Below are 72,089 nucleotides of genomic sequence, written 5' to 3'. Positions count from 1 at the left end.
AGAAGCTTGGGACACTCTCTAAGTGACTGAAAGATAGAGCATCTGTTGTGGGGGCTGTGGGGAGTGGTAACTTTGAGAGGATCCAGGGGTCCAGGAGACATGAGGGAAGGCCTTCTGTCCCAGGTAGGTGGAGATTATCATCACTGGGTCTCACTGGGTTTCAAGAAATCAACTCAACTGGAAACAAGGCTGTCTGTGCATAGCCCATTGCCCCACACTCACTTATTTTAGTACTTTATAAGTAAAGCATTTATATTATGCATAGGGATTTAGATAGACAAAACAAGGTTCTTGTTTTTAGACTCCATAGCACACTTGGCAGAGGGCAGATGCCCTTTCAAGCTCCAGTCATCTGAAAATTGACACTTTTCTGTCTCCATGACAACATTGCTCCCCTTCCTTTTCCTCTGACTAGAAGATTTGTGTATTGGAAACTTTCCCCATTCATTATGAAGAGTGTGATGCTAAAGTATTATTGAAAACCCTATGGAGTCAGACATTCCCATTCACCACATACTTGAAAGTCAAAAATAGATGCTAGAAAAGCAACATATGTTTCTTTCAGAAGTCTTTCAATAAATGGGCTGACTGTTGAGGTGTATACATGATCTTGGAGCTGAGAATTGTTAATAGCATTGACAGGTATACTCACATGGTTATCTTGCAAGCTTAAAAACAAAAATAACTTTTTATGATTTAAAAAATCAATATGACATAAAGACTAAGAATAGAGTTAAAAATGTAAAACTCATTTCTTTTTTATTTTTTTTTTGAAACTCATTTCTTTTACTCTAAATCAGCACACAATATTAATATAAACCAGCATGAATTTGTTTCAGGTCCTGAAAACAGTAGAGTCTAAATCACCATTTTACATAACGTGTATTTGGATGCATATTCTCACCATCCAAGTGAGACAGCTTGGAGAAAATGGCAGGGAAAACATATGACTTTGAATTCAGCTCTTTTTTCCTTCATAGCATAGTATCTCAAACACTGTATTTTGTTTGTTTTTTTGATTGTTCGTTTGTTTTAGTTTTCTTTGGTGATTTTGTTGATTCATTCACTGGCTCTCAATATTTTTCTTCCCCTGTTGCAGATACCTCTGAAATTAAGCAGACAAGGAATTCTTCAACCAGAAAAACCCATTGTTCTAAAAGTTGTGCCACGGGATGCAGTTATAACTGGAGCATGACTTTCCCTCAAGGAGTTCTTCTGAGTTCTTCAGGAAGGCAGTGTCTAAGAACATCAGACACTATAGTTTCATCATGAGTAAAATCGAGATGAATAATGGACTAGATAGATTGATTTTGATTCATGGTTAAAGATTCAGTACATCCACTGAGCTTTCTCAGTGTCTGTGCAAGTTAACATATAATACAAAAGAGATGAATAAATCAGTGACAGCACAGGAAATTTGCCTTCACTGGTTCTCATGGGACCATCTCCACCCACATCTCGTTGTCTCTGCTAATTCCTTTTGAGATCTTTAGATAGTAACCACGTGTTTGTAATTTGATCAAGAATTTTTAATGAAAATGTGAGCTATTGTAACAACTCTAGTTGTAGAATTGTTATCAGATGCTTTAGTTGCCATATTTTATAATAAATGCTGCACAGAAAATGTAAATAAATACTTAGTTAAAAATCCTCATTTCAAGTGTTTTAATATTTGTTGAGAACTTCATAAAATACATTTTGATCACATTAATTCCTTTCCACCAACTCTTCCTAGATCCTATCTTACCTACTTTCCCACACACTTTACAATCTCTCTCACTATTTCAGACCAAAGCAAAGCAAAACAAAGCAAAGCAAAACAAAGCAAAACAAAACAAAACAAAACAAAACAAAACAAAACAAATTTGTGAAGTCCAGTTTGTATTGCAGAGCTATTCCTGGGTGTGAGGCCTACCCTAGAGTGAAGTTCCACCCAGTGTCACCCCATTGAAAAAAAACTGATCTGTCCTCTGTCAGGAGCTCTCTGCTGACCATATCTCCTTTGCTAGAGGTAAGAACTTGAGCTCCTCTCAGCTAGAATTTTCTTGGTTTGAGCTTGTGCAGAATGTGTCAATTTTGTCATAGCCTCTATGAGTTCATATGTGTGCCTGACATGTTGTGTCTGGAAGTGCTGTTTCCTTAAAGTCATCCACTACCTCTGTCTCTTAAACTCTTCTTTCCATTTTATGTAAATCCCTGAGCTTTGAGGCAAGATGTACGATTTAGTCATCCTACATAGTTAGAGTTGTGCATTCCTAAGTTTCTTTATGTTGAAAAGTTGTATGTTTCCTTGCTTACTACTAGGGGGAGGCTAGGTATGGCAACATCAGGGGCGTCTGGTCTTCTCCGTCACTCGGAAGCAGGCAACTAGATGGAAGATGGTTTACATCTCGAATGGTCAGGTGTTGGACAGCAGGAATCATTCCCCATGGAGAGTGTCTTTCCTAAGAGACTTCTTGTGGGGGAATAGCAGAATTTGTGGTTTTCTTTTTCAAAACTCTGCTTCAGCAAGATTTGAAGAAAAGAAGAGGCTACAGGAGCTCCTCTGATTCCAGATACGATGATGGAAGCAGGCCACCAGGAAACCCTCCAAGAAGAATGGATAGGGTCAGTCACTTTCGTGGCCCCAGCCCTCCTCCAATGGCTGGTGGATGAGGAAGGTAAATGTCTGCTCTGAGAAGCAGACAACGAGAAATACACACGTGTAGAAGGAAGCCATCAAGTGGTGAAGAGTGGCTCATGCAGGAGAAGATGGTGTATGTCCAAAGAAGGATTGCTCTGTGTCCTCACAGATGAATGAGGTCATGCTGGGAATTCCCTCTGCACATACTGGCCTGACTGATAAGCAATTCTATATATGTATATGTTTGTCTCCTTATCTTTTTTTGTATAGTTTACTAAAGTATTGATATAGTTTTAAGAAGTAAATATTTCTAGGTTGCAAAACTTGATTGTTCATCTTTATATGATCATACCCAAAATCTTTGATCTGGAAGAAATAAAGGTCATGTATTTAGTCCTGGAAAAAAATAAGTGGAAAGTGCCTGGGAAGAAAGATAAAAACATTTGTTCTGATATTTTCAGATTTGACTTTAACTGTGTCTATTGCTGATTTCTCAGCAGCTTCAAAATCAAGCTCAGCATCTCAAAGGACTTTAGTTAGCCCATTTTAAAGGGGTTTTAGACTTTTGCTTTATTTTATGTGTGTAGGTGATTTTTGTGTATGTGTGTATGTGTACCACATGAGTACACTGCCAACAGAAGCCAAAAGAGGGCATCATATCTCCTGTACCTAGAGTCAGAGCAGTTGAGAACTGCCCTTTGGTTGCTAGGACTCAAATATGAATGGACCCCGTGGAAGACTTACCCATTGTGCAGTTTCTCAACCTCCTTACAAAGTGGAATAATTATCACCTGTGGCCTGGAAGATGCTCAATTAGTGAAGTTTCTATTATGCAAGCCTGAGGATATAAGTTCAGACACAAATCATTTATAAAGCTAGACAGAGTGTCACCCATCTATAATTCCAGCAGTACATAGACTGAGACAGTGCACGCCTGGTGCTCATTGGATAAACAGCCTAGCCAAATAGATCACCTCCAGGTTTAGTGAGATATCCCATCTAAAGTCACGGTGGAAAGTGATTTAGAAATGTCTACAATGTACCTCTATGACCTACACACACACACACACACACACACACACACACACACACACACACACAAACAAATTTTTACACAACACAGAGAGAGAGAGAGAGAGAGAGAGAGAGAGAGAGAGAGAGAGAGAGAGAGAGAGAGAGTTTGGCTTATGATTTAGACAATAAGGCTCACACCCTGGCTTCTTTTATAACTATAAATATATAGGGGGAATCATGACACAGAGCTGAGTCAATCCATGCACCTCTATCAAGGCCCAGTCTAGGATCTCTTAGGGTACAGCTGGTACACAGCATATCATTGAACAATTCAGAGATCTGAATGATAACTGCATATCTTTTACATCACTCAGAATGTGTGCATGTTGCTTAGTTGGTATTCTCTGATCCTAGATAACAGACACACAACAGGCCCAGCCCTGTATTACAGAAACCTTCTGTTGCCATGAGAAAATGTATTGCCCATATCTCCTTTTGTTGTGGTTTATGATAATTTCTAAATGGTTCTGGGGAAAACCAGTGCTTTTACTCCTGTTACAAGTTATCAAGGGCTACTCAGACAGCTCAGGGAACAAAGCCGCCTGCCTCTGAGACTACTAACCTGATTTAGACCCTTAAAACTCATGCAGCAGAAAGAGAGAACAAATTCCTTCAGATTATCCTTTGACCTCAACACACATGCTGCAGCACATATGCACCCATATAGGAACTAAAAAGGAGCCTGAAGAAGAGGGGGAGGGAGGACCCATGTCCCACCAGAGTTCCACCTATACTCTGGACAGGAGGATGCAGGAAGGCAGACAGATGCATTCACCCAGCCCTGGATGGGCACCCAAGCCTCTGACTCACTCAACAGGGTGTGGAAAAGGGACAGCCCCGACATGGGAGACCGAGCACCTCACGCTGTAGCCCCGGGGTTATGGGCGAGAGGGATGAGGGAAGAGAGGTTCTCACACCTCAAGAGTTAGCACAGCCCTCATGAACAGAGACTGTCTATGGTTTAAGAGCTTTATTATAGAAAGGCAGAGAGAAAGAGAGAAGGAGGAGGGAGAGAGAGGAGGGAAAGGCTAGAGAGAAAGAGAGTAAGAGCAAGAGGGAGAGAGGAGAGGAGAGGAGAGGAGAGGAGAGGAGAGGAGAGGAGAGCAGAGGAGAGCAGAGGAGAGCAGAGGAGAGCAGAGGAGATCAGAGGAGAGCAGAGGAGAGCAGAGGAGAGCAGAGGAGAGCAGAAGAGAGGAGAGGAGTGAGAGTAGTGAGAGGTAAGAGAACAAAGGAAGGAGAGAGTGATGTTGGGCCAAGCAGCCACTCTTATGGTCTTTAGTGTTGCTAGGTAACTGGGGAAGAGTCTAGCCTGAAGGGCAGAAGCTTGGGACATTTCATACATGGCTCCTAGGCATGCTTCTCTTGTGGGGGCTGAGGGGGGTGATAACTTAGACAGGGGCCAGAGTTCCAGGAGACATGAGAGAACTTCTTTTGTCCCATGTGGGCAAATTATGACCACCGGGTCCCAGGGTTCAATATCTCAGCTCTACTGGAGACCAGACTGTCTGTCTGTGCATAGCCCAATGCCTCACACCCCCATACACATATACACACATATACATATATACTTACATAAATGCATACATACATACATACATACACACATACATACATACATACAAAAATGCAAAATAAAATCACCAGAATTTGAAAGATGGCCCAGTGGTGTGTATGTTAGTTATGGAAGTGTAAGGACCTCAATTCTGATTCCTCTTAAATCCCAGATGTGTAATACACACACATACACACTCACACATACACACATGCACAATGCACACACACACACAAACACACACACCATCATATAAATGCAGATCTGTAATCTCAGTCTTCTCACAGCAAAATGGAAGGTAGCAACTGAAGAGTCCCTAAATTCATGGGTTATAGTATTTGATGTATGCAGCAGTTGCAACAAAGAAACCCTGTTTAAAAGTAGGAAAAAAGGAAGGGCTAACCCCAAAGTTGTCCTCTAACCTTCACACACAAACACACACAAACACTCATATACAATAATACAAGCATATACTCACATGCCCAATTACAAACACCTTAACACAGACACATACACACACCAAACTTTTTAAATCTCTCTCTCTCTCTCTCTCTCTCTCTCTCTCTCTCTCTCTCTCTCTCTCTCTCTCTGTGTCTCTGTGTGTGTGTGTGTGTGTGTGTGTGAGCGGGTGTGGTGGTAGTCCCAAGATGGTGTCTGGGACTGCAGCCAAGTCTTATGACTTGTGCCTGACTTCCTCATACACCTGAAAATAAGCCATGTCCATCGTGAGAGCTGAGTAGGCACACCATGATGAAAGATCAGGCCATTGGACGAAGGCCAATGAACTGAGATTACTCGGACTGGGCTGGTGGTGTGTGGTTGAGGGGATATATAAGGGATTGTGGTCAGAAAAAGAGAGGGAGATTCCTGCTTGCATGTTGAAAGGTTTTTTTCCCTTTCCTTTCCCTTTTCCTTTCCTTTACTATTTCCTTTTCTTTATCACTGATTCCTTTTATTTTTTCCTCCCTTTTCTCTTTCTTAAAAAACATATCCCCCTTTAACCTGGGGATCAATTTGGGAGACTTACCAGTACCACCGTTCCTCAGCTGAAGAGTTCTGAATCCATGCAGTAGGATCCTTCTCAGCAGTCTGTTTTGCAGGAACACTTTATTATCACCGTTCCCCAGCTGAAGAGTTCTGAATCCATGCCAGATCCTTCTCAGCAGTCTGTTTTACGGGAACCTTTATTAACCGCTCCTTCCCCGTGATGCAGTTCTGAATCCTCCCTGTAGCAGGGGGGTCTTCGCTTATGCCTGAAGATGTTTCTTGTCCCGGGTTTTCGGCACCACTTCTTGCGCACGCTTGACTGGCCAGGAAGAACGATGCTGCAACAGGATCCTTCTGCACATGTTTATTGGGAGAGCTTGATTGTAGAGGCGAAAAGACCCAAGCCCAGAACTGGTGCTTGTTTTATAGGCCTAGGTGAGGCGTGTCTCACACCCGGATTGGTTATGCACTACACCTCATTTGCATGTTCCTCATCTGATTGACTACTCTCTCTCTGTACCTCACAGAGCCTCATTATCATACCTCATTTGCATGTCTCACATCTGATTGGTTACTCTCTCTCAGTACCTTCCAGAACCTCATTATCATGCCCGGGCCAGGCAGTGTCTTTGCAAAAAAAATTTTACTGCATATGTACACATTGGTTGTTTGTCCAAACTTATGTGTGGTGGCCAGCAGTAGTCAGTGCCACTCTGCAACGGCACATGTGGCTTCCCACACTGGTGGTGTGTGGTTGAGGGGATTGTGGTCAGACAAAGAGAGAGAGAGATTCCTGCTTGCATGTTGAAAGGTTCCTGAATAAACTGCTTTGAGAAGAACACTGTGTTGCCGCTCTTTTCTGCTGGTCAGAGACAGAAGCAATAAGTGGTCCCTTATGGGGACCCTTCTCTTCGTTCAGAACTCATCGAAGTCAGGGCAGCTAGCTGGTAAGTTCCAAGGATCATCAACAGCCACTGTGGGTCCCGGAGCGGTTGATCAGAGCAGTCCAAAATGAGCGGAGTGGAGACGGCATGGATGTTCCTGGTGTTGAGGATACTTCCCATGGTAATGACTGAAGATCCACATTGGGGAATCTTATCTGTGTTCCCAAACCCATGTCATTGACGCATTCGTCACAAGTGTTCCCTCGATTTTTCACATCTAATGCTTTGTTGCAGTTACCCTTTTTACCATGAGATGGGGAAATAGCGCCTGTGCAGGAACCGATGCAGCTTCAGTTGAGGGAGTTGCTGTGCTTTCAAATGATTCAAAATATTTCTCAGAATAGTGGATGCGTTCAAATGTATAATCAAAGAGCAGCATGGTTTGATACGCCAATTAATAGTTCTACTAAAGCTAATGCCACATGGATTCAAGGGGTGTGGCCTGTCAGTTTTTCCAAAGGCAATGATACCATACCTCCCCAACCTAGATGGGTTCCCTTTTGCAAGGGTACCCGTGATTCCCTTCTGCCATGGACTGGGTGTCATTCTAGAAAGGCAGCTTGGGCTGTAAAGAAATATTTTACCTTTTCTCCTTATATTGGCACAGTTCATAATGGCTCATTTTCAGGATATAATTGGACCTATAAAAATCCAGCTCAAGTAGGAGCTAGTAATCTTTTTAATGTGTGTTTGTTGTGTGCTGTGAATGGTAGTTGCACAGATCTTTCTCCTCTAAGTATGCTAGTGGGAGGGGCATGGGCTAATGCAAGTTTTTATTGGAACGGGTCTAGTGTGTTTGAAACTTCTGTATCTCAACTTGTTGGAAGGCGTAATGCTTCCTTTAAGGCTACACCTCTTTGTTTGTTGTCTCCTTTGTGTTTATTGTTTATAATGGTAGTTATGAGAATAATGTTAATTGTAGTAGTGATATTTTTTATTATAGTATGTGCTGGAATGCATCTGAATACCATTTAGCTGTTGTGACTAGGATGCCTCACTCTGTACCTTGGCCTGTTCAAGCTCCTTCTGCTATGTCTTTGTTTAGATCTAAGAGGGATTTTTGGCATTACTGTGGCCATTGCCACTGCTCCACCACAGCCATGGCTTCGGCTATATCCCATACCTCTGTGGTACAAACTGCAGTGGCTGTGAATGATTTATCCATGGGTGTTGCAGAAGCTTTGAATGTTCAGGGGAATATTATTAGCCAGCTGAAAGCAGGAATTTTATTGCTGAATCAAAGGCTTGTTTAGTCCAGGAACAAGTGGATATTTTGATTGAGTTAGCACAATTGGGTTGTGAGTGGAAATATCCAGGACTGTGTGTTACATCTATACCATTTGTGAATGCCAGTTGTGCTGCTCATTTATCCCACACTATATCCCAGTACCTTACAGGAAATGGGTCTCAGCATTTTGATGGATTAGTTCGGGAATTGAGTCAATCCATAGTCCATATTAACTCAAGCCATGTGGACATATCCATGGCTGAAGGACTGGCCAGCTCGATCTACAGGTGTCTCCCGCTTGAAAGAGTGGGCCAGAATTGTTGGACTTACACTGTGTCTGATATTAATCAGCATCCTGGCCTTTTGGTGCATTTGACTTCTACAGTTTCATCAGCGCAGAATCCAAGCCATGATGATACAAGCTTTTGAAGCTCTGGAGACAGGACAGTCTCCTCAAGTGTGGCTTGGTATGCTAGAGAAGTAGTCAATGACGGGTAAGACTCCAACCTAAGACAAGGATCAAACCAAAGTTGTTTGTCTCCCAATGATGGTAAGAGGCATTGCCTCAGGGGGCAACCTAAGACAGGCATTCTCTCTGTCAAAAAAGAAAAAAGGGGGAGAAGTGGGGAGCGGGTGTGGCAGTAGTCCCAAAATGGTGCCCGGGACTGCAGCCAAGTTTTATGATTGCACCTGACTTCCTCATACACCCGAAAATAAGCCACGTCCATCGTGAGAGCTGCGCAGGCACACCATGACGCAAGATCAGGCCATTTGACTAAGGCCAATGAAGTGAGATTACTTGGACTAGGCTGATGTGGCATGTTTGAGGGGATATATAAGGGATTGTGGTCTAAGACAGAGAGAGATTCCTGCTTGCACGTTGAAAGGTTCCTGAATAAACTGCTTTGAGAAGAACGCTGTGTTGTTGCTCTTTTCTGCTGGTCAGAGACAGAAGCGACACACACACAAACACACACACACACAACATTGTGGTTGATGAGAAAGTGTTTTTGTTGAGGCTTCTCTATTCCCCTCTTACACCATCCTCTTACCTTATTGGGCAGAGCCTCATCGTTCTCCTGCAGGTTCTTCTAGCTATCATGCTAAGTGAGCAGAGAATACAGACCAAAGGAAAGTGTGCTGCTGATGGGTTTATAGGAAGCAAATATAAACATAATTGACTGAGTTGTGATCTCCATTTGGACAGGGCTGGAAGTAAGGAAACATTTCAAGTAAGTCATGTAAGGACAGACCTTCATAGAAGAGATAAGGAGAATATCATATGTCATGTCAGGATTGAACCCTCACAGAGCAGATGAGAAGAATATCATAATTATTTTAAGGTGGACCATAAGAGAGGAAATGAGAAAAACATAAGTCATGTCAAGATGAACCATCACAGAACAGATAAGATCATCATAAATCATGTCAGGATGGATCATCACAGAGGAGATGAGAAAAACAAGTCATGTTAGGATGGATCATTAAAGCTGAGTTGAGAAAATCATAAGACATGTCAGGATGGACTCTCGGAGACGAGATGAGGAGAAAATCATGACTCATCTCAGGATAGACTATCTATCACACAGGAGATGAGAAAATCTTAAGTCATGTGAAGATGGACCATCACAGAGGAGATGAGAAGAAAACCATAAGTCATGTTAAAATGAACCATCACTGAGTAGATGAGGAGAATATCATAAGTCATGTCAGAATGTACACTCACAGAGGAGTTAAAGAGAAAATCAAATTTTTTGTTTACAAATTTTATTTTCAATTATGTTTATTTCAGAGTGTGTGTCTGTGTTGAGGGGTGGTATGTGGAAGAGGCCACTCATGGAGACCAGAAAATGGTATCTACTGTCTAAATAAAAAGTTACTGAAGTCTGTGAGCTATCAGAGGTAGGAGCTGGGTGATAAGTTATTTCTCTGCCAGGCAAATAAACCAATTCAAGATATATACATATGAATGAAATTTGCAGGTTTAATGTAAAGATGCTCCCAGGCTGTCTCCAAAAGAAGGAGAATATAGAATTTGCAAAGTGAAGAGAAACAGAGTTGAGGGGAAGAGTAGAGAAAAAGCCCATGCAGACAGAGGAAGAGAGCAAGTGGGGGGATAAAACTGACTGGAATAATAGAGGGAACTTCTGGTGAATGGCGACCCATCCCTGGTGCTACAAAATTCAAGGTAATGGACAGGTATGCCAGGAAGAAAATGAGGGAAGCTAGAAAAATCTGAAGGCCTGGTCAGCTTTGGTATATAAAATGCACAACTTATTCCCTTGCCTTAAGATCTGAAACCAAACATCCAAGGATTTTCTTGGTAACAAATGAGTAATGTCTGATAAGCTATTTCTTTGCAAGCCAAGTGAGCCAGTACAAGCCAGATTACATTATACATGGGTAGATTTATTGCTATGAGGAGGAGAAAAAGGGGAGGGCGAAGAGAAGGAGAGAAAGGGAGAAAGAGTACACATGTAGAGAGAGGGAAAGAAGGAGAGAGAGAAGGATAAAGAGAAGGATGCACAAGAAGACCAAAATACCTGATCATGTAGGGGAGAGCCTCTGGGAGAAGGGGTGGTAAGATCAGAATTGTGAGTAGGGTATGCTAGATAGCAACTGAGGGATGCTGGGAGAAACTAGAGGCCATGTCTGCTTTGATATGTAATATATGCACCTCAGTACCCTGTCCCAGAATCTAAAACCAAACACTGGACACTGAACTCCAGTCTGCTGCTAAAAGTTAAGATGTTTTGTTAATTCTAATTATTCACATGTCTGTGTTTGTACAGGAGTCCTTAGAGGTCAGAAGATGGCACTGGATCCCACAGTGATAGAGTTAAGGCATTTTCACTTCTTCTGCCATGCATGCTGTGATTCTTTGATTTGTAGATTTTTATCAATTAGTGCAATTCCTTGCTCTTACACTGAATATGGCCTACAAACCCACAATCAGTGGGTATCTTTAAAATCAATATCTAATTTAGCAAATTGTTAGCAATCAGACTCCTGCAAAGCCATCCCTATGGGCCCAGTCACAACAGGATGAGGCATCACTAGCTGCTGAGGAGAGACCCATTCCCACAGTTGCTTCCTGTCCCATACCCTCATCCTGTGAATATGCTATACCCCTGATAAAACTCATCTTCCACACTCCTTTCTTTTTCTTCCACATTCATCCAGAGGGCCCCTCTCTATCCCCTCCCCTGACTTCCCTGAATGAACCTTCGTAGTGATACTTGTTGCACTGTGTGACCTTATGAATCAAGCCATTTAGATCCAATGTTTGGTGCTGAGACTCAAATAGTATATTCCAGAGTTTGTGTGACTTCCTGCGGGTTGAGGTTCCATGCTAGGACCCTATCTTCAATCCACATGATACATGCTTACTTTCTGACATCTGATCCATACATTTCTGCATCTAACACCAAATGATGGTGAGTATCCCATTCCTGGTCGGTGAACACACTTCCCTAGACCTCACGGAGTAACCACTGAATGTCCAGAACTCTAGTGGCTCTGGGAGTTGACGTACTACTAGATACAGTCTTTAGGCTATGGCCAGCCCTTTTTATTGACCCTCACTATGGACCTCAGTAGTTGTGTCATCCTTCTACTGTCACGGCTCCTGTTTTCTAGTAAATCCTAGTACTGAGTGAACCATGTTTCCTTGGACACATTGCTTTCAGCCTGGTACAGCACCATGACAATGTGGCTGGCCAGTTTGTTTCTACTTGTTCTAGCTCTACCTGTGTCCTTAGGATGCCTTGGGCTCAGACCTGTGACTCTTCTCCTCACCCATGGGAAGTGTATCTATACTGGAATGCCTCTTGGAGAAACTCAGACCTAGCACCTGATTTAAAGTCTTCTAAGCATATTTCAGCTGGACTTGGCCATAATATCTCTCAGATAATGTGTCTAAATGGCCACCTAATGCTACTTTCAATTCCATTATATGAGATCTTTACAATCATTACCAGAAACTCAGTAAATGGAAGAAGGTTCCCTTGTAAAGCAAAACCAAGATCATTTTCAATGAAACTCTATTTTGTATGAGACAAGGAGCTAAACTCCAGTTCCAGGAACAAAATCACAAATCCATCTGAGCAAATATCCTATGACAACTCTCCCACCCCACTTAGCAACAGCTAGTCAAGCTACAACAGCCATCTCAAGGTACATAGAGATAACCTAAGACATCCTGCAGAGAACAGTTAACCTGATCATCCTGTCTGTGAGGACAAGTTCAGCTCCTGCAGATTAAGCCAGAAATGAAGTTTGAAAAGTACTAACTTGCTGACCCATACTGAAATTCCCCTAGCATGCTGTAATCACAATAAATACCCTGCACCTCTAAATTCCAGCCTTCACTCTGTCCTGCTGTGACAGGGATCATGGGAAAGCTTGCAAGCAAGGTCGTAATGGAGACTCCATACATAATTGCATTGGAATTGATTTTTGGGTCCCTACAATTAGGGTTTAACAAGCTAAGTTCACCTTTTAAATATTATCTTTGCTCTAAACCTTTTATCTGTTCTTCCTGTTCCTCCTCTCAAGTTTTTCTAGCTATGAAATTTCACCCAAATGAAAGACAGGAATCCTATATTTCTAAATCTTCAACTTTGGTTAAAGAATTTTGTCATTACACTTTTTTTTTACTCAATTGTATATTCTAATCTTCCATAATAGTTAGATAGATAGTTAGACAGACAGACTGACAGACAGACAGACAGACAGACAGACAGACAGACAGACAGACAGACAGACAGACAGATCAGCAATGGAACTATAATACCCCAGTTGGCATTATAGTTAGAGAAATAAGTTATAACTTATTTCCTTTTCAGATATCACACATATCACTGGAGATATCCATTATGGTTAACATTTATTAGGAGCAGTCTTATATCCATGTGCTCACAGAAAACTCCTTGGAGATAATAGCTGTGGGGAATTGCAGGCTGGTCACCAGTGGAGATGAGGTCTGAACCCGGATGGTCATAAATCACCTACATGGCATTGTAGGTTTTCTCTCATGCTGCTGGAACACTGGCCCCTGCCTAAGGTACCACCTCCCACAGCCCCCACAAGAGAAGCATGGTCAGTAGTCACATAGACAATGGACAAAGCTTCTGACCTTCAGACTAAACTCCTCCCCAGTTATCTAGGGACAGTAAAGTCCATCAAAAAGTTGTTCGGCCCCCAACTTGCTCTCTTCTCTTACTCCTTTGTTTCTTTACCTCTCATTCCTCTCGCTTTTCTCACCCCTTTCCTTTCTCTTTGTCTTCTTTCTCCTCTCTCCTCTCTCCTCTCCCCACTCTCTCTTTCTACCTTCCTCTTTCTCCCTGCATTTCTATAATAAAGCTCTTAAACCATAGTCTCGGCTCCATCAAGATATGCTGTGCCACCTTCACAGGTTTTGGGAATCTCTTCCCCCATCCCTCTCTCCTATAGCCCCGGGGTCCCTGGTCGGGGGATACCCCTTTTCCACCCCTTGCGGAGTGGGGTCAGACACTTAGAGGCACACTGAAGCCAACTGGAAAGCATCTGGGAGCTCTGCCTGCGTCCGCCTGACCAGAGCCCAGTAACTCTCGTCAGACATTTGGCCCCATTCCCTTGACCTTCTTCTCCAGGGCCAACCTCAGGACCTCCCAGCTTTTTTTGTTTCCAACAAATAGCCATGTCTTAAGCAACTCAACAGAAGTATTTCTCTACTTAGAAAAGCCTCCATACATATTTTCTAAACAACCAGCACACTCCCCAATAGCATCCTTGTCCATAGACAAGGAAGGTCTTGGTTACCTTTATGAGACTCATTGTCTTTGGTATTATCATGAGCATTTATCATCAGATGAAGAAAGTCCACTTGGTGCTGGAAGTAGAAAGAGAAGTTGGAAAACTGGAAGGTCAATGGTAAGGTTAGAGGTCAGAGCTGGATCAGGAGTGCAGAAGCTTAATACTCTCCTTTCTGAGAACTTATCTTTCTTAAATTCACAAGTGTGGCTACACTTGTTTGAGTCATCAAGGAACAAAAGCAGGAATGGCTAAACCAGGAAGCATCCAGATTCCACATCAGCTACTGTTACAGTAAATTTTAAAAGATACATATTGGGCTTACTCTGCTGCTGCTATGTGTTCAAATGCTAAATACTGTCCACAAGATCTTATTGCCCCTAATCAGGCAATCCTCCTATACCCCAAGTGATACTATGTAAACTTTGCTTCCCAAGTCAACTGGTCAATAAAAGGCCAAAACATGTGAAGGACAGTAAAGAGAGAAAAAGGGATTTGAGGATAAATTGAGGGGTCCCAATAGAAAGACAGTAGGGAGAGAAGAAGAGGAGGTTGGCATGAGAGGAGAGGGTCCAGGAGAAACAGCAAGTAACAAGGGACATATGCCTGGCATATAAGTAAGAATGGTTCCAAAGCTTGCCCAGTCTAGGCATACAGCTTCTAAATAGAATATCAGAATTGTGTGTCTTTTATATGGGGAATCTAGAGTCCATTACCAATAGCCTTACAACTCTCACGGGCAAAGGCTTCAAGTTCCAATTTTTCGATGTGTCTAGCCTGGGATGACTGTTTAGTTTCCAATGTGGCGAGAATGTATATTACCATGTCGGAAGCACAGACTATGGCAATCTATAAATGATTCGTGGCATGAGACCAATGGCCAAATTTAGGGGGAGGGGAATGATCTTACTTAAGCATTTTATGGAAATTGAGTCTCTCTCCTCGAGACAAAGGTGATGAAGCTGTATCCATGTCTGACTCTTCTCCAGTAACCTGCTTGTTATTGCCAATGTCCAGCCGATGGAAATGAACTGAAACCGATGTGCTTGAAAGAGATGAATCAATTTGAGATTTAACAAATCGGATCAATTTCTGAAATGCCCAAGGAACGAAGGAAATCAATAATAGGAGTCCTAATAGGGGCCCCAAATGGGAGGGCAACAAGATTGAAAGCCAGGGGGAGGTTGAAAACCAATTTTGGTACCATGACTCTTGTTGTTCTCTCTTTTTCTCTTTTTTCTAAACTGGCAGTAACCTTGGCAATGCTATCATTAACTAATCCAGTTTTATCAACATATACGCAGCATTCTTCCTTAAGTGCAGCACATAAGCTTCCTTGTTGTAGAAAGAGCAAATCTAATCCCCTTCTATTTTGAAGGGCAACTTCTGAAAGGGAGAACAAGGAATCAGTAAGATCATCTAGGCCCCTTTTTATATTCTCTATATCTTGGCTAATAGCCTCATTGAGCAGATGGTAATTGCGCACATTCTATTGAGATGACACAAGGGCTGTGATTCCAGTCCCAGTCCCAGCAGCACCCAGGCCATGAAGGACTGCAAGGGTCACCGCTGAGATAGGCTCTCTTTTGTGGCGGGATGGCAAGGAGTCACCTCGGTCCCAAAACTTTAATAAGTCATCTGACTTATGAATACTAAAATTTGGATCAAGCTGAACCAAGACACAATAATCTCTATTATTTATAAAATCTTGTATAATAATGTACCGTGTAAGGCCCGTGGAACATGCCAAAAAGGTATCATTTGGGGCAAGAAGATAAGAAAACCCATTTTTATTTACTCTAAACATGTTATTGCAAATCTCTAGCAAGGGCCGTGGTGAACCATACTTGGACCCAACACACAACTTCCTACCCCAGAGAGTTCTGTCCAGGTAAGCTGAACTGACTCGAAGGGGAGCTGCCTAGCATCTGAAAGCAGCGTAAATTTTTCCAAATAAGGCTATGCCCTCATAAAAGGGTGGGGAAGCAGAAAAGCACATCCAACAATCCTCAAATTCTGACGCATTATCTCTTTGTGTCTTATCCAACAAGGCTAAAGCAGAAGCATTCAATATAGACCACAGAAAATCAGTGGAAGAGGGGGGCCCCCTGCAGGGAGAGTGGGCGGAAATAGGGTCATAGCACACCCTGGGGCAGGAACAGTGGGGCGGGTACCTGGGAGTAGGGTACTGTTTGGGGAATGAGGGTGATGTAATTGGGGGTTAGGTCCTATATAGATGCTTCATATTTGTTAGGGATTTCCTTTTGTAGTTTAATCTTGAATGTCAATCCCTAATCTATGCCCTGTTTATATATGCACAACCCCCAAGAAAATCCTCTCTTGGTCCAGTCAGCAGTCCTTGTGGCTGTTGTAAAGCCAATTTGTAATGGGTTGCACCACCCTTGTCTAGAAGAATTGGGGGAACAATAGCTATTAAGGGGTTGTTTTCCAGGGGAGGTGACTTTGGAATTGGGGTAAAGTTGTTTAACTGTGACATAATCCCAAGAGGAGGATGGGGTCCAATAGGTATCCCCAGTGGTTTCACAACCCCAAGAGGTGCAGTAAAAATCATTTTCATATCCACATTTATAATTTAGAGATCTATCTCGATGAGTTTCCGGACAGGCATATACCTCCAGTATGTAAGGCCAGGGCAGCACGACGTATATCACTGCTGCAACCTGGATCAATCTTTTTATCACCTGTGTTAACTGCTGTTAATTGAGGCATATAATAATCAGGGGTGCCCCAGGCGGCATCTGCACCCAATGCGAGGACACAGATGTCTACTTCTAACTTGGGCCAATGGGGCTCGGCACCAATCTTGGAGCTGGAGTTACAGCAGCCCCAATGGCCAGGTTAATAGACTTAGAAACTTGTTGAGAAAACACATCTACCTCATTACGAAGCTTGATCATACCATTTATATCTAAACTCTTGGTTTTACCTCTCAGGGCAGCCCTACATGCTGAATTGGCATTTTCAAGAGCAAGTTGTTGGACCAACAGACACTCACTTTCCTCAGGTCCCAAAATTCTCTCAGCTGCTTCCTGCAATCTGGCAACAAACTGTGCATAGGACTCTTGGGGCCCTTGGATAATCTTGGTTGGGGGCATAGTCAGCGCCCCTGCAGCAGGGACAGCACGCCCAGCTCCTAGGTCTGCCTGTGCTGTCTGGGCGAGGACACCAGGGGAGAGCCCTAATTGTTTTTTGTCTGCAGCAAAATTGCCTTTACCGCATATTTAACAGCAGTCCAGGAGGCTGCTTTACTAGAAGGATTCTTTTATTATTTGCAGCCAGATTTTCTCCTCTGTCCACAAACTCTGACTTCCAAGTTAAATATTGGCCTCTAGTGAGGGCAGACTGAACAACTTTATTCCATTCATTGGGTATCAAGTAGCCTTCTCCTGCTAAACTTTCTAATATAGATACTGTGAACAGGGCATTAACCCCATAATTTTTGACTGCTGAATGAAGACCTTTACATGTCTCAGTTTTAGGGTTTTGTATACTGGTTGGCTGTTGGTTTCCAACCCTTCATCGGGGGACATGCCACCCTCATGGGAATCAGAGTTTGTTGACCCTCCTCATCATCACTCTCTGGTTCCCCCTGATCTTTATCCCAGGACCCAGTAGGGGGTTCTCATGACCTGGAGCAGCCTGATGGGCTTGAGCTCAGGTGAGGACAGGGAAGGTCAATTTTTTATTCCCTTGTTTCTAAGAGGGACCTTTGCAGCCAGTTTGAGGATTTTTTGAGATCGGACATTGAAGGTTCCCCATGAGGGCTCTTTGTAGACTCTGAGTCTCTAGACTGAGGTCTTGTAGCTCCTTTTGAAGCCCTAGAACATCTTTAAGATTGGTGATCTGAGTCTGAAGCTCTCTTTTAGTTTGAAGTAATCGCTGAACGGATGAAGGGGCCAGCGATACAGGCCGAGGATTAGACTGAGGATTAGAGAGAGAGGGGGGCAAATAAGGAGGAGGGTGGAAATTGAAAGGTTTGATGGTAAGATAGGCATAGGGCCCGGGACCATAGTGGTCTTGTTCATATTTAAAGGATTCCTCATCCAATTCTGCCCCAGAGGCAGGATTGTGGGGTTCATCTGACAACTCCTTATACAAAATGTGGTAAATTCTTTTTGGTCTAACAGGGGGTTGATTAGTAGTCCCTTTTCTAGAATCTAATATAATTCGCGGAGAAAGAGGGCAAGGCAGGGAGTCCTTAGGGAAAGGGGCATTGATAATCGATGATGGCCGAGACTGACGATTCGCTGGAGGCTTAGTTTCACTTTTTTGGGGGGGAGGGTAAAATTAGAAGTATATACTGGATCCAGAGGAATAATAGGGGAAAATTATGAAAATCTGTAATTAAAAATTCAGAGTACACAGACAAATATATGATCTATTAAAATTAACTATCATACAACTTAAACATATCCATAACAAACAATGATTCTAAACAGTAACAATTTTCTAAGAAAGAGACAACTCATAATTGAATGGATATAGAAATTCTATGAGACATTTGTTTGTGGGATGCTTTCTGGCATCATCTGACTACATAGCCCCGACTTGCTATATGTCCCATGGTGCTGCTGATCTGCTTATCCTCCCAAGTGCTGAGATTTTAGGTGTGTGTTACCACACTGTATAAGTGTTCATTCCAACTCACCAGAAGAGAAAGGAGCTAGGTGGAACCTGTCAGAAACTGAACCTGCAATGTCAGGCTGAAAATATGTTGTGGGTGGCCTTGGATGTTCAAGTTTCAAAATGAAAGGTGCCTGGATTTGTGTTCTCTGTCTTTGTATATGTGAGAATTATGCTTTCGTGCATGTTTTCAATCTACCTTTTAAATCATACATTATGATCTTTGGCGAGACGTCGATCAGGAGTTTTCTAAAAAATCTTCAGTAAGGCCTAGAGACAAGCGCCCTCTCTGCCCTTTTCTGCCTGCTCAAGGAGGTCTCTGATGACTCCCCAATAAATAAAAAAGGACTCAGAAATACTTTCTCCTTGTTTTATTAAAGCATTGATATCTTTGCCTACTTTATTCCAAGATAAAGGGTGTATTTCAGGACCATTCAATACCAGCCATGGACATCTCTCATCCACAAAACAAAAAAACTTTTATTAAATCCTTTTTCTTAACTCTTATCCCTCTCTAGTAAAGAGACCCCTTCATCTCTTGAATAAAAACTGTCTCTTTGGACAGAACATTCCCCATGGTGAATGGGACAACAATTTTATGTCCAGGCTTATCTCTCGACATCTGCTACACTGGAGAGAAGTGGCAGGGAAACTTGAAACTGTCTACACAGTACCTCTTGAATCCTTTGTCTGGAGGGTGGTCGTACCTCGTGCCCTACGTCTGGCGACACTTGACCCATCCAGCAGGTCCAGTTATTCGAGGGTCTCACAGGGACCTTCTCCTAAAAGCCAAAAGGGGGACAGAAGGATGGACACCAAGTGCGAGAACGTCATGTAAACAGTCTGATTAGCATCAAGGTGTCACTGTATTCAGCAAGGCTCAAGGCTTAAATGCACAAGCAAAGGAGGAAGTACTTCTCAGCAGGAAGGATGGGGCAGCAGAAATTTTTCCTTTGGCAACTACACGGGGAAGCAGGAACTTGGTGGTATCAGGGTACATCTTGTAGTCAGGACATCGAGCACTGACTTAGGGATGGAATATTCTATGGTTGTTCTCAGAGTGGTGTGTTGGTGGGCTGCTTTTGACCCCCTTTTCTTCTCGGAGGGAGAGGCCCAATTCAGAGATCAGGACAATTGTGTTGTCTTAATAGCTCCCAACAGATATCAACTATCAATTGTTCCTTGGCAAAGGGCATTGCATGGAGAGATCCTTTCCCATGCATGCTGGAGTTCTGACTGTTTGATCTTGCTCAGGACTTGTGCAATGCCAACTTTGTTTTTTAGTTCTTGTGCAGGATGTTCTAGTTTTCATTCCTATTACTAAGGGTTAATTCCTGGCTTATTCTCAATCATCCTTGAAAAAAATCCAACTTCTCCTACACCAGAAAATATAAATATGCTTTCCATCTAAACCTAGCTTTCTCTCTCTACCATTAACACACAGCACACATGTTCACAGCCCGATATGTTATCAAACTGTGAACCTCTCATGAAACCACCACTCATTACCTTCTGCTTAGAATCCAGGCAGTTTTCCTTTGTTCTCTCCACAATTTTTTTTGAAAAATGCTATTGAATCCTTTGGGAACACAGAGATCTTTAACGTTTCCTATATTGGATTGAGAAATGAAAAGAACACTGGAACAAAAAAAAGGTTGCAAATGAAATGGACATTTGATTTAAGGAAGTCATAAAGCATTCCTTAGAATAAGTCACCAGTGTCTCAACCAGAAGCCATTCTTTGTGTGACCTAACCTTGCTCACTCTGGGTCAGCACCATTATTCTCCTTCTGCACTTTGCAGTGGGGGGTAGGGGTGTCAGAATATGGGTGACTAAAGCTTGTCTGGTGCTCTCAACTCATGCTTACTTGCAAAATCCAGGTCTTCTGGTTGTACATGTGCTCTTAACAACTGAGCGATCTCTCCAGCCCCACTGAGTTAGATTTTGAAGGAAGTAAAAGTCTGAATTAGCAGAACATTCAGTGGCATGGTATTAAAATCTGTCATGCAGTTCAGCATCAGGACAGGAAGGTAGTGAGAATAAAGATAGTTCAGAGTTCAGGGCTCATGGAAGTCAAAGTTCTTGAGGTTGTTAACCAAAGGAAAAGAAGAGGCGCCATTTATGGGACATACTAAGAAGCTGGGTATGATTATATAGGTCTCATTCAGGATTGCATGAGCCTGAGGCCAACCTGGTTTACATAGTGAGACTCTATCCCTAAAAGCCAAACAACCACCACCAAGATAAATGGATACATTTGGAGACAAAGTCCTAGGGTACCAAGTTACTTAAGTGGTCACTGAGAGAAGGAGAGGAGCTGGTTTCAGACATGCCCTGCTAGCAGGACTTCATTGTTCCAGTGGGAGAGTGCACCTTCAGGTCTGAAGGGGGCTGGCATTAAAGGACCATAGATTGCATGACAGAGCCTGAATACTAGTGAATTGTAGATCGTGCCATAACCATAGGCAGCCTTGACAGGCTTGAGAGGAGCGATGTCAATCTACAGGTATTTCAGATCCCCAGAAAGAAGTGACTTTCTGTTTTATGAAGGTTTTGCGGAATTGGTGGTATGTTCATACTGTGCTTTATAGCCTAACCTAGCCCACATGGCCCCTGGCATGCAGGAAGCCCTGGGTAAGAGTTAATAGGAGAAGTTTAGCTATGCCTGCCTCTCTGCCTGTGGAAGGAGATAGGTATTTTCACATCTGCAAGTGGGAAAAAGTTGGGGGCTACAAGGTCAGACAGTTGTGGTCCTCAACTTGTGGGTTTGACCCTTTTGGAGTCGCAAATCAGATATCCTGCATATCAGATATTTATATTATGATTCTTAACAGTACCAAAGTTAGAGTTATGAAGGATCAATGAAATAAGCTTATGGTTAGGGGTCACCACACATTAGGAACTGGATTAAAGGGGCACAGCATTAGGAACGTTGAGAATCACTGTCCTAGAGCTGGCAGAGAAATGTGGAGAGAGTTGGGGTGGTGCCTGTTTTCTGGGCATCGAGAGCAGCAATTGGAGGTATGATGGAACATCATCACAGTGTTGATCTCATCTGTCACACAGGTGTTGGGAGCAAGGAGAAGGAGCCTAAGTCCCAGCAGGAAGACCTGAAGAGAGGATTTGTTGGGTTGATTTCATATGGCTTTTGAGAAGCCACCATCCAGATTCCTGGACCAGGGGTCACTTGTAGGCAGGAACCTGGGAGCTCTGGGGCCAGTCTACCTGGACTTCCTGCTGCTCAGCATGAAGTCCCCATGCCGGATGCCCTTAATGCCCATAATTCTTTGTGGAAGCCTTTCCACGTCCCCAAGTGTGGAAAAGGCTTAAGTTGGAGCTCCAAACTTGTCAGGCATCAGCAGACCCACGAAGAAGAGAAATTCTTTGGTTGCACAGAGTGCGGGAAAGGATTCACCCTGAGGGAGTACCTCATCACACCTGGGCAAGAGGCCCTATGTGTGTCGAGAGTGCTGGAAGACCTTCAGTCAGAGGCATCACATGGAGGTGAACAGGGGAGAATTCCTACAAGTGCTCAGACAGTTGGAAGAGCTTCCGCAGGAGGCAGCTTCAGCAAGGGGGAGCGAGTGGTGAGACATCAGAAGATCCACACTGGGAAGAAGCCCTACCACTGCCCACCTGGTGGCTGCAACTTCATCCAGAGGACCATCCTCAACTGTCATCAGAAAACCCAGCATCGCCACAACCCTCCAGTGCAGTGAGCCTACAAAGGGAACAGGTCTGCCATAGGAGCGACTTGTGTTGCACCAAGTGGGCTGGGCAGTGCTCAGGGAGGAACAGCAGAACGTGCTCAAGTAGGAGGAGGGCAGAGCCTGGAGTATGTAGAGGAAGCTGGCAGAGGGTCCACAGTTTCCACCACCTCTTATAGGGAGACACTATCCTGAGTTTCAGGTTTTCTTATCCTTCCTCCCACAGTGGAGATGGGAACCCACCTCCTGAGCAAGTTTAGAGGAAAGGGCAGAATTTTATTGCAAATAGCAACTTGAATCTAGGTTGTTTCTTCTTCTTCCTCTTCTTCTTCTTCTTCTTCTTCTTCTTCTTCTTCTTCTTCTTCTTCTTCTTCTTCTTCTTCTTCTTCTTCTTCTTCTTCTTCTTCTTCTTTTCCTTCTTCTTCTTCTTCTTCTTCTTCTTCTTCTTCTTCTTTTTCTCCTTCTCCTTCTCCTCCTCCTCCTCCTCCTCTTCCTCCTCCTCTTCCTTCTTCCTCTTCTTCTTCTCTTCCTCCTCCTCCTCCTCCTCCTCCTTCTTCTTCTCTCTCTTTCTCTCTGTCTCTCTGTCTCTGTCTCTCTCTGTGTCTCTCTCTCTCTGCTTCTCTCTCCCTCCCTCACCCCTTCACTTTCTCTCCCTTTTCTGTTTTTTTCTCCTTTTTTTTTGAGCTAAGGTCTCATATTATTTAAGCTTGTGTCAGACTACCTGTGTAGCTAAAGATAATCTAAACGACTGATTCTCCTGCCTCCACATTCCCAGTGCTATGATTGCAGGAATGTGCCACCATGCCTGCTATATGTTATGTTGGAAATGAAACCTACGGTTTATGCATGCTAGGTGAGGTACTCTACTGACTGAGGGATGTTCCCAGCCTTGAAGCTCTTCTTGTCTGTGAGATCATTAGCACAGGTCTGCCTTCCATCCAGCTGTCTTTCATTTACAAATATTTATTAAACATCTACTTTGCTCCTGGATCTTGTGAATGCTATTGGGATGGAGCCAATGATACCGTGGAGTGTGTGAGCAAAGCTGGAGCAGAGCTTGTAAGTATCCCAAAGCACGTGTTGGTGCAAGTGCCACACCAGAACTTCTGCACACTCCGTCCTCTGCCAGCCTGTCCTGTGTGGGCCCTCACATACTCTCCACCTCAGGAGGGGACTTCTCTCATAAAGCCTCGTTTATGTCACTTTCTTGGCAGCCTTATTGTCATGGACTGGAACATTCTACTCTCATCTGTAAAGCCTTCCCATCTCATTATTCCTTGCACTAACCACAGCCACTAGGAAATTAATATTTTGCTACTGATCACTGAATAAACATGAAAATATTTTAAGACAATTAGTAACTTTCCTGTAAATTCCTGGTGAATTAACCTGAAAGAGAAACTAATATTAATCCTCTATATTTAATGGAACTTTAGTATATGCACTACCTCTGAGTGAAAGAGAGTGAGGTTGTGTGTGGGTGGGCACAGGGTATTAAACCTATGGCCTAACTCATGTTATGTGACTTATATTTCCAGCTTTATCCCTTCCCCCACAAAAAGTTTATTCTGAGGCAAGGTCTTGCTATTTTGCTCAGCCTGAACTTGGAGTTGCTTTTTGGCCCACTCAGGCCTTGAACTCTCTTACTTGATAATGAGGGTATGGAACTCCACAACTGCTCCACCAGATCTGACTAACCTTTATTCTCATCTCATTCATCTTGTAAGTGTTTATTGAGATCCCACAGTGTGCTAGGAGCTCTGTAGACTTAAGGTAGATGAATCAGTGAATCAAACAGGGACTGTCCCTGGGCTTACGACTGGGAAGGCAGCTCAGTGGTTAAGAGAGTTTCTGTTCTTGAAGAGAAGACCTAGGTGAGGTTGTGGCAGCTCACAACAGGTTGTAACTGCACCTCTGGGGCATCTGTCACACTCTTCTAGGCTTTTCCCTTCTGTTCTATTTGGTCACCTTCACTCACATATGCACAGACCTCTCATAAATATAAACATGAATAAAAAAAATGTTACAGACTTGAGAGTTCAGCCATTACAATTGGACATTGCTCTTGCAGAAGACCTGAGTTTAATTCCCTGCTCCCACACTGAGTGGCTCAAAACTGTTTTAACTCTAGCTCCAGAGAATCAGACATGCTCTTCTTTACTCTGAACACAAATGCATACCCAGGGAGAGACACACGTACATGTAAATAACATTTTAAAGAAATCCTTAGCTTGTAGGAGTCACATCTTAGTGAATGAACTTGATCTTCAGATTCCTCTAAGTCTGAGGAGTTTTCATTTGTTTGTTGTATTTTTAAGATAGGGTCTTACTATGTAGACCAGGCTAGACTCTAACTCAGAAATCTACCTGGATTTGTTCTCCAAGTGCTGAGATTAAGACTGGGGTTTAAGCTCTGTGAGCTCCTTGCCCTGAGTTATATTTACCACCATCCTTATGACACTGATAACCTCCTCTGATTATTTGAACTCTTGTTGTCTGAGACATTCAAGGACCTGAATACCAATCATTCTATTTTCATTTCTGTTGTTGTGCTCAAAGACTTGGCCAAACACACCGCAAAAAAAAAATCTTAAGGGGAGAAAAGAATTATTTTAGTTCATAGCTAAAGATCACAATCAGTTACTGTGGGACAGTCACAGGAGGAGCTGGTGACAGACAGTTTGGGTCCCAGCTCCCATGTTGAGTGGCTCACAAGCACCTCTGACTACAGCAGACCTGATGCATAATCTTTATTGAGATTTGTAAAAAGTGTGTGTGTGTGTGTGTGTGTGTGTGTGTGTGTGTGTGTGTGTGTGTGTGTACATGTGTGCTCATGCAACCTGTCAGGTACTCACAAAGGCCATGTGTGCAAGAGCTAGGAAATTTCAGATCCCTGTTGAACATTAAAATGCTGTTAACAGCATTAAAAACAAATTTCTTTAGAAATGATCATCTGGGATTAATAATGTGGCCCAGCAGGGAAAATGTTTGCAGTGCAGGCTTGGAGATTGGGGTTCAGACCCCTAACACCCTACATAAGAGTCCATTGGGCATGGCTGCTCTGCCTCTTATCCCAGTTTGTGGGAGGTGGGAACTTAGGGTGGGTCTCCAGAGCAATCTGGCTAGCCAGATTAAGACAGCTAGCTCTGGGTTTATCAAGAGAAACCTTCCTATCTTAAGAGAGATACGAAGGTTTCTAATATCGATCTTGGGTCTTCACATGCACACAGGTGAACAAACATCCAGATACCATATGTAAATTAATTTACTGGCAGGAAAGCAAGCATTTTACTGCGATCAAATTATTTCAATTTTACTTTGTCGTGTGTGTGTGTGTGTGTGTGTGTGTGTGTGTGTGTGTGTGTACATACATGTTTGGAAGGTTCAAGTATAGAGGTCAGAGGACAGTTTTCAGGAATCAGTGAGTTCTATACCCAGAACTTACTGATCATTAGGCTTGGAGGCAAGCACCTCTACCTGCTTGTCAGGGTCCAGCCTCAACAAAGGACTGGAGTTCCCAACTGGAAGCAGGGATATCTGGAAGGCAAATAATAAATATACACAAACTACTTTTTTGGGTACATGCTGACGGGCAATATTTTAAGGCTTAAAGTTTCTCTCCCTTTTCTCTCATTCTCTGCTCTCTTTCTTTCTTGCTCATTCACTCGAAGCTCGAGGCTGTACACATTCTACATTCTCTTGTGCTCTCTGCTTTTCTCCTATGTGCTTTTCCTTTCTTGAACTCTCACGATCACATGCCAGTCTGTGCATTCCCCTTTAACTCTCACGCACACACTTCACACACATCACACACACACACCACATGCACTCATCTTTCACTCACACACACACACTCCATACATGCCTCACATTCTCTCTTCACTTGCTCTTAACATTCTCTATTCATTCACCCTTCACATGCTTTTCTCATGCTCTCCCTGTCCCCCCCATCCCTCTCCCTCTCCCCCCTCTCTCTTTCATTTTCATTCACTCTCCATATCCACCTCACATACTCGTCACTCCTAAGCATTATAGGAGCATGGTGACTTATAGGTAGCTTCATCTCTGTTGCCCACACCAGCATGGGTGAAGGCTCAGGATGGCTGAACCCTGCAGGTCTCTTCAGGGCTCACCAGGCAGCTTGAGAGACTGGGGAATCTCCTCTCCCATGCCCTCCTTAAACTGATTCGATAAACGTACGGAGGGAGGGATCTTGTAAATCTGGTACATTTTGGGGGCTTCCTGAGACTTGTACATTGCTTCATTTATAATTTTCTGAGTTTGAACATGATTCTGAGATGGCGTTTTCCAGTTTGGAGGTAATTACTCTACAACAGTGCATGCAGGATGGATACACATTCCACAGCAGAGGGCAGAGGACAACTTGCAGGAGTTCTTGCATTTTACAAAGCAGGTCTAATGGATCAGATTCTAGTTGTTAGGCATGTTAGCAAGTACCTTTATCTTAAAGCCATTTCATCATCACTATTGAATTTATTTTTAAATTAATCTTATATATACAATTGTTTATTCTCTCTCTCTCTCTCTCTCTCTCTCTCTCTCTCTCTCCCTCTCTCTCTCTCTCTCTCTCTCTCTCTCTCTCTCTCTCTCTCTCTCTCTCTCTCTCTGTGTGTGTGTGTGTGTGTGTGTGTGTGCACTATCTCTGTACTTGGTACCTTTGGATCTCTTGGGACTCCAGTTATAGATAGTTGTGAGCCACCATGTAGATGTTTGGAATTAAACCTCAGTCCTCAGGAAGAACAGACAGTGATCTTAGGACAGAGAAATCTCTCTAGCTTTCCATCAGTATTACTATTTTATGTGTAAGACTGATTTGCATGTATGTATGTGTACCACATGTATGTCTAGTGCCCATGGGGACCAGAAAAGTGTGTTGGTTGTCTGGGTGTGTATTACAATTATGTAGGTGCTGAATATTGAACCCAGGTCCTCTACAAGAACAGCGAGTACGCTTAACCAAAGAACAGTCTCCCCGGCTCCCATTATTGAAATTTAATTCAGAAAACCACTATCCTATCTTGTTAGCTGTGTCCACAAGTCCATGTTAAGAAGGTAACAGCTTTATCTGAGATGCCCACAGTAAACAGTGCTGAAATCTATGTACAAAGTCATCTCATTCTGTTCCTGATGCCAGAGAACATTAATGGCTCCCTGCCACCCAAGCCCAATCGAATGCTTCTGATAAGAGGCTGAATTTGACCTTTGAGTAACCTGTGTATTCCAAAGCCAGGCAGAGATGAGGGTTTTATAAGCTAAAATAATGGCTGTGCATTTCTCTGAATGAATAATTTATATACACTCCGCAGTAGCCACAAGTAGTATAAAATATCTTGGGGTAACCCTAACCAAGCAATTGAAAGGACTACATGATAAAAATTTCAGACTTTGAAGAAGGAAACTGAAGTTATTAAAGATGTAAAGATCTCCCATGCACATGGATTGGAACAATGGTCATCCAATCAAAAGCAATCAACAGATTTATCACAATCACCATCAAGGTTCCAACACAATTTTTTACAAACCTTGAAATCACAATACTTAACTTCATATGAAACAGCAAAAAAAATCAGGATAGCTAAAACTGTCCTATACAATAAAAGAATTTCCAGACGTATCACCGTCCCTGATCTCAAGATGTTCTATTGCATAAAAACAGATACATTGATCAATGCTATCCAATCAAGGACCCAGACTTAAATCCATGCCTGATTTTTGATAAAGAATCCAAAAATATAAAACAGAAGAAAAAGAAAGCATCTTCAACACATATTGCTGATCAAAATGGATGTTAGTAAGTAGAAGACTAGATCCATAATCTATAACCATGAACAAAACTCAAATCCAAGTGGATCAGAGACCTCAAGATAAAACTAGATACACTGAAACTGATAGAACAAAAAGTGGAGAATAGCCTTGAACCCATTGGCACAGGAGACAACTTTGTAAACAGAATATCATGACACATTAAGTACACAATGTTTCCTCTTTCCTCAATATTTAATGACCCACTTAAGTGTGATACAGAAAACCACTTTTCTTGCATTCCAAATGAAATGTGATTTTCAGAGTTGGCACACAGCATTATCCTGAATGGATAGTTAGTGTTTAAAAGGGTAACTCCTTTTTTTTCCCTTTTTATTTTTTGACAATCACATGAAAGCATAATGAATTGTGGTCATTTTCACCTCACATTGCCCTGTCTCTTCTCCCTCCTACTCATGTGGAATGCTTTTCTATAATCATCCAGTCTTCCTCATGCTTTTATGTGGTTTTGGCTTTTTGGTGACTTGATTTTCCTTACTGTTGCTTGCATAATCATAAATAATAAGTTAAATACTGGAGAATGGTCAACTATCCAGTGGCTGCACCATTGAAGGAAAACTTCTCCCTCCTCCTCCAACAAATTATTATCATACATCTGTAGGCAGGAGGCATGTCATGGGCTTCCTTTCCCAACCATGATAGAAGGATGATGTGTCTAATCTTGTGTATGTATTCACAGTTGCTGTATGTTGATGAGTCCAATGTGAGTTCAAAAGATAGTACTTCACAGCACCTATTGTATGCCCTTACTCTTACATTTTTTTCTGATCTTAATTCTGTGATGTTTCCTGAGCTTGGGTGGGCTGAGAACTCCACCAATGCTTATTCTCAACACTATGACCAGTCAAGGGTTTCTGTGTTAAATGTCTGCTACTGAAACTGAAAGTTTGATGACCAAGGTTGAAATCAGCACTAAGTTTTGAATGTAAATATAAATATTTAGAAGACATTTTGATACAATGCCCACTTAGCAAACCAACACCAGTACACAGTTATCTAGTGCCTATGATGTCTGTAGCCATGGGATTTTGACCTTATTTACAGTATCAGGCATTCATTTTGTCTATTATTTGGACCTCCAATCCAATCATAAAATGGTTAGTTCCCCCTACCCTATAACACCACTATTACACTAGTGTGTGCCCACACATGGATGTATTTTCTTAAAGAACATTTATATTATCTCTACCATATGGAGACTCTTATTAGGGAAGTGTAATGAAAAGGTCCTTTAGTATAGAATCCTCAGAGCCAAATACCTGCAAGCAGAAGTTCAATGAACCTTTCCCAAAGTACCTATGCTTACTAGATAGATATCAAAATGCAACTTCACATGTGTAGTTCTTATACTTTTATCATTTGTTGTCATCTACTATTGTGTTTCCTGGTTCAGCAAGGAGAGCAAGGGCAACATTGATCCTTATATATACCTACCCTTTGGAAATGGACCCAGAAACTAAATTGGTATGAGCTTTGCTCTCTTGAACATGAAGCTCACTCTCACTAAAGTTCTACAGAATTTCACTTTCCAGCCTTGTAAAGAAACACAGGTGAGGGAGAAAACTATCACTCCAAATAGTGTTCTATGGGAGGCATTTTTTCCAACTGGAGGCTCTATGTATAAAAATGATTATGCAGGTTTGAGGATATTTTTTTCTGATGCAATGAGCTATTTGTATCTAGGTATTAATTAAGGGTCCTTTTTTAATAATAGAACTTAACATTATGAGGAGTCAGTTTAGGCCATTGTGACAGGATTCCATGCATTCTCTTTGTATCAAGTGGAGATTGGGTATGTCAAGTGCCATCCAGAGGTTCAATGGTCCTGTCTTTAATGTCTGTTCATATTGCCCTCTTCTTCCAGAGCTAACAAAAGTCCTCTTATCATAGTCCTTTCAACCAGTGGATGTACATTAGAATTACAGAGGAACTTTAAAACTCATACATGAGGTCTGGGATATTTCTCAGTTGGCAAAAAGCTCTCTGTCATGTACAAATATCTGGTTCTACTTCCCAGAATTACATGAACATGTCTTGATGGTAGATACCTGTAATTTGTACACTCAGGAGTTATAGGATAGAACATCAGAATTTCAAGTAATCATTAGCTACTTAGTTAATTTGAAGTCAACATGCTCTAGTGACTCAAAAAGAATCCAGAAACTCAAGATGCTTGGTCTTTTTTTTTAATCCTCATACAACTCACCCAGAGTGTGGATTTAAAAGCTCATCTCTGATTTCCCAGGTCATGCCAAGTTGAAAATCATGAATTTAAAAGGCACTTGCTGGGTATCATAAAATGACTCAATCATTAAGAGCACTTGCTGTTCTTGGAAAGGACATGAATTTAGTTTCCAGTATCCACATGGTAGCTCACAACTATTTGTAAGTCCAGTTTCAGGGTCTCTGTTGGCCTACTCGATCTTCTCTTGAGACTTCCTAGTTGTCGTATATATGCAATGTGCAGGCAAAACATTCCTATACATAAACTATAAGTCTTTAAAAAGTTACATGTTATGATGAATTTCAATCTTATGGAACATTTTGATGATTCCAGTTCATTTCTCAGGAGCTCTGCTTTAGAAAATAGGTAGTTGTCCTATTTCCAAATTTTTTTTCTTATTCTCTCCTCATACTTCAAGTTCCTGTTCATGCTCTAAAGGAATCTGCTTCTTAATTTTATGTCCTATGTACTCCATATTCTACTTTTCGATCTTGCACATTATTTTCACCATCTATGTGCCATTAAATCCCCATTATTTTCCATGTTTCTTCTCTCTGTATTGAAGGATATCCCCTGTCTTTTGTTTATTACCTCGTATTATTCCTTCCATAAAATCCAAATGGTTCGTTGATGATAGCTTTCACATTGAAAAATTTTCATAAATGTTTAAATGCATGGCTTACAGTTAGAATTTTCTTTCAAAAAAACATTAATTAAATTTAACTGTGCCATTTATGTGAATAATTGTTTGTACACATTTTTGTATGCCTTAATCAAAAATGTGTATAGTACTGAAATTACAAAAGAATAAAATAAGACACATAGAAAAAGCATTTGCATAGCATTTTACTGAATAATAACCTGTTCTTGTTTCATGTAGAGGGAAGGGTGAAATGTATAGGACTTGTACATTTAGAGTGTGGCTTCTTTATATTAATGTGTTTTTTTTCTGGACAAAGAGACAGATAATTTTATTCTTTGATCAGTTCCTTAAGGCATTTGTATAGCTTTATCCACACACAACTTTACTTAAATTAGTTCTTTAAATTGTACACGGATTTAGACAGATGAAACAAGGTTCTAGTTTTGAGACCCAGTGGCCTACTTGACATTGGGGCAGATATTCTTTCAAGCTCCAGTCATTTTAAAATTGACACTTATCTGTCTCCATGACAACTTTGTTTCCATTTCTTTTCCTGTGACTATAACTTTTCTTCATTGGAGGCGTTCCCCATTCATCACTCAAGAGCAAGAGGCTAAATCATTATAGAAAAACCTTGTAGAATTAGAGGTTTCTATTCATCCCATCCTTGGAATTCAAGAATAGATGTTAGAAAAGCAAACAAAGTATCTGTCCTCTAGAAACTTGCTCTGAATATGCTGAGGTGTAGTGGAGACATATGATCTGGGAATTAGGGACTGTTAATAGAGTTGCAATGTATCCTGTCATGGTTATCTTGCAAGTTTTACAACCAAAAATAACTTTTCATGACTTAAAAAAATACTATGACCTTAAAAACTAATAATAAGGTTAAAAACTTCAACTGAGGGACTCTGTCCTGAAATAATGTGTCATTTTTGTAATTTTTTGGGTTGTGAGAGTTCCATAGAACAAAGTTGTTTGTACTAATGTTAAAATTGTTAAACAGTGGAGCTGAGTAAAGTGTTTGACAGTGTGACAAAGTTTTGTCATCTACAAAATTCATGCCAAAGACAACAAATTGAGTTCCAAGAAATTGGATCTCCCTGCCAACCCCTGAGCTTATAATGTTTTAGATTAGTTTATGGTTTTGTGTTGGGCTGCATTCAGAGGGATTCTGGATGCGTGTGGTTTGTATGGTATGACAACCTGCAAGTGGTCATCCCTAAACAGATGTACACAAAAGCAGCACTAAATGGACTTGTATCTGTATCTGTATCTGCATCTACATCTGCAACTGCATCTGCATATGTATATATTATATTGTTGAGAGGAGGTGGGGCAAGAGAAGTTGAAGAAGGGATGGAGATTGTGGGAATAATGTAAAAACAGTACTCTTGTATAACAATCTCAAGAAATGAAAACAAAGGCAATGTTTTCTTTATATTGTTGGAAAATATTTTTCTTAGGTTGATGAAAAGTAATAGTTTTATGTTTCTATACACAAATAGCTGTTCACAATCATATTATTTCCAGACTTCTGGGAAGACAAGATTTTTCTTTTGTAAGGACTCATTTTATGTGTGTGTGTGTGTGTGTGTGTGTGTGTGTGTGTGTGTGCTCCCGAGAGTGTGTGCCTTGCCTACAGAGGCCAGAAAAATGGATCCACTAGAACTACCATTAAAAGTAGCTATGAAGCTCTAGGTGGTGGTGGTGGTACTTGCTTATTTTGGTTGTTGTTCTCTCCCCTATTAATTAGTGTATTCACTTTACATCTTGGTCACTGTCCCCCTCCTTGTGTCCTACCACAGTCGTTCCCTCATTTCCCCTCCCCTTCCTTTCTGAGAGGGTGGAGCCCCAACCCCACCCTGTGTATCTCCCTCACTCTGGTACATCAAGTCTCTGCAGGGTTAGGCACTATTCTTCCACTGAGGCCATGCCGCAGACCCTTTTGATCCCTTGTCTGCATAGAATGGGTCTATAGTTGCAGGGGGACAAGGAGTCTGTGAATGAATGACAGACAGATGCAACACAGGAGATTGTGTAGAATCTGAATGTAATGTCCCAAAGGGAACACCTATCTTATATAGTACAGAAAATAAATGGGTAGCATGTCACAACAGGCAAAGTGCATTGCAGTTACCTGACACAAAACAAAGGAATGACTTCAAAAGGACTTACAGGAACCAGGTAACATTTACAGTAAAGAGAAAACAGCTCTGCTTAAGGTCAGCTAATGACAGGTAAGGATTTCACACCCTAGTCACAATTTGTGCTACTCCTTTGAGCCTTGTGAAAGCTAGAACCAGGGGGTTCTTTCTGCTCTAGCAGGCCTTCTCATGAATAATGCAATACCACAATTCTACTATTTCCTAGGCCTTGATAATTCTTGTATAAATGTAACTTGACTGTTCTTTGAACTATGACTGGAGAATCTCCATTTGTCAGAAAAATGCAATGTAATAAGTAATCAGTCTGCAGACTATCCCTGAGCTATTCTAGCTCCATTCTTTGTAATGCCTAATTAGTTTCACTGTCTCTACTAGAAGTAAATTTGAATGTTACTGAATAGATAACCTCACTGAATTCCAAATTTGTCAGCTTCAAGGATTTTCTAGGATTTAGGAACACTGGTGAAGGCTTAGCTATGTCAGAATTCAATCTTTAAAGGCACTTATAATAAAAAAAACAATAAAAGAGAGCACATGGATCAATACACCAGACTAATGCGGGGCTAAGGGATGACTATATGGGTTATGAGAATGCCAAGGTTCCAGGAGGTTAAGTTTCTCTGAAACTCTTTGCCTCGTGAGTGATTCCATGCTTCTTGGCCTGTGAAGCAGGCTACACTGGAGTGTGCATAGCAAGGCCAGACAATTCAGCTCAGTTAGGGGAACAGGTTCCATAGAGAGTTGTAAGGGGAAGTCTTGTCTCTAAGGTCTTGCTCCCCAATTTATTTTTAACTTGTCAATAAAGAAGCCCAGGGGATAACTGCTGAGAGTAAGGTACAGGTGGGACTTCTCAGTCCCAAAAGGAAAAGGAGACACAAGGAAGGAGACAGAGGCCTTTTCTGCCTTACACTGGAATGAATAGAAAACAGCAGTCCAGAAAGAGGTATGTTGGAGCATGCCTGATTATTTACAACCCTTCCAAAAACCTGAGAAAAAAAATGGCATAATAAGGTGATTACAATGCATGCAACAGAAAAATAACTGACAATGGACAAAAGCTAAGAGGTAGAATGAAAGTGTAATGCCATGAAATTCATGGCAGTGAGGCTGTTTGCCTTGAAATTGGATTAAGGAAGATGGACTAATGACCCTGCAGTCAGCAGCAACCAAGTAGAGAATTACACCAACCACCAAGAACAAATGGAATTGTCAAATATAACAAAGCTGAAAGTAGAACGTTTTAAATTTAATTTATTTACTATTATTTAATCCTGGAGAAGAAACTCAAGGCCTTGTACATATTAGGCAAATGCTCTGCCACTGAGCTAAGTCAGCACAAATAAAATTTTATCATTATTAAAAAAAAGAAGAAAAAAAACTAACCAGCAGTCATGTAAGATATCAGAGCAGCTAGGGCCTTCCTGTGGCCTCTGCTTCGGGTGGAGGCCAAGGATATTGGTGGAGGCTATATGATGCAAGCCACTAAATTTAGGGATGTTGGAGAGAAAAAGATAATAAATTGATGAGGGCACACATTTCCAGGCAGTAGATATCTGGGTCAAGAAATTATAACTGAATAGTACTCCATTGTGTAAATGTACCACATTTTCTGTATCCATTCCTCTGTTGAGGGGCATCTGGGTTCTTTCCTGCTTCTGGCTATTATAAATAAGGCTGCTATAAACTTAGTGGAGCATGTGTCCTTCTTACCGGTTGGGACATCTACTGGATATATGCCCAGGAGAGGTATTGCTGGATCCTCCGGTAGTACTATGTACAATTTTCTTTTTTTTTCTTTTTTTATTACGTATTTACCTCATTTACATTTTCAATGCTATCCCAAAGGTCCCCCATACCCACCTCCCCAACCCCCTACCCACCCACTCCCCCTTTTTGGCCCTGGCGTTCCCCTGTACTGGGGCATATAAAGTTTGCAAGTCCAATGGGCCTCTCTTTCCAGTGATGGCCGACTAGGCCATCTTTTGATACATATCTTAGGAACTGCCAGACTGATTTCCTGAGTGGTTGTACAAGCTTGCAATCCCACCAACAATGGAGGAGTGTTCCTCTTTCTCCACATCCTCGCCAGCATCTGCTGTCAGCTATTAAAAAGAATGAATTTATGAAATTCCTCGCCAAATGGATGGACCTGGAGGGCATCATCCTGAGTGAGGTAACACAATCACAAAGGAACTCACACAATATGTACTCACTGATAAGTGGATATTAGCCCAAAACTTAGGATACCCAAGATATAAGATACAATTTGCTAAACGCATGAAATCAAGAAGAATGAAGACCAAAGCGCCTCTTCTTAGAATTGGGAACAAAACACCCATGGAAGGAGTTACAGAGACAAAGTTAGGAGCTGTGATGAAAGGATGGACCATCTAGAGACTGCAATATCCAGGGATCCACCCCATAATCAGCTTCCAAACGCTGACACCATTGCATACACTAGCAAGATTTTGCTGAAAGGACCCAGATATAGCTGTCTCTTGTGAGACTATGCCGGGGCCTAGCAAACACAGAAGTGAATGCTCACAGTCAGCGAGTGGATGGATCACAGGGCTCACAATGGAGGAGCTAGAGAAAGTACCCAAGGAACTAAAGGGATCTGCAACCCTATAGGTGGAACAACATTATGAACTAACCAGTACCCCGGAGCTTTTAAATCTAGCTGCATATGTATCAAAAGATGGCCTAGTCGGCCATCACTGTAAAGAGAGACCCTTTGGACACACAAACTTTATATGCCCCAGTACAAGGGAACGCCAGGGACAAAAAAAAAAAGGGAATGGGTGGGTAGGGAAGTGGGGGGGAGGGTATGGGGGACTTTTGGGATAGCATTGGAAATGTAATTGAGGAAAATACGTAATAAAAATATTAAAAATTAAAAAAAAAGAAATTAGAACTGGAGTCAAGTTCTAAAGGTAATGGAGCAGTGATTGTTTATTGTATCTAGGGATTCAAAAGTCTTGGTAGTGAGCTGGTAAGGCAACCTTTCAGGAGCAAAGGCAAGTAGAAAAGGAAGCCAGGAGTGGGCTGATTGTGACAGATCCCAGAGCAAAGCTGGATGGAACAAAAGGGATCTAGGAGAGGACAGAGCCTGGGCAACAGCTCCTGGGCAAAGGCAGAGCATGCTTTAAAACTACACAGAACAGGCAATAGTTCTAGGGACAATCCTTGCTCCAGTTGTTGAGGGATCCAAATGGAGACTTTGCACATTTGTTACAAATGTATTTGGCTTGGTTGGGTAGGTCCAGCCCATCTATGTTCTCTGTTTGGTGGCTCAGGGAAAGCTCTCAAATTTCCAGGTTTTTTGAGACGGTTGGTCTTCTTGTGGAGCTCCTTTTCCCTTTGGGGCTCTCAATCTTTCCAACAGTTTTCCCCTAAGAGACCCGAATTCCATGCTGTGTTTGCCTGTGAAGCTCTGTATCCATCTGAGTAAGATGGTGTATACCCTGTTATAGGACAGCCATGCTAGACTCCTGCCTACATGCTTTACAGAACATCATTAACAGTGTCAGGGATTGATGCTTGCCCAGGGGATTAGTTTCAAGTTGGGCTGTTAATGATTGGCCATTCCCTCAGTATATGCTCAGTCGTTGTCCCTGCATTTCTTGTGGACAGACAAATTTGGGAATAAACATTTTTAGGGTGGGTTGGTGTCCTTATTTCTCCACTGAGGGTCCTACCTGAGTACATGAGGTGGCCTCTTCAGGTTCCATATCAACATTGCTGTGCTTCTCAGCTAAAGTCCCCCACATTGATTCCTGAGATCCTTCCCTATTCCAAGTCTCTATCATCCCCTAGAAATGCCCCAATAGCTCACCTTCAGGAGCTGCAGATTTTCATTCACTCTTCAGTCCCTGTGGCTTTCTCTCCTGTCTCTTCCCACACCAGATTCTGAACCCTCATGATGCCTTCCTCCACATTCCTTGGCACATTATTTTAATCCCAGCACTCAGAAGGCAGAGGCAGGCAGACCTCTACAACTTTCCGGCCAGACTGATCTAAAGAGCAATTCCAGGACATCCAGGGATAGCTACACCATGAGACACTGTCTCATAAAACAAATAAGTATTGATTACATATTTATTAGTTTATATGTAAGCATATACGTGTGTGGGCTTAAGAGACCAGAAGACAACCTGTGGAAATTCATTCTTCTATTCTATCACATAGATGTTGGGAATTGAACTCAGGTTGTCAGGTTTGGAGACAGGTGACTTTGTTCTCTGAGCTACCTTGAAAGCCTATAGCTTTTTCTTTCATCTTTAGCGGGACAGCTGATATCCACATTGTATTCTGTGTTAGGCATTTTGAATTTGAGTTGAACCCAGATTGTCATGATATGTCCTCTGGGTGTTGTTGTTGTTTTTGTTGTTGTTGTTGTTGTTACTATTTAGCTTAGGACTCTTTTTATGTCATTCGCACAAGAAAGGCACTCATTTATTGCTTTGTTCTCTTTTTTGAGTTTGATTTGGAACAAGTTATAAATGTTCTGGGCATGGTGCCCTCCATACTAAGTCTTTGGGTTGCTATGGCTTTGTGAAATCTTTAGATTATATCTTTATAAAAAATTAAAAATCTAGTAACAATCACCTTTTGCTACTTCATTCCCTTGTGTACTTCTCCACTTCTATAACATGGGCTTTAGAGATTTAAGAAAAAAACCTTTATGTGTATGGGTGTGTGGCTGGCATGCATATATGTGCACTATATGTATGCCTGTGGAGGGCAAAATAGGACTACAAAAATCCAGGAGCTGGAGCTAAAGATCATAGTAAGCAACAAGAATGTTACTGGGAATTGAACCCATATCCTTTACAAGAGCAGACAATGATCATAACTTCTGAGTCATTGCTTCAGCTCCATAATAGGAACAATAGCTTACTTATCTTAGGGACTCATCATAAGGACCACAAAGAAAGTGTAAAGGCAGTTGTAAGATCTGATGTGCTGTGTGTGTGTTAATGACTAGCTAACCTCAAGACAGTCTCTTGGAAGGACTGGAAAGTAACCATCATGTGGAAATACTTGTTTGTTTGTTTTGCTATAAAAGCAATAGCATGGCTTATCCTTCAGAGCAAAAGAAAAGGAACTGTAGAATTCCTGTTTCACCTTCCCCAGACCTCATTGTTATCTTGCTGGTCCCCCTTACCTTGCTCCTGCTTGGAGGGATGAGTGCAGGTTGTTTGTTACCCATTTGGGAGCAGCCCAGTTGGAATGAGGTACTGGATCCCTGACTAATCCTGTATGACATCAGACAGGGGTGATTCTGTCAAACGTGAAGACCTTGACATCTGCAACACAGCCCCACACCTAAATCTCAGGGAACTCTGAGGAAAGGGGGTAGTAAGATTGTAAGAGTCAGAGGAGTCAGAAGTCTGCTGCCAGATGGTGTCTCTCAGAAAAGACAGGGGAGCCACACACATGAAACATTAACAATATGATTACCTAGACAAGATCTGAACAATGACATCTGGAATAGACATGTTAAAGTGGACAGGTAACAAAACCCTCTTCTAAATGAAGAACCACAGGCAATTATGATTCCTGAGAGAGGGAGACTAAATCTTCCCTTGGGATAAGTCCCACCTTTCTTTGTCTGCACCAAGTGATCAGCCCTGAAATCATATATGTTTAAGCCACACTAAATGAACTCAACAGGATGTATTCATATAGCTACATTTATATACATGGAACAATAATAATAATGATGATAAAAGGGGCATGAATTTGAGAGGAAGTTGGGAGATTAGAGGAATTGGAGTGAGGAGTTGATCTAATTTTATTTTAATTAGTAATTTAAAAAGATGGAGAATTTGAACTTTAGAAATGATTTGAACTATTTGAATGTGATCTCTTAGATCCTCATTGTATTAGGGATGAAATATGTAACCTTGAGTGAATCAGTTATCATTTGGGGCATGGTTGGCTCACTTGTGACAGTTATCCCTCACAGAGTTGTAGATTTAATGTTCTTAGCTACTGTGGACAAAGTTCTCAGAACAGTATATATTAGTAATCACTGTCTGATGTCAGCTTGGTGGGTTTTAGGTGCATGTATATGCATGTATCTCTGATTGTGTGGCCTTTTGCACTCTGAGGTTCCAGTTAGAAGACAATGAATTTTATGACCTCAAGTCCACAGTGTTGTTTGTATGATTTTCCTAAAGTCCATCTTTGTATTTAGTATTCCCTCCTATACTTAGGAGCTTTTGGATCCTGATTTGGCTTGGAAATTTTGGTGGTTTTTGTTTTTTCGTTTTTTGTTTTTGTTTTCTACTAAATTAAAAAAAAAAGTTTTGGTAGCAGCAACTACTCCCTCCTCTCCCAGTCACAGCATCACAAATCCCTCCCCCATTGACCTCCCTCCTACTCTTCAGAGAAGGTAAAACTCCTACTAAGGTATCTCCCCTGGGTCACCAATTCACAGCAGGACTCCTTGCATTCTCTCCCATTGAGGCCATACTGGGCAGTCCAGATAGGGGAAGGGGATCGAGTGGCAGGCAACAGAGTCAGAGACAGTCTCTGTTGCAATTGTTGGGGGAATCTCATGAAGACCAAGTTGAACATCTTCTATGAATGTGTAGCAGCCCTAGGTCCAACCCCTGCATACTTTTTGGTTAGTGGCTCAGTCTCTGTCAGTCCCAAGATTCCAGGTTAGTTAACTCTGTAGATCTTTTTGTTGTGTTGTTAACTACTCTGGCTCACTCAGTCCTATCATTCACACTTCCACAGGACTCCTTGGGCTTTCTCTGATGATGTTTCACTGTAGCTGGCTGTATTTCAATAGCTAATTTTAAATTTAAATCAATCTCTCTCCCTCTCTCTCTTTCTGTGTGTCTGTGTGACAACTTTTTGTGTCTAGAATGCATTCTGGTTAAATTCTCTCTTTACCCCAATCCCATCAGCATTAGTTTTCCCCTGAATATCTCCTTCCCATATTGTGAAATGTTTTGTGTCCTGAAGACTTTAGTGCCATGTGTGTGACTGTGGGCATGGAACTGTCCATTAGAGTCTTGGTCACCAGTCACAAGTGGATCACAACTGAGTATAATTCTTCCCTCTCTCAATAGGCAGCAGTGAGTGGCAGGACCTGTCTCTTTATCACTGGTACTACAGTCAAGGGATAACAGGTGTTGAATTTTGAAGGTTAGATGTAGTAAAGGAATTTTTATGAGACATGGTCTCCCATATCTCAGGCAGGTCTAAAACATTTCATATGGTTTTGAATTTTGTCTTTGAAATTCTGAGGCTCCTGCTTCTACTGTCTGAGTGTATTTTTAAATCAAGCCAGTCTTGGTGAGGGGCAGTTTCATATTGTCAAATTTGCTTGAATTTATGATAGAAACCAAGATCCTTTGGCCTTACTCACATGGCACTGTTGTTTACTGATGTCACACAGAACGGTACCTTAAAGGAGGCCAACATAGGGTATGAATGAACTTATATAAAGTGTCCAGGGAAAGAGACGACCAAAGTCCAGGTGATGCAGGGGTAATCAATCTACTGGCTGAATTCCTGGTGCCACCCATCTTCCTGGCATATAAGTACTTCAGGCACAGCAGAGTAGGCAGAAAGGTAGCCCTACAGAGAGTCACACACACACACACATCTGGAGGGAGAACACTGAGGAGTAAAATTGCTGACAGACAAGCAGGGATGAACCTATTTTCAGCTCTCTCACTGGATACATGGGTCCTCCTGGCAATCATCCTGGTGCTCCTCTACCGGTGAGTGATCTTCCCAGTTCCTTCCCAGACCATGTCCTCAGGATTGGGGTGATACTCAGACCTCTACTCTGTTATTATCAGGAAGATCAAAATGATTATTAGAAGCAGGGGCTGGAGAGATGATGGCTCAGTGTTTAAGGGCACTGACTGTCCCTTCAGAGGACACAGGTTTGAACCCCAACATTCAAATGGAGCTCAGAATCATCTGCAACTATATCTCCAGGGGATCTGACAACTTCCACATTCATAGCTAGTATGGTATTTAAGGGTGGTAGCTATGTAACCTGGCTAGCTCCTAAATAATTGAGACAGAGACATACTAATTTCATTATCAAGCTTTAAGCACTATGACTGGACAAGTCTAAGCTATTCTAACCCACAAAGCTATCAAGATCCCTGCCACAAGCCCCATTTTCCTTACAGTGTGACCTTTCCCTGTCTTCTGCATTCCATGTGTGTTTTCATGTTGAGCTCTCTTGGTGATTTCTTCTCATGCCTGACCTCCTGGCAACCTTCTTCTTCCTCTATCTGCCTGCAGGCCCTTCTTCTCTTGGACTCTAACCTGCCTGTGGCAAACGACTTGTTCTATTCTGCCCAGTAATTTGATATTCAGTCCTTTATTAGCCAATAAGAGATAGCTGGGGAGTATTCTTTAAACCCCAGTGATACAGGGGATTCTTTATTACTGATGAGATTGCCCATTTATGACCAGTATCAGGGTCTCAGGGTACAGAAACCAGCATCTGAATACAGAGAATGAAAGACCGTCCTCCAACAGATAGCAAAAGTTGAAATTAACACTTGTAAAAAACTATTCAAATTTTCATGTTTTTATTTATTTTGGTTAGGGGCAGCAAATCCTATAGTGTATGTGTGTGGATGTATCTGTTTTTTTTATATGTGTGCTTGTATGTATGTGGGGGGGGGCGGTGAGAAGACAACTTTTGAGTCAGTTCTCTCCTATTATGTGGATCCCAAAGACCAAACTAAGATTATCAATATTATCAAACAATGTCGTTTCTTGTGTTGTGATCTTGAAGGCCTCAAATAAAATGAGGACCAAGTTAATTTTTCATTTTAATGTTTTGGCCATATGGGAAATCAAGCCAGACCTACATATGATAGGGAAACTGTTTACTTCTGAGCTATAGCCCCAGTGGTACTAACTCTTCTTAATGTTAATACTGACTTTATGCAGATCTGCTAGGCACCCAACCCAAGATCTTCTACAACTTCCTCCGTTAGGGTTGAAATTTCTATGCCCAGCATTAGTTACTTAGTTTGTATAATTGCACAGAAATATATATATTAAAGGTTCAGGCACTAAGCTGACAGATTCTGAGCTATTCTAACCTGCCTGGCCTACTCCCCAGCCTAATTCCCAACCCTGTGGCATATTACCTGCCATTGTAGTCTTGCTCTGGCACCTCTCTCTTCTTTGTGTCCTGATTACTGAGTCCCCAGGTCCCACCTGAGATCCTCTCCCTCACTCTGGGCACAGAATTCTCACGTTTTTCTCTCTTGCCCAGCTATAGGCTGTTGTATCCTTGATTTGACCAATCAGAAGAAGCTGGATAAGAATGTTTTCCAAATACTGACTCAGGAGATGCTTCATGATAACAACAATACCAAAGTCTGAACCAGAGCTCTGCACTGGATCTTTGGGTACAGAAAACAGCAATTGAATGCACAGTGAACAAAGCCATCCCCCAGTAGTTTCATGATATCACTTAGGCTAGTTTTGACCTAACTTAGTTTTGGTTATCCCTAGATCCATGAGAACTCAGCATACATGAATACCAGCAGTTGGCTAACATACAAATTCACTATTCACAAAACTCTCTGGGAAATTGGGAAGGATGGAGCCCAGTTGTTGATTTGTTTCAGTTTTTGATGATGGTCTTGCTTGTCTCTTCTCTTCTGTGTGTGTGTGGATACAGTGTTTCTGTTTCCCTTATAGATATGGGACCCGTACACATGGACTTTTTAAGAAACAGGGGATTCCTGGACCCAAACCTCTGCCATTTTTAGGCACTGTGCTGAATTATTACAAGGTGAGTGTTGATTTAGCTTTCCTTTTGGCTTCTGCTTGCAGCTAATAATGTCTTAGTTCTATTAAATGCTTCTACTGAGGAAATCCTGAGATATCAGGTCCTCATACTCTGTTTTCTCTTGATTCCTGTCAAAATCCAGTGGTCCTCTGAGATATTTTAGCCATGTAAAACTAATTAAATATTTGTATGTGTTTATATTTTATAGTATGTATATGGGTATCTGCACGTATAAGAATGTCCATATATGTGTTCAGGGACATATGCATGTATATGTGTGTGGATGTGGATGCTGTGTGCCTGTGTAATTTTATAGTATGTATATGCGCATTTGCATGTGTGTGAGTGCCCATAAGTGTGTGCAGGTGAATATGCATGTATATGTGTGCGTTTGAGGTCAGATGTTCGCACTGTGTGTTTTCCAGATTGCTATTCAGTTCATCCTTTGAGTCAGAGTCTCTCACTTTGACCTGGCTCTCTCTGACCTGATTAGTTTAGTTAACCAGCTTGCTCTTGGGGTCTCTTTTCTCTGACTCTTGCACATGTGTTCTATTACCTCCTCCCAGGTATTTACACAGACCTTCAGAGTCAAATTCTGTTTTTGACAGAGTTCTTTTCTCACTGAAGCATCTCCATAGCTCCCATTGTCACTACTCCATTTATTTATTTTTGGTAGAGGTTGTGTATATGCCACAGCACAGCAGGCACATGTAGGTCAGAGGTCAGGTTGTGGGACTCAGTCTGCTTTTGCTGAAATCTTAGTCTTAGGGATAGAGCTCAGGTTATCAGGCTTGGTAGCAAGGTCCTTTTCATTTGGAGCCATCTCACTGGCTCTAGTGGCAATCAATTGAAATTCACCTTGAGTAAAATGCCCAGATCTCCCTGTCATTCAGTCTTGATACTAATGATGTGATACTCTGATCTTGTGAGCAGTAAAGGAAGATTTTATTTCTTGCTCAGCGTCGATTCCAGGAAGGCACTGTTGTAGTTATTGGGAGAAAAATCTTCACGGGATTTCCAACTTCTAGGACACCAATACACGATTACTAGATTAAAATTCTCTTTGTATGAGGTCTTCTGATCGACACTTTTGTTCTTTTTTCTGAATATTTCTGAAGCAGCAGTTTATCACAGATCTCCAGGACCCACATTTTGGAGGCATTTCATGTACTTGTGTTCTCTGCTTAATTTTTAAACCCGTGAAGATTTTTCTATAACAGTAGACTCAGCATGTACTATTTATATTTAGGTTTTTCAGAACTAGAAAATTTAGCTTCTCTCTTTATTTAGGTACTGGGGTCCTGGTTAGTGACTGTTTCATCTAAAAAGATTTTATGTGTATAATGTTGCATGTGTGTGTGTGTGTGTGTGTGTGTGTGTGTGTGTGTGTGGTGTGTGTGTGTGCATGTGAGTGCAGCATCTATGGAGGACAGAAGAGGGCTCTCAATTCCCTGGAGCTAGAATTACAGGTGGAGGCAAGATGCAGGATGTGGATTCTGGGGACAGAACTTGAACCCTTTGCAAGTTCAACCAGTGCTTTTGGCTTAGTGACATGTTGTAGGTTTTGTTGTTCTTTTTGTTTTTCTTTTGTTGTTGTTGTTGTTGTTATTGTTGTTTTGGTACTGAGGATGAGATGCAAATCTCATGCATGCTTGGCAAACTGCTCTACTCTAGGTACTGCGTTGGACCTACAGCCACCTCTCTTCCTTTAAGGTAGCAATCTTAGGCATGAGTCTCTGTAGCAAGTGAGAATATTTGAGATAGGATGATGGTTGTCAGTCAGCTTAGATCTTTACCTACATAGAGTGTTTATTTTCTTCTTTTTCTTTTAAAGATTTGTTAAAATCAAAGACACTAGGGAAAGTATGATTTAACAAACTTATTAGAAAAAAGAGTAATGAGAATGTAATGTGCCATGTAGGTAGCCTGCTTTGAAACATGGCCCATGGTCATTCCTCCAGACACACATTCCCAACCTCATGCCCAGAGGTTGAATGGTAAAGTTTGTGCTATTGTGTGCCCTGGATTTTCTTCCTACAGGATCTGTGCTTCTCTTGCACATTCTGTAAAACATTTCGTATTATTATTATCATCATCATCATCATTTTTGCTATTATTATTATTATTATTATTATTATTATTATTACTAGTGTGTGTTGTGTGTATGAGTTGTGAGTCGTTGTGCACAGTCCAATGACACAATGACAGGGTGTCATGTGTCCTGCTTTCTCATTCTGCACTTCCCCACCAACCCATCCTGCTCTTGACACATCAAACATTTCTGAATAAGATCTATTCTGTGTCAGAGACAATAAACCTGACTTTATGGGATCTGATGATTTTCAAGCTCTGGAAATCAGAGTGGTCAGGACATAGAGGACAGTAATGGATTTCATTCTATTTCTCTTTCCAGGGTTTATGGAAATTTGACATGGAGTGCTATGAAAAGTATGGAAAAACATGGGGGTGAGCATTCTGAAAAGTTTCATCCAGTTGACTGTTTTTAGGAAGAGGCACTTTACTTGTGCAAGGATGGGGGCAGCCTGAAATGTAGCCATGAGTAAAGGTGATAATGCCTCCTATTAACTGCCAGGGTTCAAAGGTCTAATTGACATGAAAACATTGCACACTGAGGCATTTTGACAGGCTTTGATGTTCCATGGATTCGAGGTTTTATTTTTTTCTTCCAGTAATTATTAATTTGTTCAGTTTACAACCTGGTCACTTTCGCAATACCCATGTCCTTCACACAATCTCCCCTCCCGAATCCTCTAAGACTGTGGGGATTCTGAGTCTCTCCCCAGGCTTGAAATTTTATCTACTGTCTCTTCTAATTTGCTTTCTTCTCTGAAACTTTCTTTTCCTGACATGCTATGCATTGCTTCAGGTCCTACTAATATGCTCTGGCAAACATGATGTTCCATTTCCTTGCCACACTGGGTCATTTCCATATAGAAGCCTACATTCTTCACTTTATTATTGACTTTAGTATGCCATTTGACAGTAGGGGCAGGCTAATCTAGCTAAGGGCTTGGTAAATGATTCATGCTTAGTCTCTCTTCATATAGAGACTTCATTGTTTATGTTCTATTTTGCATCATATGTTTTTTCCTGGATTGGGGACAAGTATGCTGGTACATATATGCAGGTAAGAGTATAAATTGTAGTAGTTAGTTCTCTACTTCCAGGTTACTGCACTCATGTCATCAGGCTTGGATCAGGTGCCTTTATCTGTTGCACCATCTCCTCAGGCCCTGCCAAGATTTTGGATAAAAGTGTGCATCAGATGACAGCTTGTACCAGTCAGTTCTCTTTTTCCAACACATAGATCCCAGGGACTGAGCTGACCTCACCAGATGCTCTACCTTTGGACCATTTATTTTCTCCTTCCAGGAACTAGCTGTGTGCAAATCTTCAGACAAGGTCAGGACCTTAATCCATTTGCCAGAATGTTGACAGTCTTGTAGAGGGCATGTGGAGGCTCTCCCAGCTACAGTGAATTCAGGAATACAGAAGAAATCCTATCCAGCTCTAACCCTCTGCTTCCTGACTCTCATGCTCTTCTTGTCCTGTCTTCTGGACTACCTGAGTTTTGGAGAAGTAGATACAAGCACTGCAGTTAAATTCTGTGTTTTAATATCAGTGTATCAAAACCAGGATCTGCACTCTAGGCAGGTACCCTAATACTGAGCTGCAACACAACACCAGATATTGACATATTCTAGTATGTTTAATATTTTATGTCTTTTTCAAGTCAGGGTTTATCTGTGTATAGCCCTGATTGTCCAGAACTTGCTTTGTGAACCAGGCTGGCATTGAACTCAGGGATCTGCCTACCTCTGGCTCTGGTGTACTGCAGAGGTATTGGAAATTCCTGGAGCTGGTGTTAGAGGAGATTGTGAGCTACCCAATGTAGGTGTTAGGATCCAAACTTAGGTCCTCTTCAAGAGCAGCATGTGCTCTTAACTGTGGACCCATCACTCCAGACCCTTGCAATATTTCAAATATGCAAATTCATAGAAAATGGTATAGGCAATTCTCACATATACACATCTAGATATACCAAATTTCCTCTTATTATTTCTAAGTGTGGAGCCTTACAGAGCTGGTTTGTCTTGAAGTGGCTCATTGTGTCTTGAATGACATTAATTATCATTTTCCAAAGACTCCATTGAGTACATGGTCAGAATTCCTAAGCTGAACTGGGAACTCCTGTGACCATGTATTGTATAAGCAGAGTGAGGGTCTTGAAGCATTAGGATCAAAGTCAGGGTGTGGCTCTTACGTTAGAACCTGGTTTATCAGTTGCCTTTCCTACACAGGTTGTTTGATGGTCAAATGCCTCTCTTTGTCATCACGGACCCAGAGATGATTAAGAATGTTCTAGTGAAGGAATGTTTTTCTGTCTTCACAAACCGGCGGGTAGGTTACATTGGTTTTTCATACATTCATATAAATATACATATATACGTACATGCACAGGCACACACACCCACACTCGCACACTCACGGGCACACACACACACACACACACACACACACACACACATATAGGAAAAGCGGGAAGTGTGCTGCAATTAGGATGTAAAATAAATATATACACTTCCCGCTTTTCCTCCCAGTCCTACCCTTACTGATTCCACCTCCCATAACCCCTTCCTCTTCTCCCCAGAGAAGGGGAAGTCCCCCTTGTGTACCACCTTCCCTGGGACATCCACCAGCATCAGGACTAAGTGCATCTTCTCCCACTGAGGCACAACCAGGCAGTCCAGATAGGGGGAGGAGTTCTAGTGGCTAGCAACTGATTCAGAGACAGTCCCAGCTCCAATTTTTAGGAGATCCACACAGAGACCAAGCTGTACACTGATGTGTAGGGAGCCTAAGTCCAGCCACTATAAGTAATTTGGTTGGTGATTCAGTCTCTGTGAGTCCCCATGGTCCCAGGTTATTTGACTCTGTATGTCGTCTTTGAGGTCTCTGACCCTTCCAGCTTACACAATTCTATCCCTGACTCATCCACATGACTCCCCAAGTTGTAGATGATGTTTGGCTCAGGGTCTCTGTCTTAGTCAGGGTTTCTATTCCTGCACAAACATCATGACCAAAATGCAAGTTCAAAATGAATGGGATTATTAAGCTTACACTTTCCACATTGCTGTTCATCACCAAAGGAAGTCAGGACTGGAACTCAAGCAGGTCAGGAAGCAGGAGCTGATGCACAGGCCATAGAGAGATGATCATTACTGGCTTGCTTCACATGGCTTGTTCAGCTTGCTTTCTTATAGAAACAAAGACTACCAGACCATAGATGGTACCACCAACAAGGGCCCCTTCCTCTTGATCACTTATTAAGAAAAAGCCTTACAGCTGGATCTCATCAATGCACTTGCCCAGCTGAAGCTCCTTTCTCTGTGATAACTCCATTTTGTGTTAAGTTGACACAAAACCAGTCAGTACAGCCTCTGTATCTGTTTTCATGTGTTGCTGGATGAAACTTCTCAAGAGTCAGGTATGCTGGTTCTCTTCTAAAAGCAGAGTATCATTTCTAATATCACTTACACACTGATAAAACACACACACACAAACAGACAGATATATGCAACACACACAGAGACACATGCATAAAGACAGACATAATGACATAACACAGGAAGGCAGACACACACAGATACACTATACAGATAGACACATAGAGACAGACAGACATACAGAAAGACAGACATACAGAAAGACACACACACATACCACACACACACACACACACCAGCTAATTTCAATATGCCTTGGCTAGCTTAATGGTTTGGTACTTCTAAACTTTCCTGAGGCTAGCAAACATTCCATTCTGATATTCCAGAGTTAACATTCTTTACAATCAGTATTTCAACTCTGCTACTACAGACCCAATTGGGATTGTGGTCACTAGAGTCACTTATCTCAATTCGTACATGGCTGGCCTGTCCTATGCCCCTCTCAAGGTGATTTAGCTTCTTCCTCTCTTTCCCAAGCCCAGGAATCCTAAAAGTCCTGGTTCTATCTGTTCTGTCCATACATTGGCTATTGGCATCTTTATTTACCAATTGGAGCCAACTGGGGGTAGAGTCCCTCAGAGTCCTATGTACAGGTACTCCTGTTAGCATTTTGGGAGATGAAAATTAGCATTATAACACAAGAAACATTAGGCAAAACCCATACAATAGTGAAGTAATCCTTTAAAAAAATCCAAATACTAAACACTTTGTGTCCGAGGCTTAGGGAGATGGCTTGATCATTGGGTAAAGAACCTGAGTTTTGATCCTCAGCATCCACCAAAACCTGGGCAGAGTAGCAATCATGTGTGACTCTTGAGATGTATGTTGAAAGAGATAGATCTCAGGGAATTGTATGCTAGTGACTCCAGCCAAATAAGACTTCTATATTCACAGAGAGACCTTGCCCAAAAAATTCCATAGAGAGTTATAGGGGAAGACACTTGACCTCTGGTCTCCACATGAGCACACATGGGAATTTGTACCTGCGGTTTTATGGGAAGTCATGCTTCTGATCTTACATAGGGCATGGTCACTTGGGGAGTCCGGATGTGGGAAGTTGACCATGCTTAGCCCATGCTGTGGCCAGGTGGGTGTTGAGTTGTAGAGCAACCCTGGAACACCATTCCAAGGGTGGAAATGCACAGTCTGCGGTGCGGGACACCCAGAACTGGCTCTGGGGTTCCCATACTTGCAAGGAAGCTGGGGCTGTCTGGGTCTCAGGCTCTTGGATATCCAGGCAGCACTGGAAACTGTGGAAGAGCTGAGAACTGTTTGGGGGCCCCACAGGCTGGATCAAGCCTGGGGCCAAGTGTTGAGAACAGAAAAGGGGGCCCTGGGAAGAGGGGGAAGGGAACCTCTCCAGAGTTTTACATATTCTCTGGTCTGTCAGGCTTGGCATGGCTGCATGTACCTTCCACTCATCCCTGGGGGGCATGTAAGCCTCTGACCCACTCTTCAGGACCTGGTGGCAAGGGGAAGCCCTACCTGGGAGTCCCAGAGCTACTTTGCTAAAGTCACTGGAATTATGGGCGAGAAGGATGAGGGAAGTGGTTTCCAACACTGATGAGAGTGAGTGTAGAGGATCTTGGCTGGAGCACAGGAAGGACTTCTAATGGGAAATTAGAAACGGCTCATTAGTAGAAAGCCTGCCCCATCCTCCAAGTGCAGTAGGCCTTGATGAGCAGAGACATTCTATGGTTTAAGAGCTTTATTGTAGAAAGGTAGGGTGAAAGAGAGAAGAGAGAGAGACAGAGACAGAGAGAGACAGAGAGAGAGACAGAGAGAAGGCTAAGATAAAGTGAGAGTAAGAGAGAGGAGAGAGAAGAGTACAAGAGAGGAGAGAGGAGAGGAGAAGACAAAGAGAGAGGAGAGGGGGTGAGTGAGGAGTAAGAGAGAGACAAGTAAGAGAGTGAGAAGTAAGAGCATAAGATAATGAGGTGGGGGCCTAACTGTTGCTAGGTAACTGGGGATAAGTTTAGCCAGAATGTCAGAAGCTTGAGCCATTGTCTATGTGACTTACAGCCATGCTTCTCTTGTGAGGACTGTGGGGGTAGTAACTTATGTAGGGGCCAGAGTTCCAGGAGCATAACAGAATGCCTACCAAGTCATAAAGGTGAATTATCACTCTTTGGGGTTCAGACCTCAGCTCAAGTGGAGACCAGCCTGTCTTTGCATATCCCAATTCCCCACAGCCAGGGGATAAAGGTGCGAGCTCTGGCTGGTAAAGCAGGGAAAGTCTTTGGCTTGATGGCTAGCTGCATTCTTGAGCTTAGGCTTGGTGGCACCCATATGTGAGAGCACAGAGAAACTTTCTACAGGAGATTAGATGCTGGCTCTATAGGCAAAGGCCTTCTGCATGGCTCCCCATGGCAGATCCAGATAAAGAAAGGCAATCCAAGGTTTTAAGACATTTATTATCAAGGAAGAAAGTGGATGGGTGAAACCATAACCCACTTCTCAGGTGCACCTAAGGTTAAATATGCTTTTCAGAGAGGAGAGTCTGGTAAAGAATGCTTATTGGCTAAGCCCTCCAAGCCTTAAGGTACCTCACTAAAATGAATATCTCTCTTGAGCCTATGTCACCACAGGTCGTGTAATCTACATATGGAGAGGCTTGGGGCATTGCCCTTATGTGACTGAGGCCACAAACCTATGGAAGCTACGACTAGTGACAGGGTCCTGATGCCCAGTAACCAGTGAAGCACCTACAGTCTTTTCATAGTTTCTGGGGCTTCGAGCATTAGTTCAACAGGGAACTAAGCTACATTTTATGGTTCTACATGCACCAGCATTTGTATGTACAAACCACACACACACACAAACACACACACACACACACACACACACACACACGCACACACACACAGGCAGACAGACAGACAAAGAGATAAAGAGAGAGAGAGAGAGAGAGAGAGAGAGAGAGAGAGAGAGAGAGAGAGACTGTAGCCATCCTCTTCACATTGCTCATGTTGTAAATACAGAGCTGGAGAACTTGTCTGTTACAAAATTAACTTTCTAAATTTCTCCAAGCCAAACTCCAACCACACAGTTCTAGAGATCGACTAAGGCTTGTTTTCACCTTGTCCCCAACCCCTGGACATAATTTTCCAACCACAGAGAAATTTCCATTTAAAAGAGTCCTGGAACATGAAGGGTTGAAACCACAATAGAAAGATGAGTACACAGCTCATTTCTCATAGGCTGTGAGGCATTCTGAAGGTTCTTTTTTTCTTTTTTGACTCTAGGAATTTGGCCCAGTGGGTATAATGAGTAAAGCTATCTCAATATCTAAGGATGAGGAATGGAAGAGATATAGAGCTTTGCTGTCCCCCACATTCACCAGTGGAAAACTCAAGGAGGTGAGTGAAATTCTTTTAACTGTAGGCTGAGATACTGGAGTCTCCATCCTAACTGTGGATGCTTCTCTGTTTTGTGTAGATGTTTCCTGTCATTGAACAGTATGGAGACATTTTGGTAAAGTACTTGATGCAAGAGGCAGAGAAAGGCAAGCCTGTTACTATGAAAGAGTGAGTGCTGGTCCATCACTGTGGTTCTGGGAGAGGAGGGGTAACTGGGGTGCAGCTCACATGGTCCAGCTGCTTGTCCTTGCCCCTTTAGACACTAGATGACACTATACACAGTTTAAAGGGAAGAAATGTGACAGTAAGAAGTTTACAGTGATAGAGGGTAGAACAGGTGGGAAGGGCTTGGTCCATACTGAGGTGGCTTTGACTGTCTCCTGAGAGTTCTTTTCCAGTCTCTGGCACATGTTCAATTCCTATTCCTCTCTCTCCTCAGTGTGTTAGGTGCTTACAGCATAGATGTGATCACCAGCACATCATTTGGAGTGAATGTGGATTCCCTCAACAACCCAGAGGATCCCTTTGTGGAGAAAGCCAAAGGGATTTTAAGAGTTGACTTTTTTGATCCTTTGGTCTTCTCAGTTGGTGAGTGGAGGGTTCTGGGTTTTGATCATTGCTGTTATCTGTGGCCTTGTTTGTCTTTCTGCATTTCTCTTCCTCAATTTTCCCAAATGATCGGCTGTAGTGGTGTGTAGTGTCACCTGTCATATAATTCATCGCCTAAAGGCACAGTTCAGTATTTTTAAAACATGTAGCCAGATTACCTCTGTTTTTTAACTTCTTTTTGCTTTGAGACAGGGTCTTACCATGTAGCTCTAGCTGTCCTGGATATAACTGTGTATACCAAGCTGGTCTTGAACTTACAGAGATCCCTGTAACACGTCCTCCTGAGGGCTACAATTACTGTATACAGCCCTGGGTTCCGGGTTTATTTTAGAATTATTTCATTTGTATGAATAATTAGTATAAATACAAATTGGTCACTCTGTAATTCCAGAACTCTCCATAGTTTCGATATCATACATTCATACATCTGTCTCGATTACACACACTGCTAACTCTTACTTTTCACATTGTTTAGACACCCAATACATCTTCCTCCCAATTTTCTGTCCTTTTCTCTGCTTTGGTAGCTAGTCGAGTCCATTTGGTTCTGCATGCTAGGATTCTGACCAGTATTATTGGCTTGGTCTACTGCAGGCAGTCAGTTCAAGAGATGGCAATGTCATGTCTACAGTATGGCTTTTCACAATCCTCATTCCTGCCTCTGGATTTAGTTCCACATCACATTTCATGATCTTCCATGAGCCTCGATGTGTTGGGTGGTGATATAGATGCTCCATTTAGGGCTCAGCGCTCAACAGCTCCTTATTCTCTGTCTCTGATCTCTTTAGGATCAGCATTTACTGAAGGCACCCTGACCCATAACCATGGTCAATCAAATAGGACTTTGTTCTAGCCATGTTGTAACTTTCAAGCAATATTGACCTAAGCAACCACCAGTTCACTTTCTCTGTATCTGTGTATTCTGGGCATTTAACATCAATGTGATCATAGACTATCTTGTTTCTGTGACATGCCTCTTTTATTTAGCACAATATTAAATGGATCAAGTGTCACCATGTGCTGTGTCCATGAGTAATTTATTCTCCCTATTGTTGATGGACATGGAAGTTAGTTTCACATGTTTGCCATAAATTTCTCTGCCATGAGCCTTCAAAAACAAGATTATGTTTAAATATTTAGTTTTATGTTTGGGGGGTTATATTTAAAATCAGCATTGCTGAGTCAATAAGTAACTGAATTTTTAACGTATTAAGCAACTGAACATACATTGTGTATAGTAGCTCTGGCTACTGTACACATAACTATCTGCCATAAACGCAGGTCTAGGATGTTTTAATATATGATTTTTAGATCTTCTTCCTTTCTGTCTCTGTCTCTGTCTCTGTCTGTCTCTGTCTCTCTGTCTCTGTCTCTCTCTCTCTCTGTCACTCTCTCTCTCTCTCTCTCTCTCTCTCTCTCTCTCTCTCTCTCTCTCTCTCTGTCTGTCTCTCAATTTTTAGATCAGAGTTTTTTTCTGTCTATCTTTGGGTATCCCAGAACTCACTCTGTAGAATAGGCTGGACTTGTACTCACCAATCTCAACCTGCCCCTGCCTTTTGAGTTCAGGGATTAAGGCAAGGACCACCACTGCCTGGCTAGGTCTTCTCATACATAGCTTAATTGCTTTATCATTTTATAAGATTTATTTAGTTTTGTTTTCTGTGTATGGGTGTACTACCTGCATGCATGCAGTGCCTAAAGACGCCATAATGCAGTCTCGAATCCACTTGTATTTGAGTTACAGATGGTTGAGAGCAGCCATGTGGGTGCTGGGATTAAAACCTGGCTCTTCTTGGAGTGCCAATTGTTGGGGGTTTTTGTATATATATTCTGGGTAAAATTAACCATGGTGTGTTATTTGGGGTTTTAATACTTTCCCTATCAACTATATTTCCATACAAAGCTCATGTGTCCCTATGCCTACATTTCATCCTTGTCACCTAGTATCCTCTATTTCTCCTTTTAAGCACGGTATGATAAATATATTTAGACCTTTATACATATTTATTCATAGAGGCTAGAATCTGGAAGTATGGAAAAGTATGTGATTTTTAATTCTTCCTGCTTTTTTGTTACCTGTATTTGAGCTTGGGTTTTTCTTTTTTCTTTTTCTGAGACAGGCTTCTCTGTGTAGCCTTGACTGTTCATATGTGTGTACATGCACATGCACATGCACATGCCTTGGTAACTGTGTGTCATGGGGAGATCAGAGGACAGCTAACACCAGTTGGTTCTTTCCTTCTACCGAGTGGGATCCATGAATCAAACTCAGGTTTTAGGCTTGCCTGGAGAAACTTGTAGCTATTGATCCATCTTAGTGGCTCCTGAATTTTCTTTCTGAATCCAAATGAACTCTAGGTGCAGAGTTAAATTCAAGAGTCAGGTCGCAGATTTGGCTACTACACAGCACAGAAGGAGAAGTATGGTGCTGACCCACTGTGAGCAAGTTCATAGAGAGAATGACTTCTGTTTGAGACACTGGTGATTTATTCTAGGGATTGCTTTATGATTTCTTTAAATAAAATTTCCATTTCAATTAAAACTTATCTATTTTCATTTCTAGTACTTTTTCCATTCCTGACACCAGTATATGAAATGTTAAATATCTGCATGTTCCCAAAGGATTCAATAGAATTTTTCAAAAAATTTGTGAACAGAATGAAGGAAAGCCGCCTCGATTCTAAGCAGAAGGTAAAAGGTGGTGGTTTCATGAGAGGTTCAAAGTTTAATAACATGTTGGGCTGTGAACATGTAAGCTGTGTGCTAGTGGAAGATACAAAAGGCTATATTTAAAGAGAGAAAATATATTCATGTTTTCTCATAGAGGAGAAGTTGGAGTTTTATAAGTTGATTGAGAATAATCTAAAAATTAATCCTTAGCAATAGGGATGAAAGTTAGAACATCCTGCATTAGGACTGAAAAAAAATGGCATGGTGCTAGACCTGAACAAGGTCAAGACTGTCAGAACTCCAACGAGGATGGGAGAGGATCTCTGTTTGCAGTGCTCTTTGCTGAGGGTCAATTGGAAGTTCATAGCTGTGGATGGAAGTTGTGAATATTAGTAGGTTTCCCATGAGGCAATGGAACTCCTCACAGCCATGCACATATGCACAACACTAGTTGGACATAGTGGGTGACTAAGAAGAGGGCATGGAATATGGAGGAAGAAATGTTACAGACAGTATAGAAGGAATTGTTTAGAGCAAACACTGGGGTGGAGATGACCTTATCTGATTGTGTATGAGTATGAAACTCCAATAACAAATAAAAATGTTCAAAAGGGGGAAATATTATTTTCATCTCTTTCAAAAACATTTTTAGAGAATAAAATGCTTGTTTAGAATTTTATCTATTATAATTTATTGTAAAAGTGGTTGGTGTGGGAGCTAGATTCTTCCTAATTAGTCCACTCATGCTTTTGTTCCTTAATGACTCTAACCATATAACCATAGCCACAGTTGTGAGTTTGAGGGAACCACCTTCTCGGAGGGAGAGAATTAAGGTTCTGCACTTGTGATCCACCTCTGACCTTTGAACTTACCATTGACCTTCCATTTTTGTAACCTCTTTCTGCTTCTAGCACCGAGTTGATTTTCTTCAGCTGATGATGAACGCTCATAATAATTCCAAAGACAAAGACTCTCATAAAGGTAAGCAATCCCTTCCTGGTCTATAGGCGAGGAAACTCTTGGGGAGCAGGTGAGTTGCTCAGAAAATATGCAAGGAGGTTTTTCTAGGTAGAGGGAAAACACTGTTGATTTGCTGAAAGACAGGCATGTCTATTATCAACATGGAATATTCTGGATTCACATGGGCAAAAGTTTACTCCTAACAGGAAGGGTGGCCATGATGGACCTCTGCAGTGGTCTGTCTGTTACCTGGGTGAGCACATGTGCTGATTGTGTCTTTCCCAGCACGAAATCTCAGAGCTCAGCCTAGACATCTGTGTCTAAACTTCCAATCAGGGGCATGGACCCAAGTGGTGTTGAAGTTCTCTGGGACCCCTGTTGAACACGTGTTCTCTAGCCTAATCCATGGTAAAGATAGACTTCATAGTGTGATGTGTAAGTAGCTTCTGGAGAAAGCCTCTTTGTACAAAAGGATTTTTCCCTTTCATTCTTTTATGTATTTAAAATCACTCATAGTTGGGCAGTGATGGAGCATGCCTTTAATCCTTGTACTTGGGAGGAAGAGGGAGGTGGATCTCTGTGAGTTCAAGGCCAACCTGGTCTACATCAAATTCCAGGACAGGCATGGCTACACAGACAAACCCTATCTCAAAAACACATAAAACTCTCACTTACAGTTTATTATCTTCTTTGTGTAGTATATGTGTATGCTGGAGTATGTTCATACTTGCACACTTTTAGATATATGTACACAGAACAGATGAAGGCACCCAGTGTCTTATTCAATCCCTCTCTGCCTCATTTCCTTGAGACAGGATCTTTTTTTTTAAACCCGGGACAAACTTGGCTGCCAGCAGGTCCCAACAATCCACAGTGTTGTGGTTACAAGTATGTGCTGCTCCACCAGGCTTTTTACATGGGAACTGAGGACTCAAACTCAGGTTTACCCATTGATTCATCTCTCTAGCCTCCCATATGTGTTTTTTTTATTTATAATCATTATTATTATCATGAATGATAGCATTCCAGTTCCAGATTTTAATGTAAAGGTGTGCATCAGTAACTAATAGAAAGGGAGTCTTCCATTCTTACCTATCTGATTATTTCCCATAAACTCACTTGCTTATATGTAGTTATGGCCTTTTGTGTCCCCATGTTTAATATTTAAAGTGGCATGTATTTTGTGTTTCTAGTCCTTTTCTGTCTGCCCACTTGAAACCCTTTCATGTGATCAGGTAACTTCAAGTTCTTTTACACCTTCTCCTCCTTTTGCCACAGGCTCCAATGTAGCCCAGGCTGACCCACATTCACAATGTGCCTGAGAATGACCTTTAACTCCTGAGACTACAGACACGTACTACCATACAGCACAGTTTTAGCAGAACCATTGAATCTGGAGTGAATCTGGAGTGATGGCCACTCAGCTTTGAAGTAGACTTCTGTCAGTGATTGTTATCTGAGATTTTGAGGTTTTCTTCGGAAATATTTCCGGAGCCTTTGCATACCTTAGTCTGTAGGCATGCCTGGAAAGCCAGGAAATTTCCCATGGCTGAGAACTGCTTAGGTGATGGGTCTTTCAAGACAAGCCCTCTATCAGTTAAGAGGGTTTGGTGTATGGAAATTGACTTGCTGAAGGTTCCTTTTTTCTAACAATAAAATGAGCGTCTAGGAAGCTGTCAGTGATTAGTCCTTGAGGGGCTGATCCCCCTTCTGCTATTAAGCAGAAATTTTCCATCACTGACTGTCTTCTTTCCTATCAATCTTCCAGTGTAAACAAGAATATAGACATTACCACACTTGATTCACAAAGTGCTGGGGACTGAACCCAAAGCTTCATGAACACTAGGGAAGTACTGCCATCTACTAACTACATCTCAGTCTTTCTGTTTAATTTTTTGTTTGCTAAAATAAATATTCACTTTAAAAATAGGCACCAATTGTGGATTTATAGTCCAGTTTTACTTTAGTAGCAAGCACTTACACTAATTGGGAGAAAAAAATTACAAACAATAGAATTAAAGCACTCATGGTAGAAGATGTACTACTGCCTGTAACTCTACATTTGTGGACTCCAATGCCATCTTCTGGCCTTCCTGGACAAACACACATAAATAAATAAAATTTAAAATGATCTCAACCCATACCAGGGACCTTCTATAATTGCTTCTCTAGGGGTTTCTAACTTCCATGGACACCCTCCCTACACATTGACAGCCTCCACACAGATACACACAAACAGAAGTACTCATAAATTAAAATAAAATTTACAAATGTGAAAGTCCATGTCTTGAAGCTGCCCACGGGGGATTGTGAGAATTAGCAGAAACACTAGGACAACCTGCATGAAGCCTTCTTCTTTTTCTGGATGTGTCATTTTGCTGGCATGGTGAAGACAGTGTCAGTGTGACTGAACACCATTTCCATAGTCTGTCTAGGAAAATGGGGGCTCATTTGATTTTCTCTTCATCTCCTCCGTGATAGCACACCATGACATGACTTACCTGAAATGTGTTCTTACTTTCAGCCCTTTCTGACATGGAGATCACAGCCCAGTCAATTGTCTTTATTTTTGCTGGGTATGAAACCACCAGTAGCACACTTTCCTTCACCCTGTATTGTTTGGCCACTCACCCTGATATCCAGAAGAAACTGCAGGAAGAGATCGATGAGACTCTGCCCAATAAGGTGAGATGACGGTGTAGAAGGGAAAAGAGAAATCTCAACAAAGACACAGTTTGGTCAACTGCAATGGTGTGTGTGTGAGAGAGAGAGAGAGAGAGAGAGAGAGAGACAGAGACAGAGACAGAGACAGAGACAGAGACAGAGTCAGAGAGATACACAGAGAGACAAAGAGAGGAATAGAGTGTGTGAGAGTCAGAATGGGGGATAGAGAGAAAGTTTGTGTGTATATAGGTGTGTGAGAGAGTGTGTGCCTGTGTGTGAGACAGAGAGAGAAATAGAGTCTCCGTGTGTGAGTGAGAGACAAAGACTGTGTGAGTGAGGTGGAGTGTGTGTATGTTGTATGGGGTGTTGTATGGGGGGTGTATATGTGTGAGGAGCCGCTCTTGCAATCGCCATTACAAGATGGCGCTGATATCCGGTGTTCTAACTGGTAAACAATTAGTCTGCGCTTGTGCTGGGGTATTTTTCCATTCCTTGTGCCCTGCCTGTCCCAAGGCGTCATCTGGGCTGATAGTGAGCAGCCAGTCAGTGTGAAATATGTCTCCAACCCCTCTTGTGGTCTATTTAAGGACTGAGTTTCCTGTGTTCTGGGCCTGTTCCAGAAGCTGATCATCTTTCTCTCGAGATGCATTAAAGCTATGCTGCAGAAGAACCTGTGTGTGTCCTGTGTGTGTGTTCTCACTGACGAGACTCCATATCATCACAGACACATATATGTATTTTTTTCTCTGTATATGAATTTTGTGTGAGTGAGTGAGTGAGTGACCATTCACATCACTGAGCCAACCTTCTGATTCTGGAGATTTTTTTCTTTACATATATGTATGTATGTATGGGCATATATATGTATTTATATATGCGTATGAGTGTATATATGTATGGGGGCATGTGTGCTGCAGCATGTAAGTGGAGGTCAAAGGATAACCTGAAGGAATTTGTCCTCTCTTTCTGCTGCATGAGTTTTAAGAGTCCAAATCAGGTAAGTAGGCTCAATGGCAGGCACCTTTGTTCTCTGATCTGTCTGAGCAACCCTTCATAATTTGTAACAAGAGCACAGCACTGGTTTTTCCCAGAACCATTTAGAAATTATCATGAACATGACACAGATGGCGAAATGGGCAATAAAGACACTCATGGCAACAGAAGGTTGTTGTGACACAGGGCTGGGCCTGTTGTGTCTGTTATCTAGGACCACAAGAATACCAAGCAAACAACATGCACACAACCTGTGTGATGTTAAAGATATGCACTTAACATATAACTCTCTAAATGGTTCTATGATACTGCTAGTTCTGCTATGTTTTCCCTGCTGTATACTGAGAGAGGCTAGCCTTGGCCTAGATTAATCTGTGTGGGTTGACTCAACCCTGTGCCATGTTTCCCCCTATCTATTTATGATTATAGGAGAAGAAGCTAAGGTGTGAGCCTTGGTGTTGAAATTATGAGCCAAGCACCGCCACCTCTCTATGTATGTGTTTGTGTGCATATGTATATGTATAGGTCATAGACCTACATTGTATACATTTCTAAACCACTTTCCACCATGTTTTATGATACGGGCTCTCTTACCAAACCTGGAGCTTATCGATTGGGTTGGGTTGTCTAGTCAATGTGAACCAGGCATAACCTGTCTCAGTCTACCTACTACTGGGATTAGAAATGGGTGCCACTCTGTCAGGATTTATAATAATTTGTATCTGAACCCTCATCCTTAGGCTTTCATAGTAGACTCTTCACTAATTGAGCATCTTCCAGGTCCCCAGTGACAGTCATTCCATTTGTAAGGAGCTTGAGAGATGGCACAATGGTTAAGAACACTTGCTGCTCTGCCATACTATCCATTCATATTTGAGTCCCAGCATGAAAATTAAGGCTTTCAACTAATCTACCTCTGGTTACAGGAGATCTGATGTCTTCCTTTTCTTCTGTGGGCACTGTACTTATATAGTGTACATGAACATATACAAGCAAAATATCTACATATATGAATTAAAACAATCTTAGAAACCTTTTAAAATAAATTGTAAGTACTAACTAATTAATTTGAGCTGCTGAGCTTGGCTTTGGGGATGCTGAGAACTCAACACTAGACACAGTTGAAAATTAAACTAAAATTGCACGACAAATCTTTTTTCTTTCTTCCTAGGCACCTCCCACCTATGATACTGTGATGGAGATGGAATACCTGGATATGGTGCTTAATGAAACCCTCAGATTATATCCCATTGGTAATAGACTTGAGAGATTCTGTAAGAAAGATGTTGAACTCAATGGTGTGTATATCCCCAAAGGGTCAACAGTGATGATTCCATCTTATGCTCTTCACCATGACCCACAGCACTGGCCAGAGCCTGAAGAATTCCAACCTGAAAGGTACTAGAACCTCAGGAGCAGGAACACACTCTATACTCAGCAAGCCTGTGTATACTATGATGTCTCTCATAGGAAGATGATCTAAGTATGATTTTCCATACATTTGCATTGTGTGAGGAGAATGGCAAAAAAGAGAAGAAAAGAGAGGAGAGGGGAGGTGCGACTGGCATAAAGTCTAAATAATTACACAAAAAAATCTTTACCTCCTTCTTTTTCAAGTAGTTAATGACCCACTTAATTGTGAGGCAAGAACCCATTTTTTCTCCAGTTAAAATGATATGTATTTTCACAGTTGGAATACAGCATCATCCCAAATGGATTTTTAGTGTTTAAAGGTATAGTTCATTTCTTGGTTCTTTTTCTTTTTTAACTGTCTCATGAATGGATAGTGAATTCTGGTCATTTTCACCTCACATTGCCCTGTCTCTTCTCCCTCACACTCATGTGGAATCCCTGTCTGTCTTCAACCTGTCTTATTCCTGTATTTATATATATTTGGATTTTTGTGACTTGTGAGTTTACTTAGGGTTGTTTGCATAAGCATAGATGTAGGGGTTATATCTTGGAGAATGATCAACTCACCAGTGACTGTACCATTGAAGAAAAACTCCTCCATCATCCACTAAGCATTTATTGTCAACAGCTCCTTAGCGAGGTGGCATCTCATGAACTTTATTTCCCTCCCATAATACAATTATGATGTGTCTAGTCTTGTGTAGGTGTTCACAGATGCTGTGAAATCATGAGTGCAATGGATGTGCCATATCCAGAAGATAGTACTTCCCAACATTTATTTTATGCCCTGTCTCTGACATTTCTACTTACCCTCCTTCTGTGATGTTTCCTGATTCTGGGTGGGACTGAGCACTCCACCACCACTTTTCAGCACTATAACAAATCATGAGTTTCTGTGCTGCTTCTCACTGAAAACTGAGGCTTTTCTGACCAAAGCTGAGATCAGCACTAATTTTTGTGTGTAAAGATAAATATCAAAAAGGCATTTTGGTACCATGTTGACTTAGCAAAACATCACCACATTCTTCTCTATGATTTCTGCAGCCCTAGGACTTTTAACAAATTTTCAGGGCTAGGCATTAATTTCCCCAGTGAACTGGATCTCTAACCAATCAGAAAATGGTTGGTTTCCCCTACCCCGTAATACCACTATCTCACTAGTGTGTACCCAAACAATGATGCAGTTTTTAAAACACCATTTATGTTGTCTCAACATAGGAGAAACTTATAAGGAACGGGAATAGAAAGAAACTTTAGTGGAAAATTCTCAGATCCAAATACCTGCAAGTAGAAATTCAATAAACCTTTCCCAAACTACCTGTGTGTTACTGGATAGATGTCAAAAGGAAACTTCATATGTGCAACACTTATGCTTTTATTCTCTGTCAATTAGTCATGTATTGTGCCTCCAGGTTCAGCAAAGAGAACAAGGGCAGCATTGATCCTTATTTATATATGCCCTTTGGAATTGGACCCAGGAACTGCATTGGCATGAGGTTTGCTTTCATGACTATGAAACTTGCTCTCACTAAAGTTATGCAGAACTTTTCCTTCCAGCCTTGTCAGGAAACACAGGTAAGGCAGAAAATGATCTCTATATAGTGTTTTATGGGAGGCTTTTTCCAACTGAAGGTTCTGTATATAAAAATAATAATGAATGTTTGAGGTTTAATTATTTGTTTTCTGACCAAATGAGCTATTTTTCCTTGTTTTACCTAAGGAGCCTTTTATTCTCTGTCGGTATAGAATGAAACTTAGCATTATGAAGAGTCAGAGTAGGCTAGTGAGACAAGATTCCATGCATTCCATTTGAAATTTAGTCATGTCCATTGGAGATTGAATATGTCATGTGCCTTTCAAATGTACAATGGTCATTTCTTCAATGTGTGTTGTTTGTTGCCCTCTTCTTCTAGAGCTCACAAAAGCCCTCTTCTCACATTCTTCTCAACTAGTATATGTACAATAGAGTTACAGAAGAGCTTTAAAACTCATAATGGGGTCTGGAGTGATCTCATTTGGCAAAATGCCTACTGGTTGTGAATAAATCTTTGGTTCTTGTCCCCAGAAGTACATGAACAATCTCTGGTGTTTCATACCTGCAAGACCTTCACTCAGGAGATAGAGGCTAGAGGATCATAATTTCAAGTAATATTGGTCAGTTAGTGAGTTTGAAGCCAACATGGGCCACGTATCTCAAAAAGGAACCAGAAACTCAAGATACCTTGCCATTTCTGAAGTCCTAAAACATCTCACCCACAGTGTGGCTTTAAAAGCTCATTTCTGATTTCCCATGTCATGCCAAGCTGAGAATCATTATTTTAAATAATGACAAGTGCTTGTTCTCATGAGCTGGCTCAATAGTTAAGAGCACTTGCTGCTCTTGAGGCCTTGGGTTCAGTTTCCAATACCCACATGGTGGCACACAACCATTTTAAGTCCAGTTCTAGTGACTCTCATGGCCCACTCTGGCTTCTTGAGAATTCCCACATGGTGTATACACAAAGTGCAGGGAACACATTCTTGTACATAAGCTATATTCTTTTAAAAGTTGCTTATTATGATGAACTTCAACCTTATGAGACATCTTGTTGATTGTGGCTCATTTTTCAGGAACCCTGCTCTAAAAATAGGTAGTTGTCTATTTCCCCATTTATTTTGCTCTCATACTTCAAGTTCTTCTTCACTCTCTAAATGAATCTTCCTCTTAGGTTTCTGTCCTTATTTACTGCATGTTCAACTTTTGGGTCCTGCGGGCTGTTTCAATCACTTATATGCCATTAAAACCTCCAGTTTGTTTGTTTTTTTTATGTTTGTACTCTCTGTATTAAAGGATATCCTCTCTCTTTTGTATAACACCTCATAATTATTCCTTGCACAAATTCTAAACAGTTCTTTGAGGATAGTTTTCACATTCAAAACCTGGTAAATGTTTGAAAGTATGGCTTACAGTTATAATATTATTCGATAAAAACATTAATTTAAAAATTAGTATCATTTATGCAAATATTTAGATGTACATCTTTTTTTGTATGCCTCAATACAAACCATGTGCGTAGTACTTATAATTATAAAAAACATAAAATAAGACATTTAATAAAAGCATTTACATTGCATTTTCCTCAATAACTTGTTCTTGTTTCATGTAACAAGCATGGCTAATATTACAGGACTTGTGTATTTAGAGTGTGTCTCCTCTTTATCGATTGGAATTTTTTCTGGACAAAGGGACAGAAGTGTTTATTCTTTGATCTGTTCCTAAAGGCAGTTGTAATGCTTTATTCTCTTACAACCTCACTTGTGGGGCAATGGGCTATGCACAGCCTGGTCTCCAGTTGATTTGAGGTGTTGAACCCCAGTGAAACCTGGTGGTGGTAACCTCCACCTACATGGGACAGAAGGCATTCCCTCATGTCTCCTGAACCCCTGGATCCTTTCAAAATTACTGCCCCCACAGTCCTCCAAAAGAAGCTATGGCTTTCAGTCATGTAGACAATGTCCCAAGCTTCTGGCTAGCCTCCTCCAAACAGTTACCTAGCAAAAGCAAGATAACAAGCCCACTATAAGAGGGGCTCTTAGGCCCCTCCTTGCTCTCTCTATAAGCTCTCTTACTCTCAAAGCTTTTACCTTTCTCTCCCTAATATCTCTCTCTCTCTCTCTCTCTCTCTCTCTCTCTCTCTCTCTCTCTCTCTCTCTGCCTTTACCTTTCTTATTCTCTAACTCTCTTTTCACTCTTTCCCTTCCTCCCTCTCTCTAAGTGGTCATGGCCTGTCTCTGCCTCTCTCTATGGTTTTAGAGCTATATTTTAGAAAGGCAGGCAGAAAAAGGTAGAAAAAGAGAGAGAGAGACTGGCCATGGCCAAGAGGAGAGAAGGTAGAAAGAGAGAAAGTGAAAAAGGCTTGAGAGTAAGATAAAGTGGTAAAAGCTGAGAGAGAGAGAGAGAGAGAGAGAGAGAGAGAGAGAGAGAGAGAGAGAGAGAGGAGGGGCCAAACAGCCCCTCTTATAGTTGGCTTGTTATCTTCTATTGCTAGGTAACTCTGGGGAGGAGTCTAGCCAGAAGGCCAGAAACTTGAGACATTGTCTACTTGACTGAAAGCTACAGCTTCTGTTGTGGGAGCTGTGGGGGTGGTAACTTTGACAGGATCCAGCGGTGCAGGAGACATGAGGGAACACCTTCTGTCCCATGTAGGGGGAGATTACCACCACCGGGTCTCACTGGGTTTCAAGACCTCAACTCGACTGGAAACCAGGCTGTCTGTGCATAGCCCACAATCACTTATTTTAGTACTTTATCAGTAAAGCATTTACATTATGCATAGGGATTTACACAGACTAAATATGGTTCTTGTTTTTAAACCCCATGGTACACTTGGCAGAGGGGTTGCTCTTTCAAGCTCCAGTCATCTGAAAATTGACACTTTTCTGTCTCCATGACAACAATACTCCCCTTCCTTTTCCTCTGACTAGAAGATTTGTGTATTCGCAACTTTCCCCATTCATTTTTGAAAACATATGATGCTAAAGTATTATTGAAAACCCTGCGGCGTCAGACATTCCCATTCACCACATCCTTGGAAGCCAAGAATAGATGCTAGAAAAGCAACATATGTTTCTTTCAGAAGACTTTCCATAAACGGGCTGACTGTTGAGGTGTATACATGATCTTGGAGCTGAGAATTGTTAATAGCATTGACAGGTATACTCACATGGTTATCTTGCAAGTTTAAAAACCAAAAATAACTTTATATGACTTAAAAAAATCAATATGACATAAAGACTAAGAATAAGGTTAAAAATGTGGAACTCATTTCTTGTACTCTAAATCAGCACACAATATTAGTATAAACCAGCATGAGATTGTTTCAGGTCCTGAAAACAGTAACTTCTCAATCACCACTTTACATAATGTGTATTTGGATGCATACTCTCACCACCCAAGTGAGACAGCTTGGAGGAAAAGGCACGGAAAACATATGACTTTGAATGCAGTTCTTTTTTCCTTCATAGCATATTATGCCAAACTCTTGTTTTATCTTGTTTTACTTTTCTTTTGGTGATTTTGTTGATTCATTCACTGGTTCTCAATATTTTTCTTCCCCTATTGCAGATACCTCTGAAATTAAGCAGACAAGGACTTCTTCAACCAGAAAAACCCATTGTTCTAAAGGTTGTACCACGGGATGTAGTTATAACTGGAGCATGAGTTTCCCTCAAGGAGTTCTGCTGAGTTCTTCAGAAAGGCAGTGTCTAAGAACATCAGATATGTTAGTTTCATCATGAGTAAAATCGAGATGAATAAGGGGCTTAATAGATTGATTTTGATTCATGGTTAAAGATTCAGTACATCCACTGAGCTTTCTCAGTGTCTGTACAGGTTATCATCTAATTAAAAAGAGATGAATAAATTAGTGACAGCACAGCAAATTTGCCTTCACTGGTTCTCATGGGACCATCTCCATCCACATCTCATTGTCTCTGCTAATTCCTTTTGAGATCTTTTGATAGTAACCAAGTGTTTGTAATTTGAACAAAAATTTTTGATGAAAATGTGAGCTATTGTAACATCTCTAATTGTAGAATTGTTATCAGATGCTTTAGTTGCCATATTTTATAATAAATGCTGCACAGAAAATGTAAATAAACACTTATTAAAAATCCTCATTTCAAGCGTTTTAATATTTGTTGAGAACTTCATAGAATACATTTTGATCACATGAATTCCTTTCCATCAACTCTTCCTAGATCCTATCTTACCTTCTTTCCCAGCCACTTTATAATCTCTCGCACTATTTCAGACCAAAGCAAAGCAAAAAAAAGCAAACCAAACCAAACCAAAGCAAAGCAATAATCAAAGCAACAAAACAAATTTGTGAAGTGTGGAGAGCCGTAAGCAATCGCCATTACAAGATGGCGCTGGCCTCCGCTGTGCCTAACTGGAAAACAAGTAATGTGCGCAGGTGCAAGAGTAAATTCGTGCCAAGTCACTGCCCATCCCGGGGCATAGCAGTGAGGTGATGGGCAAGCAACAAATCAGGTGCTGACATGCCGCGTGGAGGGGTATATAAGCAGTGCCATTTTCCGGGTTTGGGGTCTTCCTTCTGATGAAACAGTGAAGCTTTACTGTAGAAGAATCCGGTTGTGCGAGTGTGTTCTTGCCGGCAAGACACTAGCTCGGGACAATATTGGCGCCGAAACCCAGGAACATACCATAGCCAGGCACCGAGAGGGGACCCTCCGTTTTTGCGGGGCAGATTCAGAACTACAGGATGAGGTAAGCTCTGTAAGGTAAGTTCGGTCTTGAACTTTCTCCAGCATTAGAGGTCTTTTTGTTTGTTTTCACGGGGCTCATTCTTTTTCTTTTGGTTGCGTACTGCTTCCACTGGTGGAACTGCTGACTGGTTCTCAGTCGCGGTCAGGCAGGGTTAGATAAAAGGGCAGTATGGGAACTTCCCACTCTGTGGTGACCGCTTACAGTTGGTCCTGAGGCAGCATGGCCTGAAGATTGCCACTAAGATGCTAGAAGGTTTTGTTAAAGAGATAGATCACAAAGCTCCATGGTATGCGTGCTCAGGGTCCTTAACTATTGCCTCCTGGGAGAAACTGAAAGGAGATCTAGTTGGGGAACAGCAGAATGGCAAACTTAAAGCTGGGACCATGTCGTTGTGGAAGCTGATAAGATCGTGCTTAAAAGATGAGGAATGCCAACAAATGGTTAAGTGGGGCAGAGGATACTGGAGGAAGTCCAAGACAGTCTATCAGAGACAGAGTGGGGAGAGAGATTAGGAGTTCAGAGGAAACATGGTGCACCTAAACAATAAAAATAAAGCCTTTCCACAGACCTTGAGCCCGAGGAAAAGAGAAACAAGGGAAAGTATGTCCTGGGAGAGTTTAAAAATGGAGATGGGAAGGGAGAGACAAAGAGAGATCAAGCTGGACAGGCCCCTAGGGGAGGGAGCCTCTATTCGCCATTAGATGAGTTTAAGGCTCTAGGTTTTAGTAGCTCAGAATCAGATGAGGAGCTTAGCCCCCCTGAGGAAACAGACTCAGAGGAAGAGTTGGCTCGATATAAGGAAGAAAGACACCATCCAGGTGAAAGACGAGCTAATCAGTCACAGAATAAGACAAAAGCAGCTAGAGACAAAAGTCAGCTTGCTGCGTGGTCTCAAAGTCAGCTTGCTGCGCGGTCTCCGAGCCCTCAACCTCTGGGTCCTAGTGCACCTCCGCCCTATGTGCAGAGTTATCATTCAGACTTATTCATTCCAAAAGAGGAACAGAGAAAAATGCAGCAAGCGTTTCCGGTCTTTGAAGGCGCCGATGGCAGAGGCGTTCACGCTCCGGTGTAGTATATACAGATTAAAGAGCTTGCTGAGTCAGTCCGTAACTATGGAGTCAGCACCAATTTTACTATAGCGCAAGTCGAAAGGCTTGCTACTTTGGCTATGACTCCCGGGGATTGGATGACTGTTGTAAAAGCTGCAGCCCCTAATATGGGAATGTATCTAGGATGGAAATCTTTGTGGCAAGATTCCTGCCAAGCACAGGCAAGAGCCAATGCCGCCGTTGAAGGGGACCAAAGAACATGGACTTTTGAGTTGCTTACGGGTCAGGGACAACACGCTGCTAACCAGACAAATTACCATTGGGGATCTTACGCCTAGATCTCAGCTGCTTCCGTTAAGGCGTGGAAAGCACTCTCTAGGAAGGGAGAGGCAAGTGGACACTTAACAAAGATCATTCAGGGTGCCCAGAAGTCGTTCTCAGACTTTGTGAATAGAATGACAGAAGCGGCAGGGAGAATTTTTGGAGACCCAGAGGCAGCTATGCCTTTAATTGAACAGGTGGTCTATGAACAGGCCACACAGGAATGCATGGCAGCTATTACACCCAGAAAGAGTAAAGGATTGCAGGACTGGTTAAAGGTTTGCCGTGAGCTTGGAGGGCTGCTCACTAATGCCGGTTTGGCAGCTGTCATTCTAAGGGAAGAAACACCCTGACATGGCTGAGCCCAAACTCTGCTATAATTATGGCAAACCAGAACATTTTAAAAAAAGACTGCAGAGCCCTTGTCAAAAGGAGAGCGCCAGGACTGTGTACTAAGTGTGGGAAAGGATATCATTGGGCCAGAGATTGTCGCTCAGTGAAAGACATTTGAGGCAGGCCCCTGCAGCCAGGATTTCTTCTCAAGCAGTAGAGAATGAGGCCATTCCAAAAAACGGGTATCAGGGCCCCAGGTCTCAGGGCCCCAAAACATATGGGATCCTGGCAGGCAAAAGGTGGACCCCAAAGCCCTCAGGGCAACAGAAGGATCAGCTGGATTGGACCTCCATGCCACTACCCGGTTCATGCTGATGCCCCATATGGGGGTGCAGCCCGTTCCTACTAACTACAAAGGGCCTCTGCCATCCGGAAGTGTCGTCCTAATACTGGGCCGGGCCTCCCTCGCCTTACAAGGCCTTCTTGTTCACCTTGGAGTCATAAATCAAGATTATGAATGGGAACTTCAAATAATCTGTTCATGCCCTCAGGGTGTCTTTTCTATTTCACAAGGGGATATAATAGCTCAGCTAATAATTTTGCCAAGCCTACATGGCTGTTTTCCTTCCTCTGGTGTCCCTCGAGCTGCCAGAGGGATTGGCTCTACTGGAAATGATTCTGCTTACTTAATAATGTCTTTTGACTCCAGGTCATCCTTAGAATTAGTTATAGAGGGGAAACAATTTAAAGGGATTTTAGATACAGGAGCAGATAAAAGAATCATCTCTTCCCACTGGTGGCCAAAAGCCTGGCCCATCACTCAGTCATCATATTCTTTACAAGGGTTAGGCTATCAGTCCTGCCCCACTATTAGCTCCCATTCTTTGAGCTGGCAAGCACCTGAAGGTCAAATGGGACGATTCACTCCTTTTGTCTTAAAACTCCCAGTTAATCTCTGGGGGAGAGATATTTTGCAGGCAATGGGAATGACTTTGACTAATGAATACTCGCCACAAGCTGGTCAAATGATGAAGAAAATGGTCTATACAGAAGGAAGAGGATTAGGGAAAGGAGAGCAGGGTAGACTTGAACCTATCCCTCAAGAAGGTAATAATGGAAGACAAGGTTTGGGTTTTTCCTAGGGGCCGTTGAGGGCTCCATGCCCATACCATGGCTTACAGAGGAAGCTGTATGGGTCCCTCAATGGCCTCTCTCCTCTGAAAAATTAGAAACAGCCACAAAACTGATCTCTGAACAGCTATGCTTGGGTTATTTAGAGCCCTCTACCTCACCCTGGATTACACCTATTTTTGAAATTAAGAAAAAATCTGGCAAATGGCGCTTATTACATGATCTTAGAGCAATTAATGCACAAATGCGCCTGTTTGGGTCAGTTCAGCGAGGACTTCCATTGCTTTCTGCCCTACCTAAAAATTGGGAGATTATAATTATAGATATTAACGATTGTTTTTTCTCTATACCTTTATGCCCTCAAGATAGGCAAAGATTTGCATTTACCATCCCAGCCATTAATCATTTAGAGCCTGATCAAAGATACCAATGGAAGGTCCTACCTCAGGGGATGGCAAATAGCCCCACCATGTGTCAACTGTATGTGCAATTGGCACTTACATCAGTTAAAAATCATTTTCCATCATTACTTTGGGTACTTTACATGGATGATATTTTCATTTGTCATAAAAATTCACAGTAATTGCAAGATGCATACCCTATGTTAATAAAAACGTTAGGGCAATGGGGATTGCATGTGGCCACCGAAAAGGTGCAAGTTGCTCGAGTGGGAACCTTCCTAGGATCACTCATTTATCCTGACAAAATTGTTCCTCAAAAATTAGAGATTCACAAAGATCAACTATATACCTTGAATGATTTCCAAAAATTGCTGGGAAATATTTATTGGCTAAGACTATTTTTGAAAATTCCATCAGCAGAACTAAAGCCCTTATTTGATATATTAGAGGGAGATACCCACATCTCCTCCCACAGAGCACTTACCCCGGCTGCATGTCAAACTTTACAAACTGTCAAAAAGGCCTTACAAGGTGCTCAATTACAACACATTGACGAGTCGAAGTCATTTGAATTGTGCGTATTAAAAACTGCACAGTTGCCAACAGCAGTCTTGTGGCAAAATGGACCCTTATTGTGTGTTCACCCTAATGCTTCCCCTGCAAAAATCATTGAATGGTATCCTAATGCAGTTGCTCAACTTGCACTTAAGCAGCTATTACTCATTTTGGGAAAGAACCTCATATGCTAATTGCGCCTTTTACCTCTGCTCAAGTTCAAACCCTGGCAGCAACAACTAATGATTGGGCAGTCTTGGTTGCCTCCTATTCAGGACAAATTGATAATCATTATCCAAAACATCCAATTTTACAGTTTGCCTTAAGCCAAGCCATAGTGTTTCCAGCAATAACAGCCAAACACCCACTTCCGGATGGGGTAGTAGTGTATACAGATGGGTCCAAATCTGGCATAGGTGCATATGTAGTAAATGGCCAAGTAACATCTAAACAATATAATGAGACATCACCCCAGGTTGTAGAGTGTTTGGTGGTACTGGAGGTCCTTGAAACTTTACCGGGACTGCTCAATATTGTATCTGATTCCTTATATGTGGTTAATGCAGTTAATACGCTTGAAGTTGTTGGTTTAATTAGACCCTCTAGC

At 41.8% G+C, this 72,089-nt stretch overlaps 1 protein-coding gene and 2 pseudogenes across 2 annotated transcripts; all 3 read left to right on the top strand.

Moving 5' to 3' along the window:
* Cyp3a63-ps (cytochrome P450, family 3, subfamily a, member 63, pseudogene) overlaps positions 1–1,651 on the top strand; it is a 23,813-nt pseudogene extending 22,162 nt beyond the window's left edge.
* On the top strand, positions 2,306–3,024 carry Selenok-ps7 (selenoprotein K, pseudogene 7; annotated as a pseudogene).
* Cyp3a41b (cytochrome P450, family 3, subfamily a, polypeptide 41B) lies at positions 41,014–67,082 on the top strand. Of its 2 annotated transcripts, NM_001105159.1 has the most exons (13): positions 41,016–41,177; positions 43,138–43,231; positions 45,642–45,694; positions 47,551–47,650; positions 52,002–52,115; positions 52,195–52,283; positions 52,555–52,703; positions 55,288–55,415; positions 56,306–56,375; positions 58,879–59,039; positions 61,183–61,409; positions 62,837–62,999; positions 66,529–67,082. In NM_001105159.1, the coding sequence occupies exons 1-13, from the start codon at positions 41,107–41,109 to the stop codon at positions 66,622–66,624; spliced, it is 1,515 nt and encodes a 504-aa protein (NP_001098629.1). In that variant the 5' UTR covers positions 41,016–41,106; the 3' UTR covers positions 66,625–67,082. The 2 variants fall into 2 exon arrangements, with proteins under 2 accessions (XP_017176060.1, NP_001098629.1); XM_017320571.1 differs by lacking the exons at positions 43,138–43,231; positions 45,642–45,694 and having other exon boundaries at positions 41,014–41,177.
* The last annotated feature ends 5,007 nt before the right edge of the window (positions 67,083–72,089 follow it).

This window comes from Mus musculus, chromosome 5 (assembly GCF_000001635.26).
Source record: "Mus musculus strain C57BL/6J chromosome 5, GRCm38.p6 C57BL/6J".
Lineage (NCBI taxonomy): Eukaryota > Metazoa > Chordata > Mammalia > Rodentia > Muridae > Mus > Mus musculus.
The sequence above is the reverse complement of the archived record's forward strand: the minus strand, read 5'-3'. Positions and strand labels throughout refer to the sequence as shown.

What these genes read in the sequence shown, in the direction of transcription:
- Cyp3a41b (NM_001105159.1), top strand. Translation starts at nt 41,107, where the DNA reads ATGAACCTATTTTCAGCTCTCTCACTGGATACATGGGTCCTCCTGGCA. An exon ending in ATCCTGGTGCTCCTCTACCG is followed by an intron (nt 41,178 to 43,137) that starts GTGAGTGATCTT and finishes TTTCCCTTATAG; the next exon opens with ATATGGGACCCGTACACATG. An exon ending in AAGTATGGAAAAACATGGGG is followed by an intron (nt 45,695 to 47,550) that starts GTGAGCATTCTG and finishes TTTCCTACACAG; the next exon opens with GTTGTTTGATGGTCAAATGC.